The following is a 60,948-nucleotide window of genomic DNA, read 5'->3' on the forward strand; positions in this document are numbered from 1 at the left end:
ATGATGGATATGTTAATTTGCTTCAGTATAGTAGCTTTTTTTACTATCTAAATGTATCCCATAACATCACGTTATATACCTTAAATATACACAATAAAATTTATTTTAAATATAACTAAATAAATGAAAGACTAACTCAGAATAGATCAATGATCTAAATATAAGAGGTAAAACCATAAACCAGAAAATGCAAGGTAAATCTTCATGACCTTGGATTTTATAATGGATTCTTAGATATGCCACCAAAAACACAGCAGCAAAAGGAAAAATAAATTGTACTTCATCAAACTACTTGTGCATCAAAAGAATTATCAAGAAGGTGAAAAGACAACCTACAGAATGGGAGAAAATATTTGCGAATCATTTTTCTAATATCCAGAATATATAAAGAACTTCTGTAACTCAATAACAAAAAAGCCAACAATCCAATTTTAAAATGGGCAAAGGAGTTGAATAGATATTTCTCCAGAGATATACAAATAGCCAATAAGTACGTGAAAAGTTGCTCAACATCATGAGTCATTTGGGAAATATCAATCAAACCACAATGATATACAACTTCACACCTACTAGACCAGCCATAATTAAAAATTAAAAAAAGGAAAACATGAAGTGTTGACAAGGATGTGGAGAAATTGGAACCATTGGGCATTGCTGGTGAAAGTGTAAAATGGTACAGTTGCTGTGGAAACAGTTTGGCAGTTCCTCAAAAAAGCTATAGAATTATTATACAACTATGATGGCAGATACATGATTATATGTATTTGTCAAGACCCATAGAACTGTACAACACAGAGTGAATTTTACAGTAGGAAAATTTTTCTAAAAAATCAGCAAGGGTTCGGGGTTGGTGGATAGGAGACCCAAGGTAGAAAGTAGAATATGACAAATGAATCTAACTGTATTAACAAATGTCTGACATACTACATTGAAGGGAGCAGTGCATGGGGAGGGAAAGGACCTGACCTAAGTAACTTTGTATAACAGAGTTTTTATACTGTAAGTTTCAAGATAAAACATTGTTGGTAAGTATGCATCTCACAGGGGTCTAGGTTAGCAATTCTGAAACTACTTTACATGTATACCAGGGTTAAACAAACAAGTATTTTGTAGATAATGACAGTCAGGTTTGTCTCTACAGGAGAAATAAATTACAAACAAGCAAATGGGAAATGCTAGAATAAACCCTGTGGTAATGGATTGGAGTCAGAGATATCAGCATGAATAAAGTTTATTTTAATATGTATACAGACAGATATAAGGAAATGAAGAGATACACACAAACATCTGTTGGCTCTATGAGCTGAGAGGGCTAGAAGCAATGACTCCCAAGTTGCAAAGAGGACTCCTAGAGCCCAGATTTTGGTTTCTAAATACCATTCTCCAGTAAAAGGAACCATGCTTCTTAAAGAAATGGCTGATTCCTGGCTGGGGCATGGAAAACTTAAGCCTGGAGCATCCTGCAGTGCCAGATACAAGTTAGTGCTGGAAATAAAAGAGAGAGGGAAAAAGATTGTGAGAGTTCCCATGGCCAGAGCTCGAATAATTTCAGCAATACAATAAACATGAGTAGTAATGAATTATAACCCAAAGAAATAAAATAAGTATCATAAGTCAATAAATATCCATGAGTCCATACACAATGAACGAAGAAAGAAAGGGAGAAAAGGAGGGAAAGGTACAATTCTTCCTAACAGAAGAATTCCAATTAATAAATGGGGAGGGAGTGCAGAAAATAGAACATCACCATTAGAGTAGCACAGTTATAAACGCTGCAGGTAAGACCCACTGATGAATGCTAAAATTAGTGAATAAAACTTTGAAGGCAGACGGAGTATTCATACTGCCTCAAAGTATCTCTCATCAAATATTTATTAATAACTGTGGTGGTTTTAACATATGTCTATAAATTCTTAAACACTCCTCCCTCCAGGAGGTAAAGCTTAATTCCCCTGGACTGTATTTAATAAGTCCAGTGATCTGGGTTTAGTAACTCACTTCCAAAGGACAGAGTGTGGAAAGGGGAAAATGTTAACTTCACAGTGGAAAAAGCTGGTATATGCAACCTCAGCCAAGTGATCAAGGCCCACATTACCAATAATAACACATACTGATATCATGTACCCAATATCCATGACCTCAGCCTCATCATGAGAAAAATATCAGACAAAACCAAACTGAAGGACATTCTATAAAACATCTAACTACTAATCTTCTAAAGTGTCAAGGTAATGCAAGACAAGGAAAAACTGATGAACTGTCACAGACTAAAGGAGAATAACCTGTGACACCTAAAGGCACTGCAGTGTCCTGACTTGAATCCTGGAACAGAAAAAAGACATGAGGGGAAATACCAGGGAAATCTAAATAGTCTGTAGTTTAGTCAATAGTATTTGTTGAACCAACCCTAATTTCCTAATTTTGATCATTGTACCATGGCTAAGTGAGATGTTAACATTAGGGAAAGCCATACAAAAGGTATACAGGAACTGTCTGTACTGTCTTTGTAAAGCTTCTGTAAGTCTCATATTATCAAAACAAAAAGTTTTAAAATTGTTTAGCTTCAGCTGAACACAGAGGTAACTCTTAACAACTGAAATGGAAGGGTCTCAAAGGAAGGGTCTCAAAGGAAGCCAAAAATAAAAGTAATTCAGCAGTAATCACTTACTACTACTCTTAACCTGTGCAATTTGAATGTCCAAATTTTCAAAACTAAAATCTATCAGGAAATTGGCTAGGGGAGCTGTCCTACTGTTGCTGTGCAAGGTAGTCCTATTTCAACCCACACAAATGCGTGCCCTGAGTAGACTAGGGAGAATCAGCCTGCAGTTCAATCCCTTTCTCCTCCTAGCCCCTGCATCATGGATGTAGTTTAGCTCTGGAGGGTGATTTGGACGTTTAGGATGGCTGAAGTGAGAAGAAGCAGATGGAAGTTGATAGTAATTGGCACATTGTTAAAAGGTGGAAAATGCATAAAGGTTGTTATGTTCAGCTCTGCACTTGCCCTTTACTGAAAATGCATGTAGCATTGAGGTAAGCGTCTACTTTAAGGATGATGCAGAGGAAATTCTCTGGCTTACAGTAATTTTACTCCCTCAACTGACATTCACTGCTATTTGATTATATGCAAACTATTCATCCCTGCCAGTCTCTTTTTAACAACATCCAGGGATTTCCAACCTGTCACCGCTGGAACTCCTTGAAGAAGTAGAGTTGGGGGATTTTGAATGTTGAATATTTCCAAAAGTCTAAAAAGAATTTAAAACACAAACTCAGACATTTGTACATCAATGATCACTGCAGCATTATTCACCATAGCCAAGAGATGGAAACAAACCGAGTGCCCATCAATAGATGAACAGATAAACATTCATTTACCTGTGATAAAGCTGCCCAGAATAACATGCAAATTTTATTTGCTTCATCTGAAATCACATCAACTCAGCATGGAAATATTGGTTACTTCACTGATCAAAAGTGCTGACTGACATTATGACATGTCTTTAATTTTTAAAAAATAGGGAGATAAGTTAACTATCAATGAATAATTTTTGTTCAGGAGGCAAAAAACTTCCAAAACATGTGTTTCATGGAGCAACAATGATTAGGAACTAGTGTGCTACTGCATAAGATACCCTGCCCTCAGCTTTTGACTCTGAAAGTCCCTACCTCCATCTATTCCTCACACCCACCCCACCATCAGAATCCTCATCTCCAGCACTTCTTCCTACTCTGGAAGATCTCTGCCTGTAAATTACAATGCTTGGTAATTTAACGCCATCTTGATTGATTTATGCATACACAAGAAAGCTGTATACTTCACAGTGTGTACCTGATTCATAAAGAGTTGAGTAAACATGGTATCTATTTTGATATCTTCAGGAACACAATTCTCTATTTAAAATGATTCTTTGAGAAAGATAAATTTAATTTAGATCATGTTTGTTTATACTACATCTTCCAAGTTGTAAATTCACTGTTGAGTTCAGGATCGCCTGTACCCAGCCAAGAATTCTAGCTCGTAGTAACAAGAACGAACTTACATGGCTGTGATATTTACTAGTATTGGATCCCCCACCCTGGGCTAAAATGGTATGAATTGAAGGCAATGTCATAAGCACAGAAAATTCTGACTGTTAGAAGTGTCTGATGCCAAAGGATGATGAATACTTGTGACACAGCACTTCATTCTTTCAGATACTCTGAAATGCTTTATATCTTAAAATGTTTAAAAATCAATATCCTTTTTACTTTATAGCTGCTTTACAAAACATTATATTTTTAAAGGCTACAAAACAACAAATCTGATTTACCTAAGAATATTAAAATTTTAATAGTAACAGAAAAGGTGCACCTAATCTCTTAGTACAGAAATCATGTTTACATAATGGATCACTGAAGTTCATTCAAAGATTAGTAAGTTAAAATTACAGAAAACATTTTAATAGGCTCTAAATAAATAGATTCATATTCAAAATCAATTATTTATCTCAAACACACGTCAAACAAATATAACACATAGTAGGGACTCAAAGATTAATATTTCTTTAATCGATGTATGAAATAAATGAATGAAAATAATTTCATCACTAGACCAAAAGAAAATATAAATATACCAACCACCTTTATTTAATCCCATTTTGTTTTGTTTTTGTTTTTTGAGGGAGGGCCAATTCAAAATTTATTTTCCAATTTTATTTTCTGTAGTTGTATCAGCAGAAATTCACATTGGTGAGAAAGTCACCAGTGTGTTCTCTGTAACAATATCTACTTCACAGTGTAAACAGGTACTATTTTGTGTTTACTTACAATTCCAGAATGAAAGGCACAACTTGGCAAAAAAAATGTCTTGGATCATAAAGTCAGATGCAATATCTAAGAGACAAAACTTTGGGTAACAGTCTTGATCCACATTTCTATAAGGGCCTTCCACATAAAGGGAAAGATTTCTCCACTCAGAAATTAGGGTCTTCCTTTCTCCCTCCTCATTAAATCACTTGAGCAACATTTCATTAGCTGAACATTCTTACACATACAAAAAAGGGGATTAAAAAAAGGAATCACAAAAACACCTTGAACGTCCAGCTGTTGCAACCAATACGTCAACTCTTAAGTTTAAGACAGGGCTTTGGAATACTTCAGTGGTGATAAAATAGGAAAATAGAGACTATGGCTACAAAAATAAATGAAGTAGGTAAATTAAAGTTTTCACACCCAGGACTTGCCTGTTCCAACTCCGTAACCTTCATGCAATACTCAGGGGAAAAAAAAAAGAAGAAGAAAATCTTCATAATTCATAATTACTTAGTATAAGTTGCACCAAAGAAATTTTAAAAAAACATTAGTATGTGAACCTGTGATAGGAAACATGCCCTTGTATGAGTTTCTTCTCAAGAATGAAAACCTAGCTCTTCAGTAGAGTAGGTACTGGCAAACTAAATTAAATCACCTGAGATTCCCCAGCCAGGTGCCCATCTCTTCTGGTGTTCAGGAAGATGAAGGCATCTGGGAAGTGAGGAAGTCCATTAGCACACTTGAGTCTTCAACTGAACTGTACTTAAGCAGCAACACAGACATTGACTACCTAAGGACTAACATAAGTCCGTTTGAGGGCATCCTATTTAAGGTTCCAAGGTTGAAAGAATTTTATAATTCTACAACCTTAGTTTGTTGTTGTTTTTAAAGTACATTGAGAAAACAACAGATGGGTACGGGGTTGGGGGGATATAAAACATGTACCTAAATAGATGACAGACCTTGTCCATTAAACCACAGACAGTTACCACGGAATTATACAGTATATCCGCTCCCACAATTAGGCTAAGTAGTTACCTTTTCCACTACAGTTCAGTAAGTCCCAACTGTTCCACTCTGAAATAGGTGGCAGTCTTTGGAAATAGTCACTCTAGGTTGTAAGTTTCTATGTATACAGTTTGCTGCAAGTAACAAAGCTACTATACGAGACCCGCTTCTTTCCAAAAATTTTTTTTTTAAAAAAATTCTATTCTGTACTTGTTTCGGTATGAATTTTTCTGATTTTTCATTTTTTTGTTTTTGTTTTTTGCAAAGCAGCATAGCAACAATTGTGATTGTAGGACTGCCAGAGTTTGTGGTTACAACCATAAACATTATTTGCATATCAGTAAGAAAAAGGAAAACAGGAAGAGGAGACTGATTCTTTAAGAAAAAAAAAAAACAGATTCTAAAGATTTTACTCTGTCTGCATTTCTCCTTCCATGCAATTCTCCTTTAGCTTAGCTGACTGTAATCTTATTTTCTTCCAGGAAGTGAGGGAACTGGTGTTTAGGAACACTGTCAGTAGCACCTGGTTTTTCCCCATCAGCGCTGATACCTGATTGGGAGCCATCCACCTGGGAGACAGTGGTGTTATTCACAATGAAGCTGGCCCCCAGGGAAACTGGGAGGGTAGAAATACTGGTGCTCGCAATCACAGAGATCTCATTGGTCTTCATGGCCAGACTGCCACCGAGCATGATGGTGTACTGGTTCCACATAACACAACAGGTCCACGTTCACCAAAGGGGCCATTTTGTTTTCCAAAACCCTAAAATCAAAGCAAGGATTATGACAGTAAAAATGTAAATAAAATAATTTGGCATGGTGTTTTTATAGTGTTAAGCTATATTTGCTTAAAATGATAGAAGAAATGCATAACTAGATAACATTGGAATAATCATGTATCAGAAAAAAATCGTTTTTAGTTTTTTACCTCTCTGAAATTTTCTTGGCTTCTTTGTTTAGGTTGAATGAATAACAATGTCTTCACCTTTTCAAATCATTGCTCTATAAAACAGAATATTTACACTGAATGCATCCTACTTGTCCTCATGGATACAACTTCTTCTAAAAAATTGGAAAGAATTTATAGCCTAGGGAGCATGAAGTGTTATGTTTATGTAATGTTGAGTTTTAACTTTGCACACACCTTTGTGAAATAACTTTAAGAAACAAATTTACTTAAAGCAATTGAAGCACCAACTATGGAATTCACTGCTCATGTTATAAATAAATTTGATTATAACTAAGATAACATGATCATTATAGTAAAATTGACAGTTGTTTGCACAATGAAATACTATTTCTTGAGTTATGGGTATGAGTCACCCCATGAATATAGCTTAATCTCAGGTCAACTAAGTTGAAGAGGGGTCACATTTACCAAACAGACTCTGTGTACCTATAAAAGAGCATCAATAGTAGTTATATCCTTTTTTTCTACAGAATTGAGTTTGAATGCATATTACTGATTGAGGGCTATGCTATAAGGCGAAATACAATTCAGTTCAGTTATAGTTATTTATCCCAAGCCAATGTCATTCTTTAACTTTTTATTCCAAGACTTAGGTATCAACATGAAAAAGAATGACCTCCTTACTATATCATGATAACAGTCTACTCTTAGCAGCCTATATGTGATGATAAAAATCTGAATACAGATCTAAAATATTCCTAGATATATTCTGATAACCTGTTTGCTCTTATCAATAGTAATAATAATAATTTATGGAGCATTTAGTATGTGTCAGGCACTACTCCAAGCACTTTATATGTATTAACTCATGAAAGCAGTTTATATTTTTTGGTTTCCTGTTGAAGGAAGAAACTCCCCTGGCTGTTTAATATGCCTATGAATGACACATAGGCAATATTCTAACTTAATTCTTCTGGTTTTTAGTAGCTATTTTTTTTTGTTTAAAATAATGAATGATCTATTAGAGTCTATCCAAGAAATATAGCACTGATGACATAACACATGATTCTTAAGCCAAGGAACTCTGCTCCTCTATACCACTTGCCTACACTGGAAACTATACTGTATGGTGTGAAATTAGCTGGAACTGGTCTAATAAGATCTGTGATGTTATTCACATGAGCTCATAAAAAATGGGCTTTTATTCATTCTAACCCTAATGAGTCTAATATAATCAAATGAATGCCAGCAAACAGAAGAAAATTATTACTGATATGATTAGCAAACAACAATTTAACCAAATAAATTTAATTTAACCAAACAAAGTTAATAGAGAAAACTGAATTGTTTTATTTGACGTCAATATATTCCCCAAATATATATATAGGAATTTGACTCTATTAAACATAATAAACTGTAATTTTTAGAAATAAATTCTAATCTGTGATAGATAGAATCCATGTATGAGTAATAAGCTCAAATTATTTTTAATATTAAATATATTAAAATTTCAAACTGGTCTACAAAACACATATCACTATGAAAACAGCTAATACATTCATACACAGAGAGAGAGTGGAAGGAAATACTCCAGAATGTTAAAATTGATCATCTGTCATCTTGGGGATGGAATTTTTTAGTCATTTTTGTTTCCTTCTTTATAACCTTTCTATAATTTCCAAATTTTCTACACTAAACCTGTATTACTTTTATTTCATTTCAGATTTTAAAAAATAGATACAGCAATGTTTTCTGACTATAAATAATGCATTTGCATCTTAAAAGTAAAACTCTATTCAAATTCTACCAGCCATAATCACTGTTATATTTTGATCTGTCTCTATGTGTGTACCTATATATAGATAGAGATGTTCATATATGTACACATGCCGTGTGTATAATTTTAAAATATATTACAGATTTTGCTATTCTTAAAACTAGATAGCTATTAAATTAGGATAGAAATAAAAATACTAACCAAGTTATATTTATAAAAATTGCTCATTCTGAATGATAGTTCATTAGCCAAATGAGTCTTCATATCCAAGTAAAATAGTGCCCATTCTTCTGCTTGGCTCTTTTCGATGTGCCTGAAGGAAAGACAATATAAATAAAAAATACAAATATACAAAAATATATATGATAAGTACCTACTTGATAGAGACAATGTGTAAGAAAACAAGCAAACATGGAAATAGAACAACTAGAATAGGACACGCACAGATTAATGTACAAGTTAGGCTATGGGGAAAAACTCTACTATACAGATTCAAAAAATAAAGCAAAATCATCAAGTTACCGCCGAGGCAGTTATATGCTACTTTGACAAAGGAAGTTAGCAGATGCTCTGTCTGCTACTCAGGAATTACACTTCCAATGGTCTGTTGTCTCTGTCCACAGGAATGTTTACTAGTACCCCAAACTCAGTATGTCCAAAACAAAACTCATGTTCTTTCTCGCTTCCCCCCAGAACACCTAGTTAATTTTGGATCTAGGCCATGATATTATACCTAGATTTGCACTGTCCAATATGGAAAAGCAGTCAGTACAAATTGTGATGTGCTGTAAATATAAAATACCTGCTGAATTTTGAAGACTTAGTATTTTTAAAAGTCATTAATAATTTTCATATAGATAACTTGTTGAAATGATCACATTTTTGAGCTATGGGTTAAAATTATTAAAAATAATTTCACCTGTTTCTCCCCCTTTTTAATGTGGCTACTAGAAAATTCAAAATGATATGTGTGGCTCACATTTGTGGCTTGCGTTTTATTTGTATTTGATAGTGACATTCCAGACTGTTGAGATCTACCAGGTTGAATGTTGTGCCTGAAGAATGCTGCAGAAAGAAGCAAGAAATTGAGAATCAAAAGGAGCTAGGGACACACTCCGAACTGGATTTGGCCTGGAATTTAGGAGTTGGTGAGAGGAACTTTCAGGCATGGAGACAGGGTAGAAGCTGAGGAGAACCATAAACCAAAGATGAGAAAACTGTGTTTTAAATGCCAGATTATCTAGATCTGTGGCAATCACTGTTTTATCTCCCTGGTGCTTTTGCCAGAGCCTTCAGCAGTGCTTCAGGACAATCTAACCAGGTCTGGAGCTGTACTACAAGGTAGCAACCTTGAGCCAAAGTTAAGGATAAAATGGGAAGGTGTGTCTCCCAAAGCCAGAAGTGACTAATAGAACCAAGGGGACAATAAACTTGAAGGACAGAAATCAGCTGTCCCACTCACCAGGAGAGTCCCCTTCCACTGCCAACCTTGGAGTTCTGGCTTTTGGTGGTGGGCTTTGTTTATATGTTCTTATTAAGGCTGTGCAGTTCAAGGATGCATCATTCCCTTAGGGCCTCCTTTAACTTGTATCAAAACCCCAGACTGCCCCAATCCCAAAATTTGCCTGAACCTAATCTGAATTTGCCACATGCTTTGGAATCTGTGTCTTGGATGCCACAACTGTCATCACAAAGTCCTACTTTGTATCCATCCCCTTTCCCAGTGAGCAGATGGCAGCCTAGCCCCACTTACCTCAACTTCCCTCCTGGTCTTATCCCACAGAAATCCCCGGACTTGCTGAACTCTCAGTAACTGAAGCTCATGATCTCTAAGGTCTCTATCAACCTTATGTTACTACAACAAAAAGCAGATCAGTGGTTGTCTGGGGCCAGGATGGGAGTTATCACAAAGGCGCAGAGGAAACTTTTGGAAATGATGGATACTTTCATTATTCTGATTATGGTGATGGTTTATGGATGTGTGTATATATATATCAAAATCTATCAGAATGTGCACTTTATGTCAATTATACCTTCACAAAGCTGTTGAAAAACAGTATTAACTTTTTTTTTTCTCATAATGGATTTCATCAAGAAAGAAATCAATGATCAAACATTTACCTATCACCCACTCTGGTTATCTGCATCCCTGGTAGAACAGAGTTTTTTCTAACCAAACAGCATCTCAGGGAAACCATTCCATTATTTCCTTTACACACACAAACCAATATTTTGGCGAGAAAGTCTTCTGATGTATGTTTGAAACCAGGAGGTTGGTTAGTTGTCTTTCCATATAAAGACATATCTCTAGTGAATTAAGAATAAACTCTGAAAACTTCACTACCCCGTATAGCACAATAGTGGTCTTAAGTCAGGTTCCACAGAAGCAGAGCCTGAGACAAGGATTCTTGTGCAAGTGATCTGAGGCTCTCAGGTGGGAACACTGAGGAAGCAGAGCAAGCAGGACGAGAAAGGGAATAAGCAAGGCAAAGATGTGGGTCCAGCTGCAGTCCAGCCCCAGCTTGATCCCACAGGGAGCTGTGGAGTATGAATAACACTACAGCGATGTTCTCTGTTAAGGCAGCAAGGCTGACTCCATGTACCCCCACACCAGTCATCCTTAGCTATAGACCATACCTGAGAGTCTTGGGGTGCAATCTCTTGGGCATTTCCTGGCAGGCAGCTTCCATCAGCAAGGACAATTCTTTTTTTCTTTTTTTAATCCATACAAACATGTATTCTGTCCCTGCCCAGGGGTGGGGGAAGAAAGGAGTACAGAGATCCCCCACAGGGAGGATGACGGGGCTCCATTGGGAAGACAACTCTGCAGAGATGGCGCAGCTGTGAGCTGTTGGCAGCCTATACTCATAGCAGCTGGAGAACGGGGCACCTACCAGCAGGTAAAGGGGCTCTGCATGGGGCTCCCAGGCCCTAGTGACAAGCTGAATGCTTGGGTTTGAATTCAGCTCCCCCATTTGCTAGCCACGTAAACTTAGAAAAGTTGCTTACCTCTGTTTCAGTTTCCTCATCGGAAAAATGGAGCTAATGAGAGCAGTTGTGTCACATGCCTGTCAAAACTAAAATAACAAATCACTCAGAATGGCACTTTATATTAAAATCATATACGTAATTCACTTAGAGTCATGCATAGCACATAGTAAATGTCCAATAAGGAATATAAATGTTATTGCTGTTGCTGCTATTGTGTCCTCAGAGATGCTCACGCCAGGTGCAGTCCAGGTGCCCTACACAGCTGGACAGCCAGCTTACACCCAGGAGTAAGATTTTTGCCCCAATATTGAACTTAAGGGTAATCTAAAGATTCCACATCTACATGACTGCCTAGATAGATGCACACACACATCTATTTTACCTGACATTTCTCCAAGTTCAAACTCAAACAAGGGTAACCTTTTGTGTTTCTCTTTAAAGAGTGGGGATGAGTGCTATCTCAACAGTGGCTGCTTTTGACTTCTGTGGAGACCCTCAAGAAGTAGATTCTTCACTTAGTTCGTGACAGAAAAAACAAAAATAAAACTCCTTCCTCACCTATGCTGTCTGACCCCAATCATGAAACCAGAGTTGTCCTCAGGCAACAGTGTTCCCACAAAGGTACACCCCATACTTGCAGCAACACTTAAAATCGAAGTCCCAGGGGGCCGCTTCTCTGATCCTTGCACCCTCCAGAGGCAAATATGGAAAACTTGAGACTTCTCCTAGTTTTGAGAACCAAATTATCACCTCTCACCCACACCTGACTAGAGAAGCTGGGGTGAGTCAGTGGAGATTAAACTCGGTTCTCAGGAGAGGGAAGCCTGCGATTTTCTTCCCCAACGATTGCCAGCAAATTCGAGGAGGGGGCGGGCCTCGCTGCGACGGCTGGTTCACCGTCCGTCCTGGCGACGGGCCCAGCTGTCGGGCTGCCATTCAGAGCCAGCCCCGGCGGGAGAGGGGAAGCGGCGGCTCATGCGCAGCGTCACTCCGCAGACGAGCGCCAGCGTCCCGGCGACCCGCCGCAGCTTCCCCTCGACCCTGGAGGGCGCAGCCCGGGGGAGCCCGCGGAGGACGCCGCGGGTTCTGCTCTCTCCTGGGAGGACACGCCCTGGCCCCGCCTCTCGGCCTGGGAGACCCTGCGGATTTCTCCGCTCCCGGCTGCCCCGCGGAGCGCCTGCGCCTAGCCCGGGAGGCGGGGAGGAGGAGGGGAGCGGGGGCGTGAGCCGTGGCTGTGCAGCTGGACGCGATGGTGCGTGCGCGGACGTGGGGGAGTTTGAACTTCTATATGAAACTGATAAGGATACGCTGTGGAGGTAGAATATACCATTTACATTCGTCCTTAAAATAATACACGACTTTAAAATAATCGTAGCGGGGCGAGAAAGTAGCGTTGTAAAGGGAGGTGACTTGGTGGCGGGCCCCGTGGCTCACTCGGGAGAGTGTGGCGCTGGTAGCTCCGAGGTTCGGATCCTATATAGGGATGGCCGGCGAGCTCACTGGCTGAGCGCGGTGCAGACCACACCGTGCCCGAGGGTTGCGATCCCTTTACCGGTCAGAAAATAAAAGGGGGGGGGAGGTGACTTGGATACAAGTTTGAGAAGCACGGCTGGGTATACGCGTTCCTGACCTCGACCCCGCGGCGCTCTCTGGGGCTGGCGTCTGGGAACACCCCCGGGCTGCGATCGCGCCCGTGGACCGAGGCGGGAGGCAGGACTTGCGGACCCCCGCCCCGAGTCAAACTCGTTTACCAGGAAAGCATGTGACCTGCATCTGGGCCCCCAAAGAGAAAATTGAGAGGACCGGGACCTAAAAAGCCAGAAGCAGAACTTTAGGGGACTGGGCGGTGGAAACCAAGCTCTCTGCTTTGGCGGGAGGATAAACCGCGCTGTGCGCACTGATGGCTCATAGAGCCCTACAAGTTCCTTTCATTAGTAGGTTGGTTCCTAAGTCATTGCCGTTTTCGTGGGCCAACATTAACAAAATAGCTCCATTTGCTTTAAATTTCCTGGCAAACGAAGTTAAATACACTTCTGTCATTTACAAGTACTCATAACATCATCAAGCAACAGCCACGTAATGAACTAGTCAATGAAGAATTTAATGTCCTTTACAATTTTCACCTTTCCGTTCCATTAGAAAAGCCTCAAAATGGATTTATACGAGAAATATATGGAAATATTCATCGTTTCATAAGGAAACTCATCTAAAACAGTAAATCTAAGAAAGCCACAGTTGCTTGATAATTCAATTTTTTCAAAAAATCATGTACGCAATCAATATTTTTTAAAACTGGGGAAGGATACAGGAATGGGTATAAGGATGCCCAATTCTCTTAAGATTTAAGCTGATTCTGAATCTGATATAGACAATAATCATGAACGTAAGATCTATCCAGTTATTTCTAAACATACACTGATTTTTCTTGTGCAAAATCAGCTCTAATCAGAACACTTTCTGAAGCTGTTCCCTGTCTCAGTGAATAGCACCACCTTGTCCACTTGCTCAAGACAATGACCTGAGAATAATTTTTGACTCCTCCCTATTCCAGCACCTGTCAAATCCATTCTCTCTGCAGCTACCAGAATGATCTTTATAAATGCAAAATTGTACATATATCACTCCCTTGCTAAAAACCCTTAAGTGGTTCCCCATTGGCCTGAGTATGGTTCTTACTCTCTCATTAGATTGTAAAGGCTTTTTCCAGTCCTCCTCCCCACTCCCACACCCTCCACTTGCTTTTTCAGCTTTGCCTCTTTTTATCCTCCACCTCCTGCCATCCCTCCTTCCCAATGGCATTCATTGTTAAATTACTCTGATTTCTCCAAGGTACAGGAGTGTCCCTTTCATCACTCAGCCTGAAACACTCTTCAGCCCTTTCTTCCTGGCTAGCTCCAACTGTTCCATCAAGACTCTGATTAGACGATTTCCTGCAGGTAGCTTCTCAGATTCCCCTCCTTCAGGTTCTCATAACTCCACGCTGTAACCCCACCACAGCCCTTACTACACAGTATTGTAATTACTCATTTTACTCTGCTTCACCACTAGACTAAGTTGCTGACCTGTGCCCAAAAGGAAGATGCATGTGGAAAGAGCCTGAGCTTTCAAGTCAGAGAGAGCTGGGTTACAGATCCAGGTTCTGTATTTACAAATTGTGTACACTTGAGCAAGTTTCCTAACCTCTCTGCATCTCAGTTTCCCATCTATAAAGAAAATCAGGATAAAGATTAATGAGACCATATGTATAAAGCATTTTGCACATAACCAGTCACTTAATAGATGCCTGTAAATAGAAGTCACAAATGGTAACAGTTCTGCCCCAAATCTCCTCCCAGAGAGGATTTCTCTCGAGAGTGGACAGTTTTTATTATACCAAGTGGAGCTAGATGAAGAAGAAAATTATAATCTTCCTGACCACGGAAAGACCCTCATTAGTTATACATACTTAGGGAGGTTATTTGTTCTCTTTCATGACTCAGTTTCATTATCTGAACATTCTTCATGTCATTAGTGTAATCAAAGGATAGACATAAAAGTATTTTGAACAAATCTAGCGTTTTGAAATGATATATTCCTTATTATTTGTTGAAAGAAATGTGATTTTAAAACATTAAAATATTTGAAACTAACTGGGGGTTAAGAGACCATAAATAATTTAAAATAGCAAACCCTCACTTTTAGCCAGGACCTTAACATTTTCATTTCTGCATCCTTTTTACCAGAAAAGATAATTTGTAAAACAAGTTGTTAAGAATTTTACCACTCTTTGTGCTGCCATCTACTATGGTAGGATTTTAATTAAGCAAGTGAACAGAAGACAGGCCCCAGTAATCAGGAAAAATCTATACAACAGAGTCTTGATAACTGAGATTAGGGTTGTTTGTTTGTTTGTTTGTTTTGTTTTTTGTGGGTTTTTTTTACAATTTATCATCCACATCTTTACTAGATTATTAGAAGTGGAAAACACATAGCATTCTGGTGAAAAGGAGAAAAATGAACACATAAATATTTACTTTCACCACCTCCAAATTCCACAAAAATAATAGTAAAAAGATGGTTGTAAAACACACAAGGTAAAAAAGAATGAGAGAGGAAACACTGCAACAGAATGTTGTAAGCTGGAAAACACTGAATGAGAGGTAATTGACTCAGAAAGCTGATTTAGACCTCAGCCCTAAAGAGTAGACCTTCAAGGGCAAAGCTAAGAAGCAACCCCGTTCCACCACAGAATCCTAGAAGCCTGTAGAATTGGCAGTACCAGGTGCCTCTGAAAGTAGGGGCAAAACTAGAGCTATTGAAGGATTAGGTTAATGTTTAAGAAGCAGTTAGATCCTCAGATCACTTTCTCCCACTCCGTGCAGCAAATGAAATGCCTCTCCTACAGCCCATCTAAACACCAGAGGTTTACTCTCTGAAGATAGAAAATAGAGTTTCAGGACTAGGGGATATTAGGCACAGTTGAGGGAATATTGTACTGAACCTAGATGTATTAACAGAGCATTTACATACCGAATGTTGAGAAAACATCCCATCCCTCCCCAACTTCTTTTCTTGATAAGCTCCAGAATGAAGAGAGTTAGGGCTATGTCCTTCAAGCAGGAAATTGGAAGATACTGCTTTAGGGAATGTGAGTATTCCAAATTAATATGTCTAAAGATACCACGAAATGTCCCTAGCAAGTCAGCCTCCAGTGAATCCCATATTCAATGTGCCCAGAGCTTCAGATAGCTCAGTGCTCTTAAATATGAGCAAGTGGCCAAAGATCACCAGATACCTGAGGGAAAGCTGTAGAAGATAAACACTAAAACAAAGGAATAGGAGGGAAAAGGCAACTTGGAGAAATAGAGATCATTGTAGGCAGAATAATGCTTTAAATAACTATAACTAATGTACTCAGACAGATAGGAAAAGTTATTTTATCCATAAAAAAAAAAAAAAGCATACTCTCTTTAAAAAGAAACATTCAGGAAAACAAAAGTTACTGGAAATTACATGTATAATAGCAGAAATAAAAACTCAATAGAAGGGTTGGAAGATAAAGCTAAGCAAATCTTCCAGAGAGTAGAAAGCAAAAACACATAGAGTGCTCACTTTGGCAGCATATATATTAAATTGGAACAGTATAGAGAAGACTAGAATGGTCCCTTGCAAGGATGACGCAAATTTATGAAGCATTCCATATTAAAAAACAAAAACAGAAAATAACAAGTGTTGGTGAGAATGTAGGAGATAGGAACCCTTGTGCATTGTTGGTAGGAATGTAAAATGGTGCAGCGACTATGGAAAAAAATATGGCAGCTGCTGAGAAAATTAAACACAGTTACCATATCATGCAGCAATTCTACTTCTGGGTATATACCCAAATGAATTAAAAGCAGGGACTGAAACAGATATTAGTACACCTGTGCTCATGGTAGCTTTATTCACAATAGCCAGAAGGTGACAGTAACCCAAATGTTCACTGAGAGATGAATGGATAAACTAAATGTAGTACATGAGTATACATACAACAGAATGTTACTCAGCCTTAAAAGGAAAGACATTCTAACACATACTACAACATGGATGAACCCTGAAGACATTATGCTAAGTGAAATAAGCCAGTCACAAAAGGACACAATTATGTGATTTCATCTGTATCGGGTACCTAGAGTAGTTAAATACAGAGACAGAAAGTAGAAGTAGTTGCCAGGGGCTGGGAGCAGGGGGTCATGGGGAGTTATTGTTTAATGGGTACAGAGTTTTTATTGGGGATGATGAAAAAGTTGAGATGGGTAGTAGTGATCATGCATGATGATGCAAATGTACTTAATTCCACTGAATTGTAAACTTAAAATGGTAAATCTTATGTATGTTTTACCACCATAAAAAGAAACTAGCAATTAAAGCATGTAACGAGAAATACAAAGGCAAATACTGAAAGAAACAACTCTGAGTTGCAAGTGGTTTTCTCTGAGGATGGGAAAATGGGGGAAAGGCTGCAGTTTTTCAAGGAATTTTTGGAAAACTATTTATCTCTTTAAATTACATGCATGTGTAATGTTTTGTTTTGTTTGCAGAACTGTGGGTTTATGAGTTGTGGGGAAAGGGGTATTATGCCCAGCCAGATAAGTTTAAATTGCTTTTTGGACATTACTCTCCTCAGGTGCCATGGTGACCACGCTGTCACTAGAAGAAGCTGTGCTGGGTTCTGAAGGAATCTGGTGATAAAGTATCAGGATGGACTTTGTGGAGAGAGAGGAAGAACAGCTCACATGCTATTAGTTGGCAGAAGATCCAGCATCCTAAAATACATATTAACCCTCAAAAACTGCAGTCTTTACAAGTCTATCTGAATCGCTGATGCTTGAGGACATAATGAGCAGACCTATCTTTCCTTCCCCACTGCAGCCTCTGATGCCTTCCCACTTTCGTCTCAACAAATGATTTCCAGGGGGTGAGCAAGGCAGAGCAATGGGCTATGTGAAGAAAATATTGGAAATTCTATTTGCACGTTTTTATTCTTTAAATTGTATTGTTTGGGTTTTATTAATTGTATTTATAAAAGTTATAAAAATAAACACATAAAGAAATAAAAAATAATAATAAATAAATTATGTGCATGTAAAATTTTGATAATACGATAAACAACACTAATAAGTTTCAGATAATTTTAAGTCCCTAAATTGATAACCAAATCATGGAGAGGGTAGGACCCCTGGCCAAGGTAATTCAAAACAGTAAGTGACAGGTTAAGAACTTGAAACCAACATATTCTAAATCAAAATTCAGCATCTTTACCACCACAACACACTGTGCCCTATAATAGCATCTTCTTGAATACCCTAAAATAAACTTTTCTGGGCTTCCTTAAGCCCTCTTAAATTACTTTTCCTCATTTTTTATTAAATGCCTTAAATACTGCAGATTTTTCCATTTTGCCTAGCATTACTTGTTAATAATGACTTTTTAAATTCCAAACACACTTTTGAGATAATATACTTCTGATTTTCTTCTCTATCTTCATAACTCAAATTGAACAGGATTTTGGGTCCTGCATTTAGTGTTTGCTCCCTAAATAGTCGGAGAGACTTTGCTATTGATGAAGACACTGTCCTTTATTTCTTGTGGGGAGAATTTTATACTGAGTCCAAACACCCATTCATGATCATCTTTATGGCAAAAGAAAGCATTTCCATTTCAATTCAACTCAAGTCACCAGTATAATATTAATTTTAATGCTAATTTTTTCCATTAGAAATATGGTATCATTATAAAGACCAGTTAGACGAAGCAATGATATATAATTTACCATGTTTCAGACTTTAGAATGAAACCCTTATATACACAGTGCTCCATTAGTTATCAGTTGAACATATACTAATGGGCATCTATAAAATAATTTTTTAAAGAACTGCAAGGACCTGTCATAAGCATACCCTCCAACACTGACAAAGTGCCTTTTCCCAGAATACTGTGCTTGATAAGTTGTCAATCTTAGAACTCTGAATAAGATTTATTATGCTTTTAAGATACCATCCTTTATCACAATAATATAGATTACTGTGTGTGATTTCTCATCTTATGTAACTGTCTCAACCAAGTTGTGTGTTTCTTGAAGGCAAGATACTACAGGACTACACTCATAACAAGTGCTCCTTAAGCATTGATAACAATTAAGTAATGAATCAGAGTATGGAATCATGGGATGTTAAAGCTGAAATGGGTCTTACGGCTCCATAAGGCTAACCACCTCTTTTTACAATAAAGTAAATTAGTAACTACTAATAAACATTTGAGTATATATTTATGTGAGACATTTCATATGCATTTGCTCACATCAGCCCCTCTATATAGGTACTATTATTACTCCATATTAAAGATAAGGAAAAAGAAGATCAGGGAGGTCAAGTAACGTGTTCAAGATCCCACAGCTTGTTAGTGCTCACATTTGGACTGTAATCAAAGTGATTGGAGCCCAGAGCTTGTGCTTTGCCAAAGCCCAGAGGTAGATATTAACATGTTTACACTGATCATATGGCTGGTTACTAACAGAGTCAGGCCTAGAATTGAAATTGGATGACTTCCCAGAGTAGTAGCTCATGTGGGCCCACTAGTGCAAATTTTTTAAAAATAAGTTTCTGGCTTGATTAGTTCCTCATTTTTATTTAGAAAAATTTGAAAAGACTCTACATGTAAATCACTCCTGAAAAATTTTCCCTCTGAAACACGTATCTTAGATCTGAAAAAAGTTAGCTTTGACTCTCTCCCATTTCTTAAATAAGGAAACAGAGGCTCAGAGAGATGAGACTCATCCAAGATCATCCCACAGCTAAGGGAAGACAGGGAACTGGGACCATGTCTCCTGCTTCCTGTGGAAAGGCTGCCTCCCCCACACTCTGATTCTATGTGTTAATAGAGGCCTCTGTCTCCCGTGCTCTATACATCCGTGTTTCAGACATATCCTTCTAGAACTTTCCATTTCCCCATTTACTTTCACATGTATTTCCAAGTATTTCCAATCTCTGATATTCTCCTTATTTATTATTGTCTACATCAGCGCCAGTTTATGCACATCCCCAGATCAGCTCTTTGCCACCTGCCCCCTGCCTCTAGCTCAGTGGAAAGCTCTGGCCACTGCCACTGGTGTCTCTCCTCCTAACACTGCTGAAAATCTCCTTTCAAGGGGAAGGCTGGAGGCTGCATGGGCTCCACCAGGGCCCACATGGTAGCAGCCACAGCAGCTCAAACACCAAATCCATCCATATAGATGCACAGAGGCTCTGCACTGTGCAGATGGAATATGGATTTTTCATCAGTTGTCCAAAGGGGTCAAGTAACACAACAAAAAATGGAGCAAACTTAAGGCACGTAGAAACCAACAAATAAATTAATTTCATTTCTTTCCTATAGTACACTTCTTCAGACACAGTGATTCCATATAGCCTGTCTGGAGACAACCTTGTGACCGAAATATCAGCTTTCTTTTGAAGCTGTGGCCACTGCAGTAAAGTTCCACCCTCCTTCTCTGTATGTCCCCTCACTCTTGCTACCCTGGGGTTGTACTCTCAATAAAATATTAGCATGAACACTCTGCCTCCAGCTCTAACCAACTCATATCACAAAAGCTTCATAGCAGTGGGTATGTTTGGGAGGAATAAAACTCACAAATTAAAAGTATTCTTTGACAGACTCAGTTAGCAATTGCTGTGGATTAGCACTCTTTTCTGAGATATTCTGAGTCCTGGCAAGGGGGAGAAGGGACGTACAGGAGGCCCCACAGAAGAGGTGGAGGGTGGCTGTAATGCTCATTATTTATCTCCATTTGTTTCTCCCATTTAACAAGCAGTTTAACATTTCAGCTCTCAGCAGATATTTCGTGAACCTAGGAGGGAAGGTCCTCAAGTGAGGTAAGGCAATGGATGTGTATATTCTTCTAGGATATCTAGAATAATTAGGCAATTACTTACACTTTGGGTTGCTATTAAGTTCAATGCTGAGGGCCAGTAACTCCCTCCCCTTTGAAAGCTAGATGTTAGCTACCCACTGTGACCCTCAAGGAGGGAAGAGGTTTAACTGATGAGAAGAAAGGCTCAGGAAAGCAGCTGGCAGCCCTGGAAGTTGAGCCATCAGGACATGTCTGTGGGTGTCCAACTATGTAGGGCACCTGGACAGGACAAGGCATCTGATACGGGCACTTCTGGAGAAATTATTTTTGGGGTGTTTTTTTTGTTGCTTTTCATTTATTTAGTTTATTGATTTGTTTCAACAATATTTTTTGAGGTATAATGGCACAGCAACTTGAATACAACCACTGATCTGCACAAAATAATTTTATTTTTTTCTGCCTGGTCTGGTAGCATCTTGCACTGTGACATTCCTATACATACATAAGCATTTTATCAAGTACAAATGTTAAAGCAGAGTGACTTAAGCAATCACCTATACAAAGGTAAATAAACACATAGGTTATTTTTCTTGATCATTTTTGCTGCATAGTGAATTATAATTGCATGTCAGTATAATGTTGCTGATCTATAAAATCCACTTTGAACTGTGAGGGATGGAAGCTACCTATGACAGAGCTGATCTGAGTTTTGTTTTGTTTTGTTTTTAGCTTCCACAGATGGGAAAGATAAAAATAATCCAGCATTCAAAGACCCAGAAACTTATTTTTCTAATCAATATAAAAAAAAAATCTTTCAGTAATTCTCATCTATCTCCTATCATTTCCTTATTGTAGCATTGTTGAATAGACAATGATAGAGTAGGTAGTAGATATTGAAGTGAAGCTATGTTTGTTGTGGGATTATGGATTAAGCCATTTATTTAAAAAATCTACCAGGTAACTTTACAGCAAGTTGAGATCCTGATATATACATCTCAACTTTATAATTTAAGATTACAGTTAAATAGTTCTAATTCACTTGAGTTACCAGGGTAATAAGACAATTAGAAACCATATAGCTTATTAAAAAGGTCATGCTTAACATTTTCTGACATTACTCCTAAACTTGGATGAAGAACAAAATCCCCCCAAAACAAATATTCAGCTCTAAAACTTAAGTGGTTGAGAGTTAGTAGCAAAAGCTTTCATGGTTTAACACTTCCACCATGGAGTAGATACAAATAAACAAAGGTGACTGCTGTTTAAACGTCTAATAAATAAGAAGTTAACATGAACCAATTAGCTAAAATTAGAAGGTAAGAATACTGCATTCCAGTTGGAATACTTTCTATTAAATTTTCATATTTTCAAAATAAACAGTAATGTAGTTTCCTTATGTCTTAATGCAATTTCACTTCTGGTGAAATTATATCTGCTAATATCTGAGCACTTTCTATCTGGTAAGCACCACTTTAAATGTTTTACAAGGGTTAACTTATTTAACACTTACCACAAACTATAAGGTAGATAATATTATTATCCACATTTATAGATGAGAAACTGAGATAAGGAAGCAGAAAGGGGTCAGTAACTTGCCCAAGGTCACTCAGCCTGAAAGGGGCAAAGCCAGGATTCAAATCCAGAATCTATTCTCATAACCACTGTGACACTGTGATACTGTCAGACAAGCTGCAGAAACCTCAGTCCATGGAGGGGACAGAGCAAAATGCTAATCTGTGGCCATTATTAAGCTATTGTCTCTCAGCTTCAAACCCATCTTTCTATACCTGGCTTTGTGATGCTGGGGGCTAGGACTCTGCAAACCACATTTCCGCTTTGCCAACTGGCTCATTATTAGCTTTGCCAACAGGGGGCTTCCTGGGAGACTTGCAAGGCTGGAAGTGGAAGAAGGGGCATGTCTGCTTCCTGTGGGCTTCTAGTTCCTCTCTGGCTCCCTGCTCCAGTAAGCAATACCCTCCCAATGCTCCTCCACCCTGGCCGGGGCAGTGCCTTCTGGTAGCAGCAACCGACCCAGTTGGCAATTTTTCCAGCTCTTGTAGAACCACTTTCATCACGTTCTCATCAGAGGCTCCAGTACCCACTGGCTGAAGGTCCCTCCTCAAAGGTCAGCGTCCCAGTCCCCAGGACCCCTCCTTGGAACTCAGAAACACTAGCCCAGCTGAACAGCCCCCCTTCCTCAAAGACCTAAGTTTTAGCTCCCAGGGGCCCCTGCTGTAAATTTCTAAGTTTTAATAATCTCAATCTCTTTCCTTTGTTTCTCCAGTTCCAGGGGTGGAAGTTCCTTCCTGCAGTTGCTACATTTGTGACACAGAGTTCTTCTTTTGCCTTTGCAAAAGTTTTTTAATACCTAGTCTACAATTCTTCATATTAAATTTTCTCTGTCAAAATAACTGTTGTGTTTTCTGTCTCTTGATTAGACCCTGACAAATACACTGTTTTATGGTTAATCCTGCCACTTAGGTTTGCATCAGGGTTTAATAATTTATCAATAGCTCACAGATGTTGCCAAGGTTGGGGGAAGGTGTGTGTGGAATAAACCCAGCCAGTAAAAATTCTGGGAAAACAAAAAGATTCAGATCAACTTACAATCCATCATTCTCAAGAAAACGATGCGAAATTTTTCACACCTGCCAATTCCTCATTTTATGCAGCAATGATATTCTAAGTCTTTACCTTTTATGAGATCAATACTGGAGACATATCCAAGTATCTCTTGTCAATAAAGGTCATGATACATTTCTAATCTTATCAAAATTAAGAGGTTTCAAAAACATACATAATGGAGAGCAAGATCTTGCTCTGTGAGACTTCTCAATACCATCTTTATCTTCCCAGCATGTAAGAATCACTCAGTTAGGCTATTTTTGTGATGATGGATAGTGGGAAATCTCTGGAGTAGATGGCAAAGTACATGGGTTCTAATCCCAGCTATACCACTTTATACTATCTTGGTGACCTTGGGAAAGCGTACTTCTCAGTTAATTTATCTGAGCCTCAGTTTCTTTATCTGTCAAATGGGGTTATTAATATTGCTTATTCTACCTTATAAGCTTACTCAACTCTCTAAGTATTAATTGGTCATCCGTAGGCAAGATCTTGTGATAGGTATCCCAGGATGTACAAAGAGAAGTAAAACATAGTCTCTGCCCTAAAGGAATTTATAATCCAGTATTTTTCTATGCATTGAACAGACAGTTATGGAATACCACCTACAGGCACTGTGCTAGGAGCTAAGGATACAGCAATGTTTAAAATATGGTTCCTCTCTTCAAGGGGATTACAATCTAGTGGAGAGATAAGATAGGGCACAGACAACTAGAACAAGAGACAGAGTGTGCAATAAGAGATGAAAACAAGTAAGTTAAAGAAGTAGAAGGTCTACACCAAGGTGTGAGAGAGGAGAAGCTTTTTGGATCTGGTGCCATTTGAACTGACAATGAACAAAAACTTAAAGAAGGAAAGATGAAGTAAGTGACCAGAAAAATGAGCCTAGTTAGCTGTCAGAAGAGCCTGAAAGTGGAGTGGAGTTGATAGAAATGAGGAAGAAGAAATGAATGTGAGCGTTATTAGATGAACAATGCTTGGAAATCCATGTGGGGCAATTACAACAGTAAACAACGGTTACTGATGAGGATACAGTGGTAAATAGGGCAGGCATGGCCTGTTTGCAAGAAGCTTTAGATTAGTTAAAATTAGTAAAGTTTCGCTAGTATGGTCTCTGTTTTAAAATATAGTGTGTTGTTAGAAAATTTGAGTTTCAGTAAAGCCAACAGATCAGGAAACAATCGCCATTGAAAAGATGGTTCGTTGTACTCACAGATCCCAAGAGGAGGGGACACATCATGCCACACAGTGGTGGGGGTGGGGGAACACCGGGAAGCACCAGGGCTGGTCAGGAAGCAGAGAGAGGGGGATATTGTGGGCAAGAGCTTTTATTGTGTTTTCCACGGACAGGAACAGATGAGGTAGAGTAAACACATTTAGGATTGGCTAGTGTGAATAATTTCAGCAGGCTCTGGAGCATAAGAACTATCCCTTGTACCCTGGTTCTTGGCCCTAGGGTGATTAGGGTATGTAAGATTGTAAGATAAAGGTGATGTGGGTATGGGCTCTGGATTGTTGCTTTGCATTTGAAAGGTGTGCTCACAGGTAAATTGTTTACCATCTCTTGGAATTAGCTAACACTGGGAAGGGATGTCCCTCCAGGGTCAGCAAGGCCCCACATGTCAAAGCATCAGATTACAAAAAATAAAAGACATGGTTCATACAGTCTCCTTAAAAATGGGAGAGTGTAGTCAGTTTTGTATTCATCGCAATACTTTGTACATAATACGTAGAGAGTACACAGTGTTTTTTGGATGATCAGATTAATACATCCCCCCATTGACTCTTTAACCTTCTTGGAGTTGGACAATTAACACAACTTTCAGGTACCAGCTGGGTGGTCACTTTCTTAGGGAGGCCCTTTCTGATTCTCAGACTAAGTTAGTGTGGACACTGCATCCACTAGGGTGGACACCGCAGTGCACTACCCCAAGCCCCCTTCAGTGAAGGAGGGCTGAGAGCAGATAGTGAAAGAAAGTGAGCTGAGATGCTGGGTACCATTCAAGCTTTATTAAAGAAAGAAATCTGCTGGGCTGTGCTCAGAGTAGCAGGCAGCCCAGGGCTGCCCTGAAAAGGGGACAGCACCAGGTGTGGGGATGGTAGAACTTATGTAGTGTGCCAAGGGCTGGCTGATACCATCCAGGAGGGTCATTATGCTAATGTGGATGGGGTGGAGAACTGCGTCCTTGCAGAAGCAAAAGGGGTTTCTGTTTAAGTCAGGAGGCTTCTCATAAAGGGAAGTGGGGAGGGGAGGGGAGGAGGTGGGCAGCACCATTTCGTACTTGGGCTTGTCTAAAGTGGTGCTGGTTATGTTGCAGATCTATTAGATAGCCTTCAGAGGTTGCCTTCAGTAGACCGCATAAAAGTCGAATAAGTGATATTTTTAAAAATTAAAGGTTCTATTAAAACCAAAATGAAAGGTGAACGAGCAGTTATTTCTTTTGTGGCCAAAACCATTTTATATATTTAGTATTAATATTAATAGTATTAATATTTTTCCCATTTCAATAGACAGAAATTCAACTTGAACTTGCTTAAAGAAAAAAGTGAATGTGTTATGACTGGAGTGCTGTCTTCAGGCATGGCTGGATACAAGGGGTCAAACGATATCATCAGAATTCTCTCCATTTTCATTTGTCTCACATCAATTTATCTCTCTGTGCAGAACCTCGTATTTATTTTTTTGCTTTGGTTTGGTTTTTTAAATGAAAATAGCCTGTCCGTCATTGGGGGCAATGGCCTCAAGCAGCTCCAGCTTATCTTATACTTTAGTAAGAAGAGAAAGATCATCTTTTCCCCCTGGAATCTACGTAAAATTTCAGGAAGGAAACTGATGGCCTTTTATATTAGTCAGGATACACAAAAATCACACTAATTATTTGAACAGTAAAATTTTAACATTAACAATTTTTTAAAACTAGAACAGTAAAAGGTAGTTCACAAAAAGTTCACTACCCTCTCCCCCTGCTTTTTTATTTTTTAAATAAAAGTGACTAAAAGCAAAAAACAAGGACTCTAATAGGTCCAGAAACAGCAAGTACAAAACAGCAGTTACTAACTGTAGGCTTAGGATAAATGAACAATAAAGGAATTAAAAACTAAGAGAGCCCCTCCCCCTCAAGGATGGAATTGAGACTCTTTGAAAGGGCATAGCTAACACAGGAGCCAGAAGCCTATTTGTTGTAAGGAAATTTTCCATAGGGCACAGGCCAGAGACACCTACAGAAGCAGCTTGCCATTGTGGGATGCTGTGGACTGACTGCAACTGGTCTGTAGAAGTATCCCACTGTTGCCAGAGGGTAAGTCTAAGCAAAGCTGCTGGGAAGTGATTGCTAATGGGGAAATCATGCCCTGAGGATACAGCTGGAGCTCCCATGTGCAGCCCCTGGGTTCCTACCCTGATTAATAATGATAATGTAGGACCAGAGCCTGGATGGGGTATCTTCATGCTACTATTACCTTGCAGGGTCACTCCATTGCCCTCTGTTGAAGTTTAACATTCCTCTAGCAGGCAAAGGAGAAATGTTCACAGGGCTCAGCTCCAAGATCACAAAGCAAGGCAAAGAAGGGTAGATGAGAGCTGAGAGACAATAGTTAGGCACAATCCTCCTTGGGTCATATGCACAGCCCTGAATCCATCACTGTGACCAGGGTGGAAGGATGACTCTGATTAGTTAAGTCCAGGCCAAGTTCATGTGGACATTCCTGTGGTCAAGCAAAGGGCAGGGGGAACAGCTCCACCTGTACACATGGAATGGCTTCCTCATAGAAAAGATGGATTCTTCTACCAGAAGAAAGGGAAGAATGCTAGGCAAAGAAAAATAACAGATACCTTATATGTTGTATGTTGACCTTAAAATGTCTGGTTCTATTTGGGATTGTTAGTATAAAAAAAGGAAAATTAAGATCTTTCTCTAAGACTAATAAAACTGCATTTATCCATTCAGTTAAGAGATATTTATTAAGCACCTACTATGAGAGGAGCACATCCTCACCAGTCCTGAACTACTGGCATCTTTGTGGACTCTGGCTAAATCAAAAGGTAAAAAAAATGGTTGAGATGAGAAAATGGTACCTTTATTTACAGACTAAAATGTCCTAAGAAATATGTCAACAATTTTGCAGCAAAGTTCTCAAAGACTTTCATGGTCAAATTGGAACAAGCCAATATGATCTGGTAGTTAACAGCACATACTACAGGGCAAGACTGCTGCATTCAAGTTCAGCTCCACTACAGTGTGATACTGGGCAAGTAACTGCTACCTGGTGCCTAAGTTTCCTCACAGGTAAAGTTGAACAATACTACTTACCTCATAAGATTGTCAGGAGTGTTAAATAAGCTCACATCTGTAAAGCTCTCAGAACAGTGCCTGGGAAATAGCACTATACCACTATAGCTATTATTATGAATTGGGTCTTACTATTTGGATGTCACGTAATGTGACTTTCACTTCATTAGCTCATTTGAAATCATCTTATCTCCAGAATAAGAAAATAACCTATTTAAAAACATCTAACTGCTACATGTTTCTTATCACTCATAAAAGAGGCCATCCCATAGGAATAATTTTATTTTTCACTATTTTATGATATTAAAGTAGTGCCTTTATGAACATAAATCACATATTTCATGAAAACAAAAACAAAACAAAACTGTTCTTGGTGTTATAGCATACAGCAGAAAATACAAACCTTATCTTTATAATTTTCTTTAAACTGACAAATACTAATTGTATATATATGGGGTACAGTTATATTTCAATACATGTATATAATATGTGGTGATCAAATCAGGGTAATTAGCACATCCATCATAGCAAAACTTTATTGTCTCTTTGTGAGGACAGCATTTGAGCTCCTCTCTTCTAACCATTTGGAAACATACAACAAATTGTTAATTAAAGATGCCTAATACTACTGTAGACCACTAAAACTTATTTTTTCTATTTAGCTGTAATTTTGTATTCGTTAACAACCTCTTCCTATCCATCCTCCTTATAATCTTCCTTTAAATATTTGTAAAATTATATGCAAAGAAAAAATCTTCCTGGAAAATTTATTTGTGTATACATTTTGTCAAAAGAGAGTTTTTTCATAGAGTATTTTTTGGATTTCTTTTTCCCTTTTAAAAGGGAACTGCCTGTATAAAACCAATATTTTAAAATCACACCAGAGCATTCTGAGCAAGGGATGTACTCCATCTCTGGCTGAGTCAGAGAAACCCTTTCTTAATGAGGACTCTGGCACTGACTATGAACCTCTGAGGCCTTCGTATTGTGACACATTCTGCAATATTAGTGATGAACTAAGTCTGAGATATCAGGTATCTCAGCAAGTCCTCATCAGTGAATGTTACAATGTCAGAGAAGAACAGTCTCGCAAAAAGAAGGAACTGTTTCTTTTCCTTTCAGAGATAGGGCTGAATTCTATAACTCTTAAAATAGTTAGAGTTATGGGACTATATAGAGTATCTATACCAGATTAAAACAAATGGAAACCAGAGAACAGCTCAAAAAGTACATCCATTTGGAAATTACCTTAAATCACCACGGTATACACACCCACCCATACGCATATACACACACTCACAAAATGCTCCTAAACCAGAATCATCGAGGAAGTAGTGGATTAAGTAAAAGTTATGATATAATACAATAATAGAATTTTGTGTGTATAACAGAAGATTAAATGTTTTCATAACAACATTATCCTGATTCCTACAAATAAGTTTAAGAAATACAACATAAGACTGGCATTTTTCGATCTGGCATATAATCATACATAAAAAGGTATCAAGTTCAGGACTCTATGAATGAAGAAGACTTAGTTACAGTAACATTTTCCTACTAAGGACATTGTTACCAAAGGTGGAAACAATAAATGCGAGACAGAGACCATCATCCTACTTGTCAATCTTTAAGGAGGGTTACCATTTTTCCACAGAATATTCTTTTTCCTCAAAGGTAAAATGGGGACGATGATATCTGTCTTTTAGCTTTGTTGGAATATTAAATGAAACAGTGTAGATTTCAAAGGCCAGCACAGAGCCTGGCATTGATTAGTGCTGATAAATAGTATTTTCTCCCCTCTTCTGGACATCACTCCAGGACTTGGTGCTCTGAGGCCATACACAACAACAATCTTTTGCATAAAGTAAAAGGGCTTTGGGGTATAGGTCTGAAAGAAGACAAAGAAGTTGGGACTCAGCTTTTATCAGCACAGTGTCTACAACTATCTCCTCACGCACCTGCAGAGCAGTCCTGAGAAGAGCAGAAGTCTAGTTCAGCAAATTCCCAACTAGGCTAACTCTGTAATTCCAGAGGACCAATTACCTGCCTTAGCCCTGAACTCTGTGTAGACCTAACATTCCTATAACTTATGAATGTGAAAAAGGAAGAGTTATGTTGTGATTTGCTCACATGATTATCTTGTTACTCATGTACTGGTAGGACACTTTCTTAAGCAAATAAATAATTCTATGGTTGCAAAAGAATGTAAAAATTTTAAAAACTAGGTTTGGAAATGATCAAAAGAAGATTCCAAAACTGAAAATTAGAAGAAAAAATCATTCCTTGGTCTCTGGGGGAAAAAAAACTAATGAATAAAATAGATTTAAACTATTTTTAGATTTAGAAATTGTAGTTGACTCCTCTAGTTGTGGGTCTTATAGAACTTAGGCTTCTGTTCCTTAGTTAACACAAAAGTTAATCTATAGGTCTTATATGCAAGAAACTCTTCTGAGTAATTTGCCTCTCTCTACACCTGCTGGGCTATATCTACATAGATACAAGCTTCATTGCTTACCCAGGATGGTGGACTAAGCTGGGCTGCAACAAAAGATATTAAAAATTCCTCCCTTGTAGGAAATACATCTGGGGGAAAATGAGTCTTTTCAGAAAAATGAAAATGCTTTTTTTTTTTTTTTTTGGTCTCCTATTCGTAGCATTTCAGAGAATAAATTTAGAGATGAGTAATTTTTGGCTATGAGGAAAGAATGTTTTAACACCTTTATTAAATATCTTAATGAATGCTATTTGGGGCATATTTATTATTTTTCTATAACTTCTTCTTTTAATGCTTCCAGTGATCTAGTACTGTATTTCTCTTAAGAAAGAAATTGTCTCTAAAAAATTTCCTTTTTTAGACTTTTAATGAATTGTCATTTGCACTTCTTTTAAGGTTGAATCCTGTGAATTCTTTAACTTAGATAATGCTTTGATAAAGTGTTCTATAGAATGTCTTAGAAACTTAAGACATTTATTAGCATTTGAACATGACTTTTCCCCATGACTGTCAATCAAATCAATACTACAAGAACATTTAAAACAATGGCAAACAGTTTCTGAACACAGTTAGTTGACAGCAAACATTTCATTTTGGAACTAAAAGGTTGCTATGTCAGTTCCAGAACCTCTCATTTAAACTTACTAAAGACCATATTGGAATACACAGCAACTCCTGTCTTAAGGACTCCCAGAGAAAGTTGGAGCATTTCCTTCAGAAGTGCAGTACAGACTCCGCAACTAAAGACCATGTCTTCATGGCAACAAAAGCAGATGGATATTGATACAGTATAAATGATTGGTAAGACTGACTAACAACTGTCCACTCCATCTATGAGAATATATCACTGCCAAATCAGCTAAGAAAACAATTTTTTAAAAGTCACTACAAAACTTTTTGATTCACTTTTTTGTTCTTTAGTAAATATAAACAAATATATTAATGAGGAATAAATAAATGCAAGAATGCCCATCATGTGCCAGGCACTACAGACCACACATTCTGCATATGTGAGTACAGTGAGCAGGAAATACATGGTTCCAGCCTTCATGAAACTTATAGTATTGTGAGGGGAGAAAACCATGAAACAAAAAATTATCCAAATAAATATCTAATGACAATATTGTTGATGAGTTTCTCTGATTGTCATACCAGTGTTCTCTCCTCCACATGAAGACTAGAATATCCAGGAAATCATTTTCTGAGTGTAAAAGTTGGAAATAATCTCTCCTCTGAAAACCTGCCTCCAGTGACGCGAGCCTGTTTACTCATTCCCTAGGTGAAAGTGGGAAATAGTCCTGTCAGGCTGACTTCTCTTTCCACCTTCCACGTTCCACATCCAATTGGCTGTTAGGGCTTACTGATTTTATTATCCAGATATGTCTTGTAATCATCCTCTTATCTCCATTACCATATCCAAAAACATGGTACTGGTCTTCTGGTCCTATTACCCAAATTGTTTTAATATATTCCCAGAATCACAGACAGAACAGGAGGATATTAAAGTAGGAAAAGACCCAAGAGATTTTTCTTTAGATGAGGAAACTGAGGCTCGGAAAGGCAAGTGTCTCACCCAGGACCCCACAATTCAGTCTAGCCAAAGACATGTCATTAATTTTTCTTTAGAGCAACCGTGGAAGGCACTATTGGTTGTCTGCTCAGTCATTTCCATCCCCTTTTTCCTTCTTAGAAAATCCTATCTCCCATGACAGCAGCCAAAAATGATAAATACCTGCTTTCCTAGGGATGACCATGTGACCCAATTATGGTCACCAAGATGTAAACGAAGTCTGCTGGCTGGTTTCGGAAAAGATTTTGCTTCCTGACAAAAGGAGAAGTCAAAAAGAGCCACCTCCCTCCCTTTCTGCCTTGAAGCTGAACCACAGCAGCCTGAAGTCAAAAAAGCCAACATCCGAGGACGGTAGATCAGAAGAAGGGAAAGTACTTGGAACGCTCACCTACGAGCCCGGAGCTAACCAACCCCTGGGACTGCCTACCTGCAGATCTCTTATGTGGGATTTTTTTACACCTTAATGTCTTGTATTCTGTTACTTCCAGCTGAGTGCACCCTGAATTTACCACTGCTTTGCTTATTTCCTTATTTTCTACCTACCCCACTGAGCTCCACAGAGCAAGGAATTGGCCTGTTTTTTTCACTGCCATGTCCCTAGTTCTTAGAACAGAACCTGGCACACAGTTAATCCTTGATAAGAATTTGTTGAGTGAACGAATAAATGAATACCCAATAATCTTCACTGGCTTTCTACTTCTGTAGAATGAAATCCAAAGGATTAACCTGGTATTTAAGGCCCTTCATGATCTGGCACCAATCTACCTCTCCAGCCTTATCTTTTACTTTCACATACCCTACAACTCAGGAAAACAGAACTATTTCCTGTCCTCGCCAACACCCTCTGTTAGTCCATTTGTGCTGTTATAACAAAATACCACAGACCGTGTAATTTATAAGGAATGGAAGTTTATCTTTCACAGTTCTTGAGGGTGAGAACTCCAAGATCAAGGCACTGACAGGTTCAGTTGTCTGGTGAGGGCTGCAACCTCCAGAAGGGAGGGTCCCTGTGTCCTCCCATGGAGGAAGGCAGAAGGGCAAGCCAAGGAACCCTCAGTGAAGCCTCTTTCAAAAGGGCTTTAATCCCATTCACAAGGCAGGAGCCCTCATGGCCGAATCACCTCTTAAAAGCCCCACGTCTTAATACTATCACATTGACACCACCTGAAACTTGGGGGGACACATTCAAGCCATAGCATACCTCCTCCAGGTCTTTGGCTCACAGTGTTCCTTCCTTGGATTACGCTCCTCCTCTACCACCTCTATTCTGTCATTCTTCAACCTCCAGATCTTCTCCCACAGCACTTTCTCTGATACTTTCCAGGTAAAAATACCTTTTCTATTCTGTGTTCTCTTCTCTTTTCTGCCATATATCACTTTTACACATTTATGATTATTTGGTGTGCTCATCTATTAGATTATAAACTCCTTGAGGCTAGGAAATTCACCCTCCCAAGAAAAAAATATACTGCTCTGCCCCAGTAGGTACGTGTAGGGAAAATGAAATATAAATAGTCAGGGTCCCTCAGATGTTCAGAATCTTGCCAAGCATTTGACATAAATATGCACATGCACACAGGTGTTCTGTGGCTATTATCTGATGTAGATGCGTGCAGGCACCTAGGTGTTCCTGGGTTGTCTGGCTCACACCCAGGTGTCCTGGGTTATCAGACTTAAGTATAAAGGACAAACAGCTCTGATCCACAGTGCCCCCACCCCTGGGGAGGCTGCTACTGCTGCTGGAGGCTTTTGCTGTCAGGGCCACTGGGATGCCCCAGGAGGCCACTGCTACTGCTGCTGAGGAAACTGAGGACTGAGCTCCTGTCGTATGCTCCCAGGATCTTTCCCAATTACCTAGCTCAGAACCTGGGGTCTGGTGCCCCAGCCTGGCATGTGAGGGGTCTGCGACCCATCCTGTACAACAAGTTTGAAGAGTGTGTGGGCCCTAGCCTGACATAGACAATATGTCATACATTTTTGTTTGTAAGTGGAGAAATAGTATTGAAGTGAGCCCATTTAAAATTGCTGTTTAAAAAATAATTTAGACCCAGGGATTGGTGTAGACTTTCATGAGCAAAGGTCTAAATGCACTGCAGCAGGGGAAAGAAAAGAGGGAAAGAGATTTGTTGGAAGTGTTAGAAGCAAGCACAGATGTCTTTGCTCTTGCCGATGATGGCAAAGTTCTTAATGGAATATGATTTCAATCAATATAGCCAGACAGCTGATTTATATAATGGCATCAAGCTGAAGTAGTAGTCTTTTTCTGCATAGAGCTGTGAAAGGGGAAAAGGCTACTACGCTGGAATAACTGGAGGACTCCACAAGTAGATCTGTGGATACTGGTCCGTGTTCATAAATACGTCTCCCCATCAGCAAGCCACGGGAGAGCTCCAGAGAGCAGCCTGCTTGAGGCTGGATGCTGAAGACTGTCAGTGGGGCTAGTGCCGCTGCTGTATTTTGGCTGCTGCTGCTGCTGCTGCCACTGGGCAGATACCGCAGTGAGGGGTCTGACGGCGCTGAGTGCTCTCGGGAGCCTGGGTTCTGGCCAGGAATGAGAAGTTAAGAGAGTGAAGCTTGGGAGGTGGGCAGGACTCACCACGGAGCTGCAAACCCAAACAGGAAATCTAGGGAGCAAAAGGAGAGAAATAGTGAGCTTGAACCAAGGTACCAGGCCAGGTGGAACTGGAGGAAATGTCATCACTGGTAAAGGAGGACTTGGAGAAGAAACTGTTTAAGCCACTCTCACAGAATCTGTACGAGTTTATTGAAATAGAGTTCTCGGTCCAGGACAGGTATTACCTCTGTGTATCAGGTAATCTGTTTTTTTTCTGTTATCATTTCAAAAAGCAAACCACCCAAAGATGCTGGGGTGATAGAGGGAAATTTCTTGTATTTATTTTCCTATATAGCACGTGTATCTTGTTGTGATAGAACTTAACTATGCCAGGTTTTAGAATGTGAATTCTACAGAATTTTTAAGTGTTAAAATGAAAGAAAACTATTAGGAATATTTTGGTTAGTTCAGAAATGAAACTGGATATGTACTCCTCCTAATTTGATTATTTTGTCTCCAATCTTTTATTTAATTCACTTGCATGGCATGCAGTTTTATTGTGTAAGAGCTCATTTTTAAAAATGCAGAGAGCTCTCTGTATATTTTTAAATACATTGGAGAACTGAGTTACACAGCTGTATTTCCAACCAGTCTGGACAACCTGGGGTTCTCTCTCTTCATCCTAGGAAAGAAAGGGATGTTCTCTAAACTATTTAACTAAAATAAAGGTATTTCCCTCATGTTTTTAAAATTCATGAAAATTGTCTAATTCTAGGAATAGGCTTTTGCCTAACCTGTAATTTTTGTGCTGAATTTAGGCAGAAAAGTTTATGACATTATTGAATTTAATATACAGCATTCCCTTTTTCCAACCCATGATTTCTAATACTTTTCAGGGACTTAGGAGAAAAGAGCTTAGAAACTTTAACTGTTCATCATGGACTTACCTTTTTAAGGCACATGCCTATTTCCAGAAAACAACTTTTTCTAATTTCCTTCCTAATAATTGGCTTAGAAGGACTTTCTAAAGGTATCAAGAGGGAGTACTATAAGGGAAGTAAAACATCTTTAAAGAAAGTGCTGAGAATTTTTTTTAAATTCTACCATTTCTAATAAATACAGTAATATTTACCCAATAATAATATTTATCTAGCAAAATATGCTATACAAAGTGTGGGAACTTGGCATATCAGCAATGTAAAAAACTTAATCAGCCCAAGAAAAAGAAAGAAATTATGGAAAAATGTCAATTAAAATTTAAGTAAGAAACTATATTGTATCCTAACCACCAAATTACCATATCTTAAAGTATTTTTACTAAATATATGAGACAAGATGCTTATTCCAATATTGAAATTTAATAATTTTGTTATCATTATTCCCACTTTATAAAGCTAATTCCTCATTGTATAACATTAGTATGCAAGTATTTTTAAAGACAAACTTATTAGAAATGAAATAATCACAATAATTTATATATCTAATTAACCAAATATATCTTAGTGTGCCCCTCCAAATTATATAATTAATTAAACTTGTTCTATCTGACATGAAAAAAAAAGTCCCCTAGAATTAAATGTTTGAAAATGATTCAATGATTCTGTCATGTAAGAAGCAAGGAATAAGGTCTTCTAAGAGATGAGGAAGAAAAGACAATATTGTAATATTCCAGATAAAAGTTAACTTTGTAGCCATATCAGTTCACTAACTTTTTACAACTCTCTTCTATATCACATGATAAATATGACTTATCAAATGTAACACCCCTTATAACAACCACAAATACACTTTAACAGAAGAGTAATTTAAAACAAATCAGTGTGGTGCTTGACAGTCCTAAATCTTTTACCATGCTTTAATCAGAAATTTTCACTGATATGAATCAAACAGGTCACATCATAATTGCTGAGGCAGGTAACGCCATACTTTGAATGTTGGCCACCATCAGGGAGTAGAGTCACATACTTAGATTTCCCTCTTTATACACTATAATCCAGCAGTTCTAAATTTGTGAGACTTGTGGCTCCAGGATAGTCAAATTCCATCATCCATTCTTCAAACTAAAGAAAATATATTTAAATATGGTTAAACTTTCTATTTATTTGACCAGAGTCTGTCTTTTGAAGGGGTTTCACAACCAGACAAATGTGATTTACTGTTAAATCTTGGTGTTTACCTGGACTATGTCAAAAATCAGATGTCATAAGCTCAGTTTCTCTCTTTGTAGTTTGCCAGGATGTACACTGGGGATATCCTGGGACCTCAGTCTCCTCCCACCTCAGGGTTTGCATGGTCATTTCTCGCTGGGATGAACTTCCCCAGCCTAGAACATCATTATCACTGGTGGTTAAAAACAGCTTCTTCTTAAAGGAGGGAGGAGATCTATTATGTGCAGGAACTAAAAAGGAATAAGTCATGTGCAATGACGAGAGTGCAAACAAATTAAAGAAATTCAGAGAGATTCGAAATCGCTATTGAAGCATTAGCCAAAATTGAATGGGAAGTAGCAGGGCCTAGTAGAACGACCTTGGAATGCTTGGAACCAGAGAGGTCTGGTGTAAAAACGTCACACTGCTTTGCCCACCTACCAGTTGTGAAATTTGGGGTAAGATAATTAATTTCTCTGGCCTCAGCGTTGACATTTCTGAAATGGAAATAAAAACACCTATAACTGCACACAGTGCTCCCTGTTAAAACCTTACTAGGAAGGGTCGAGCCCGTGGCGCACTCGGGAGAGTGCGGCGCTGGGAGTGTGGCAACGCTCCCATCGCAGGTTCAGATCCTATATAGGACTGGCCGGTGCACTCACTGGCTGAGTGCCGGTCACGAAAAAGACACACACACACACACACAAAAAAAAACCTTACTAGGAAAAAAACTTACTAGGATAGAAATTATATTCCAAATTAATAAAATAAAAGGTAAGGTTATACTTTAAAAATATATAGGAAGAATAGATTTAATGTAAAAATATATTGAAATATATTTTTATATATGTATATAGTATAAATACATATTTATAGTAAAAATAAAATATATTAAAATAAGTATGTATATTTAATGTATAATGAAAAATTGATGTATTATATAGTATATAAATTTAAAATTACAGGTATATTCAGATATAGATTATTTTTAAGTATTCTCATACTTTTAGAAAAACATTTTCCATTCATAATTATTAATCTGAAAATAAATAAAATTTGCTAGAATTATGAAAATCATATGGATAAGTTTTCTGAACGTATTACTTTTTGTTACCAGAACAGAACTTCTTCTCTGTGAACCAAAGAATCTAACAATTTTGTCAAATCATTTACAATAAGAATGTTAACAATAAGAGTGTTAAATAAGAATAAATCAATAAGAAAAGGAGGTTGCTAAAAGCAATTTAAAATTATTCATTTGGAACCACTGCTGCTAAATTTGTGAATTCCCCATATCTTAATGACAGAGAGCATAAACTAAAGAGCTTTCTTTCAAAGTTTTCATTTCAGCAGACAATAGTGTTGTCTAGGGAGAAGTTAGTTTAATGTTTTCAGCTCTAAATTGAGAAAAAAATTATCCTACTAATACATAGTGTTTTGTAAGAATAAAAACAGAGGATAATGCTTTCAAAAGTTTTCATCCAATTAAAGATGTTAGTAGTAGTACAATAACAACTGCAAAGGCCAAAATATAATCCTAACAGCTATGCATGTGTTATAAAACAGAGCCAAGCATAGTTTATATGCATATTCTTTTTTATCTTTCAAGTTGCAGATTTACTCAAGGCTGTTTTGATATATAATAATTTAACATCTTCCCTTTTACAGCCTATAATATTCCCTTTAATAAACAGTAATACACTTGGTTCTGCAACAACATAGGGATCTTGCGTTCAAAAGGAGAATACCCTTGGAGAAATTCTAATTTGATGCACTTATTCTCTATTTTAAAAAATTAGGAAAAGAAGAAATATAGGATTGATTTATAAAAGGTATATTTTATTAAAAACAAAATATGTATATTATAAAATTTATCACAAAATTTATCTACAATCAGGATTGTGAAATGGGAATAATCCTTTAATACCGAAGTAGATTTTATACTTTAAAATTCTTGTTCTTTATCTCCTAAAGATAGAAAAATATACTTTAATTTTGCTTCTCTATGGAAGAATTTAAATAAAATATTCTTATTCTCCAAATTAGGTTAATTGTAGGTGGGAACTACAATATGGAAATGATGAAGCTCCTGTTTGGATCTTTGCATTTCTTGTGACTTAATTTTTAGTTCCAAAAGGGCCAGCAGCTTGGATTTTAGAGTTGGGACATTATTATTTCTAAAATCAACAACCCACAATCATTATTAACTGGTTATACATGAAATAGATTTTCCCAATGGCTAATCTCTTTTGGAGGTAAAAACGTGGAAATCAAGATGATCTGCCAGTTCTAAACTCCAAGCCACACCATTTGTAGAGTGAATGGAAACTTCATAGCAGAGCTTTGAAGAGGAAAGAAAATATTTTAAAATTTCCATGATTAGAATGATATTATTGATAATGGGATGAAAGGGATAGTTCTAAGGCATGCCTACTGAGTGCTTGGCACAAGTCTATATGCATGATTATATGATCCATGACCGTTTATATGCATGATTCCTTTTAATCTTTCTGACAACCTTATGAGATAGATAAAATTCCTGTTTTGCAGATGAGGAAATCTGAGCTCACAAGAAGTTAAGTAACTAGCCCAAGGTCACAGGTAGTAAATCTACTAACAAAACCCAAGTTCTTTCCATTTATTACACTGCTTCTGGTTAAAATAGCTACATTTCTTAACATATGTGCCAGACACTATAGAAAGTACTTCACATATATTATCTTATTTGCCACTTGTTATGGATGATAAAATTGAGGCTTATAGTAGCTGAATAACTTGCCTAAGATCACCAAATAATAAGTGACGAATGGAGGCTTTAAATCCAGGTCCACTTGTGCCTAAGCCCTATGCTATATTGCTTTCAGTAGCTGCACTGATGATATGCTAGATTGGAGCTCATAAAACCAAACCTTCCAAAAGCCTCACTGGATGTCTCTGTTTCTTTGGTGCTTTTGTTGCCACAAAATCACTTTCCTTCTCTTTCATTTTATCTCCTATTTTTGTAAGTACATCAATAACTCATGTCCTGACTCGCTTACAGTCAATCATTTTCATTTTGAAGGTACCCAGTATAGTCCAAAAATTGATTTTATAAAAATATTTCTACAACCCTATCTGTTGATTCATGAGGAACAGAGATAGTATTTTAACTTGTTTTTCCAAACAAGGGAGGTTTTGATCTTCTTTCTATGAAGGTATCTCTAATTGAATCCACTTATTAAATAAACTACTCCTTTTTGAATAAGAAAGGAATGGAGACTCTAGACATTTTACAAGTGTATCTGAGTAAGATATAAATATTTGGCTTAGTTTTCATCATATCACATGTTCTTTACAATATTTTCTCTCCATTCTTCTACTTCTAAATTTACTTTCACGCATCTTTCTCTGTATCAAAATAGCAGGAAAATTTAGAACTTTTATATTGTGCACTAGTTTGGCATAAAGAGATGCGGCTACCAAATAATATTTATGACTTATTATAAGTGGCTTCTGTCACTTCACTAATCACTATAATTATTTTTGGCTTTTTCAGTCACCAAAACATTTTTCCTTTTTTTTTCTGTTTTGGATTCAAACGCAGGAAAACTGTTTAATAAGCAAAAAATGTACTCTTCCACATACATGATATAACTACCTTTTCCTTAACAAATATTTTCTTCACCTGTGGCTTGGTATGTTTGTTAATAACTGACAAATATAATCTAATAGCATTAAAGTAAAAATATCAGAAACAAAAAATTTCTACAAGAAATATTATTTGAAAATTACTTTTTTTTGATGAAATCAATGATAGCCTTCTCAACCACCCCCAAAACATCTTCAATATGTTATAACAATTCACTGAAGCTTCTTTTCTTTGATATTTCATGGTAATTTTTTTTCTATTTAATTTAAATGATGAAAACAATTATATAACACTAGGACTGTAAAATAATAGAGTCGTTTATTAATTTAAAGCATTTTGTGTGCCTTACTTGTGAGCTACTGTTTTTCCTCTATTCTGCCAAATTATATTGGATCAATTAGCTAATCTTCTTTCCATTTAGCCTCATGAATAATAGTAACTATTTTACATGGTAAAAGAGTTATTAATTAATGACTAATTTTATTTTAAAATTAAAAGTGAAAATAAATGATTGGCATGAAGTTAAGAATGAAATTCTGAAAATACTAAAATATTAAAACTGCAGCAGATTAATTCTGAAATTCCCTGGGTCTATAAATATTATTCACTAAATCATAATTATATAATGGCATCTCTGATGTTCCTGAAACCAACTCTCTAACATTTTGACTATATAAACATATTTTTGTTTTAAGACAATGTGATAAGTTTCCACTTTGCCACTGCATTAATGTGGATATGGCCATTTAATTTTAGCTGGCAGCAAAGCTCAAGCACGGAAATTAGGGATTGGGTCCACTCCAGCCTGAGCAGGCTTCTTTGGCTCTTGGCTAAAGACAATTCTTAGAGCCTCCTTGGCTCCAAAGAAGTCTATTTTGTCAAATTAAGGAGGCTGCACTCTCTCTGTGCTACATCCTTTTATTAAAAGGTTAACTTTCATAGCATGTTCTTTTATTTTCTTAGTTTGGTGTTGGTGGGACAGTAACCATTATGTCAGAAAACTTGATGGCTGGTAAATTATTCTGACAATCTCTTTTCTTCATTCCCACCTCCAGCCCATCCTTTATGGAATTGTCCATAAGAAGTTTCTAAAATGTAAAGCACAGCGTGTCCCTTCACTTAAATTCTTCAGTGACACTCCTCTCCCCCTGTCCCCTCTCCCCCCCCCACTCCTAGTTTTTGAAATAACATTTGAACTCCTTATCCAGGTATTCCAGACCCTTCAGGAACTAGCTCTTGCCTACCTTGCTTCTTACCACCTGTCCACCCTCACACCTCATGACAACAGTACCAAACACTTGTAATGACTCAAGAGTGTCAAGTATATCATGACTTTGTACATATGCCTTTCTAGAATTCTCTTTGCCCCTTTCTTCATTCTGCCCTTTTACAACTGAGATTACCTCCCTCAGGAAGTTCTCCCTGACCCCCATGCAAATGAAAATGTCCCTCGTCCATGTTATATAGCACCCTGTCTGTGCTTCACTCACAGCGCCGTGAGCACGTGTCTTCTCTGAGTCCCCCACTCCCTCTAATCTCAGTGACAGCAGGAATGGTACCTTATGAGAATTAATTTTTTCCATTCCTAGCACAGTGCTTCCTATAAAAAAAGATCCTCAAATATTTATCAATTTAATGAAATGAGTGAGTGGGTCTACAGTCAGTTAGCCGGTTACTGTGGCATGTAGTTGAGGCAGTAGAATTTGCTTCCTGAAAATGACATTTTCAAACAGTATCCAGTAGCTTCTCCATATCTCCCTATCCCCCTAAGTAGCTAGTGAGATAGCTAGCTGGAGCAAGAACATAGTCCTTTGGCTCTGAAGTAGAGCTTTTGCCTGGACAGACACAACTGCCTCCTAGTGGAAGGAACTACCCCAAGATCTTGTCCTTAGTAAGTATGACAGAATCAGTTGTGCCTCCACTTCAACACACCGGCCTAACAACTTCTCTTCTAATCCTTTCCTCTTCCCAAAGCTGACAACTATACCATGAAGATGGATTTTTTTAGAGCTAAAGAAGTATAGATGGGCAGAAACCCACCGACTTTTGCTCAATGTCAAGAGGATCACAGACTCTGGGCCGGTTCATTGACCCTGGGTTAAGATCTTCTGCTTGAAGTCCTCTCAGGATATGCCTCCTCAGTCACTCCTTCTGTCTTCAAAATGTGCAATCTCTCCTCTTCCAAACTCCTGGAATATGTGATCTAAAGCATAGTCTTTAGATTGCCTTTCTATCACCATTTTTCATCCTACCTAACCTAGGCACTGGCACTCCATGTGCATGAAGTAATCCTCTCCAAGCTGTCTTCGGCCCTCACCATTCCACAGAAACTGCCTTCATGGAGGAAACTAATGATCTTCTCCAAGTCAGATTCTGTGCCAGGGCTGAACTCTCCTTCACGAGATTGTCTCCAAACCTTTGAAACTCTCCATCCTCTTGATTTCCATATCATTGCACTGTTGTGCCTGCCTCTTTCCTGAGGCCCCTTCTTGAACAACTTGGCTGACATCTCTTTCTTCTCCACTTTCTCTCACCTCTTTTCTCTGCTCTTTTCCCTATAAATCTGATCTTGGAAACCTCTCTACACACAAAAATCCCAAGTCTGTATCTCCTTTCCCAAACAACAAAATTTCCATCTTATTCTCTTCTGAGATAATTTGTGGATATCTCATCTGTATGTCAAAAACAAAACACATTCCACCCAACCAGCTCAGCCTCCATACTTTCCTATTTGGGTTTGTTCCCAGTGTTTGGTTTCCAGCCAGTGTTGTCAGTGCCTCATCTGAAACTTACTTGGACTTGCCATTTCTACTTGCATTACCCACATCCCATGCCATGTTAGTACAACAGCCTCTTAAAACAAAACACTTCAGCAAATTCTAGAAACCAGGCACTATCCTAAGTCCTTGATATACTTTATCTACTTCAATCTTTACACCCTAGGAGTTTGTATCACTCTAATGTCTACAACATTAGAAAGCTGAGGTTTAATCTCGAGAAATTAAGTAATTAATAAATTTACTCAGACCACACTGCAAGAAGTGGTATCATGATCTGACACCAGAATGTCTAATGCCAGAGCCCATTGGGCTGCACTGCCTTTTCCAGGGTCCTCCGGTCCCTCTTTCTTTTCTTCTTCACTGTATCCTGTGCATCACTGCTGCCAGAAAAATACTCCTTTAACAGGGTGCCATTTTATCAGTTTCCTGCTCAAGGAGGAAGACTTATTGAACATGTATTGCTGTATGAGCCTTTCCTGAACACCGAACACAGTGCCCTCTTCTTAGATATGTCAACCTGCTCAGACTCCCTTCTCTAGGGGACTAGAATCAGCTCCATAATAAACTCTGAGCTCAGCTGGTTGCCTTGATTTCAGTATCAACTGTACCTCCAGAGTTCCTCCCTTCATCAGCTCCAATGCTGAAGCCCTTGCTATCCAGGCCACTTCCCATTCCTCCTGCCAGAGGGGAGGATTCAGACACCCCAAGTCCACAGCGGTGTCTGTTGTTTTTCAAATCTAGAGACTTTCAAAACATTTTCATAACCTTCTCAACATATTGCCCACCATATCCTAACACCAACCAATCTGCACAATCCACTTTCTTTTGTTCCACCTGGTAAAGTTAAGTTCTGTTGCCTATTCGTTTCCTCACACAGTCCTTCACCCAGAAATGCCTTCAGGGTGGCCTCTGCCTTTCCAAACTGGACTAATTTTAATTCCCCACCTCAAATTCTGTTTGTTCTATAATTCCTTCCCTAACTATCCCAATCCTCTCCTTTCTCAGAACTCCTGTCAAACATATAATCTGCTCCACATTACTTATCCATCACTACAATTATATTGTAATATACTGCTTTATATCTCCATAATGAGGAGGGCACGCCAAAGTGGTACTTTCTAGAACCAAGAGAGAGTCTTTCCCCAAAACAAATTCCAGTCTCATTCTTAGCAGAACCAGCTTGTAACACTCTAAGTGACACTGTCCATCTTGAAAGAAAATATTAGAGATTTGATCCCCACCTGCCACCTCGTTATAATGTACTATTATATGTGACTCGTGTGTTAGCCCTGTCTCCCTGACAAAACCATAAGTTTCTAGAGGGCAGGGACCATGTCTCTTACTTGTATTCCCTGTGGTATTTATAATGTCATAGCTCTATCCAGCAAGTAGTAAATACTCCTTTATTAATTCATGGATAATTCTCCAAGAGCTCTATGCTAAATGCTGACGGATGTTTCTGATGTATTTATTTGTGACCAAAGACAAATGATTTTCAGACCAGGAAATTATTTCCCTTACTTTGTTCATGTAAAATGAGCAAAGCTTTTTTTCCCACATCTTTTGAAATATAGTAATAAAACCTTTTATGTAAAGGGCAAATTTTGAATACTAGAATTTGAGAGACACCCTTGAGGGGATTACAAATCTCAAACAATACCAAACAGGTCAACAGTACCTGTGATGCAAGCACTTCTACATCACAAGTCTTACAGCAAATTTAAAAGAAACTGTTCACAGTTACTATAGTATTTTCTTGATCACTCTTCAACAGTGTTGCTGTGTGAACAGAACTGTTTACTTCCCTGACCTCACTTTCTTATATTGTCGTAAATTAAAATTCCAACTCGTTCTGATAAACACTTTGGCACTGACCATATGCTAACACCAAATCTATTTCCTGCCTCAAGCTGAATCCCATTCTCCACCACAAAGCTCAGAGCTCAGAACATGTAGCTCCATGTTCTATTGGACAGACATTGCTGTGGCGGTATGTAACCACAACTGCAGCAAAAATAAAGTTAACACACTGAGCAGATTTGGGGACATACTTGTGATGGTTCAGATATATTAGGGTTCAAAATTGGGGTGTAGCTGTAATGTGAGTTCAAGGTCATTATATAAAAAGGGAATACATAAATACTGAAAAATGTGACTTGAATAATTTGTCTTATTAAGAGTTTATGTACACAAAGTATTTTTCTGTCCTTCAGTGACCAAAAATGAAGAAGTGAAAATAATTATGGTGAAACACTACAGAATAGGTTTAGATGAAAAATATGAAGTAACAAAAAAGTGGTCTTTGAATGACCTGCAGATGATTGATGGAAAAGAAGCAGATACCGTAAGTGTTATGTTTTATAAGGGAGTGTGGGGTCAATATGCTGAAGATCTTATGTTCAATGTTCTACTCCCTATATTCTTGGAATGTACTAAATGTTAAGATGACATTATATTGTTCTTAAGTGGTATGGTTTAATCTATTAGGATGATCTGGTTTTTTTATTGTTTTTATAAATTTGAATTTTATATATGAAATTTAAAAGCATCATTCCCAAGGGCCTTTTAATGGGTTAAACACAATCTACCAGTCAATGCTGAAACTTTAAATATCCCTTTTCCAAATACATATGAGATACTTCCATCACCAATTTCTCCCTACCCCAATTTTCTCTATAAGTTCGGGGTTCCTTCCCTTATCTTCAAATTTTACTGTCAGCAAACCCACTTTATCTACCAGAAGGTCCATATAATTCTTGGAATCCTACAATCTTAGAGGTGAAAGGGGAGAAAGAGTGAATACGCCAATCTCCCCACTTGACCACTTGACACGTGGTTTTCCCAGTCTGTCCTTGAACAGTTCTCCTTGAATGGAGAACTCACTCCCCCCTTAAACTTTACATATCCTCCATGCTGAAGTACTGACTCTTGAGGCTTAAGATGCCCAATCACCCGCATCTCTTACCCCATTCCCAGATTTCCCATTGGGTAAATTCCCAACTCCTCAGCTCCATGCACCCATTGCATTATGGACGTAAATGTGTTATAGCCATAATCCGACAAATTGCAATTGTTGGATTACTCTGAATTCCCTCTAGATGGAAAACTTCTTAAAAACTGGGACCAATGATATCTCACCCTTTATCATAGCCTTCTGCCTGATAGATATTAGGCACTCAATAAGTATTTGTGGTGTTGCTCTTGAATGAATTAGAACCTAAGCTCATTTATTCTTAATTGTAATAAATGCCATATTCTTAGTTTGGCCTATTGGTCCAAGCTATCAAATCTTCTGTCTTGATTTTTTAATATCACTATAGTATAATACAGATGTAATGAGCACAATATTTAGGACTTCATCCAAGACAATAATGAAATTGATGAAGCAGACAAGGTCAAATAAATACCTCTAGGTAATTGATGGTTATCACTACTACTAGTAGTAGTACTGTTACCTGCTACCATCTCACATTTAGTAAATTTTTACAAGGTGCCAAGAACCAAACTAAACCCTTTCCATATATAGTTTTATTTTTATTTTTTTATTTTTTTAAATTTTATTTTGTCGATATACATTGTGGCTGATTATTGCTCCCCATCACCAAAACCTCCCTCCCTTCTCCCTCCCCGCCTCCCCCCCAACCATGTCCTTTCTGTTTGCTTGTCGTATCAACTTCAAGTAATTGTGGTTGTTATATCTTCTTCCCCCCCCCATATATAGTTTTAAATAATCATCACAAAACCCCATGAATTAGATTCTATTATTACTACTGTTTTACAGATGAAGAAAATGAGACTTAAAGAAATTAATTGACTTTCCCAAGGTCACATAGTTATTAAGTTATAGAACTAGACTTTAACCAGAAATCTATTAATTTGCCTTCTTTAGGTTGGTTGCTTAATTCCTCTACAAATTCCTATATTCTTCCTTTTGTTCATTCATTTATTGAGGATTTATGGTATACCAGGGCCTGCCGGGCTCTGAAGATAGAGTGGAGAAGTAGACAGCCATAAGCACTTAATTCTGCCCTAATTAATTAATAATCATCTAATCTGAATATCTAAATTTATATATTAAATTTCACATATTTATTTTCTTAAATCAATATATACTATCTGCTATTACCTTGACTTATCACCTAAGAATCCTATTTTCAAAATTTAGTGTGTGGCACAATTTCTTCATGAAAGAATGCTGTATCTCATTGTTTTGTTTCCCAAGTATTCACATAGCATTTTTCTGACAATATATTCTACCTAAATATCTGACATTTAGGAAATAGTTAAATATACTATTGCATATCCATATTACAGAATATTATGTAATCACTACAAAACATGTTTTCAAAGGAATAACTCAGAACACAATTGTTCACTAGTTAATAAGTTTTTTTAAAGTTTAAAATAATTTTTTTAAAACTTTTTTTGAAAAAGTTTTGAATACAAACCTTTTCTAAACTATTGTGTCAATTTTTCATACTTAGTCTATCATATTATCGAGATCCGAATATTAAATTTTAAGCAAAAATTACATGTAGATATGTATGTTTGTATCATATGTATATGTAAAACAAACCAGGACGTAAATAATAGTTATCTCTGTGTGATAGGATTAAAATTTCTTCAGTTATTATTTTCTTCTTTATATTTTTCTGTATTTACTAAATTTCTATACTGCATTGAATTTTATCAGAAATCCATATCAAGTTCACTAATCTGTAGTTTCAGGAATTAACCATTCCCGCCCCAATTTATGGCCCATTGTTTTTCTTTTGTTTTCTTTTTCTCAAGTTCTCAAATGTTACAGATATCATAGTTATTTTCTACAAGTTTGACCAGTGCCTGGGGAGGTATTTATTAAACTTGTCAACTTAGTCTCCCCTGAAACAGCTAGCTGTTCTCTATGTTTTCCTCACCTTTCTTGGCTTTTAATTCCATCCAAACGTTGTTGATTCTTCCCTTTTCAATTTGAAGATGATTATCTTTGATAGTGAACTAGACACAAAAGAGAAGTTGGCTATTTCCATTTTTCTCCTAACTTTAGGACCTAAAATATTAAATTGCCAGAAAAGAAACTATAGTATCCAAAGAATAGTTCTCTTAAAAATTTCTTTTCTATGGATGAAGTAAAAATATCTTGGCTGTTCTGGGAATTTCTTCTCTTTCTTGGAATTGAATCCTCAGGAGTCATTATTTATTACATTTTTTTCAACAGCAATGATAGTTTTATATAGAGCAATTTCAAGCCAAAAAGTTGTCACCTTTAAAATGGAATGGAATTGAAGTGGAAGTCAATTTGTAAAGCAGAAATCAAAATAAATGGAGATTTGGAGGTGCAACAGGAGACAGGATGATGCAGCAAAAAGTGGGGTTGGGCTGACTGAGATCTCGGTTTTTATCCTGGCTTTGCCAATAGCAACACATGTAACCTGGAATTTGCCTCTCTGGAAACTATTATACCAGCTAAACACAGGAGATTACTAAATGATCTGTGACATCCCCTGTTAGCTCTAGGATTCTATCAAAGGGAAGAGAGAAATGTAGTCTATGTGCATGTACGCTCAGCCTTCCATTATTAGGCTAAAGGAAAAGATTAATCCTGTCCAAGTCTTAAAAGCATGAGGGATATTTTCTACCTGATGAAGAGCAAATGTTTGGGACAGAAAACAACATAAGATGCATGATCAGTATCTGGTGAGGCAGTGGATGTGATTTCCTTTTATTGAGATTCTCGGCAGAATTGTCTTTCAAGCTGCAGTTATGATAGCTAGAAAAAAATTGCCGTGTGACTAAGGAAGCACTGCATTTAAAAATCACATCACCTTTGTACATTCCTTTTTAAAAGCATTGTTTTGTTTTTAAATTTTTTAATGATATAAAGTAAGGTGGTATTAACACGAATATCACAATCTTTGGAGGCAGATTTGAGAAAGGTAACTATCATTTATTAAGCTTCATACTAGTTTATATGATTAATCTCTGTAAGTTTCACAGCAACCCTATCTAAAATGAGAAAAATGAGACTCAGATAAGTACTTTGCCTCTGGTTACATCAGAGAGTCAAAACAGTTGTCTCACTTCAAAACCCATGCTCTTTTTCCTGCCTCCTGCAAAAATTTTCCTATTTGAAAAACAAACTGCAAAGACATAGTTGCTTATATATAATACTGACATATGACATGCTAACAAATTATTAATACTGTGATTTGGTTTCAGACTCTTTGTCACCTAGGGCAACGTTTACCTCCAGTTCTCCTTTCATAGGACTACTTGAGATCAGTTCCACACACATTTGTAGTTGTCATGGATAAGCACTAGGAACACAAAGATAAATAATGCAAAATCTCGGCCCTAAAGGAGACTCAGGAGTTAGGCAGATAATGAATGTGAAAGCATTTTGTAAACTTTATAAATGCAAGGCATTGTTGTTGCTGGTATTAATAACAGTAGCAATTATTATTATTTTAACATGTATGACCTAGATCAGGTTTGATGTTCACTTTTTAAAAAAATATTTACACTAGAAATACAGCAAGAGCCTAGAGGCAGTCTTTAGTATTTTGACAGTTTCAATGGCAAATGATTTCATGATTCTTGCTATTCCATTCAAAAGTAATTCTTTGATATTAACTTCAAAGACAGCAGGTTGGTGATCTGTATATGACAATAGCTAATTAGCTATCCCATATTTTTCCCTTCTCCCTTTGAAATAGCACAAAGAACTAACCTCCTACTAAAGAAAAGGAGAAACTGTTTTCACTTCCAGAAGTCTATAAGTGAGTTTACTCTCTTCTTTCATCCCTACCAATCCTCTCTAACTCACTACATTGGAAAGACTTGATAACTGCACATTCTGAGGCATGTTTTATTTGTATAATTGAAAAGACACATATGTTTCAAAAATAATCTTTCTTGTTGATTTTTTAGATGCTATTATATTTGAAGCAGGTAGCTCTGGATAGCTCATTTGTAGGTTTTAGAAATATATTTTCTACTGATACTTTACAATCAATAAACATACCCAAGAGAATAAGAGAGAATCCAGGAAACTTATCTACTTCTTGGCTACAAACTAAATCATGTCTCTCTTTCTCTTCTAGGACAATCCATTTTTTGATCTCCACTTCAAGAAAGTGTACAGTTTGGAAGCATATAGCTGTGCTTCTAAATATGCCTTTGCTCGAACTGTAAATAAGCTGAATCATGCCTACCTTAAGAAGGACTTACAGATTGTGAACTTTGATTCTACTTACATTAATGATGATTCTATTTGGTCCTCCAACAATAAGGATTGCTTGGTCCTTATGAGAATATGCTTTTATGCTTTCAATCTTGTATGCTTGTCCCTATGTCCCTTGCCACTCTGAAGAAGTATACCATGTTCCTTCATCAGTGTCCTATGAAAATGGTTCCTGAGGTAAATAATGAAAGTCATAATGTTGTTTTTTTTCCTTCATCAGTGACTATTATTTATATGAAAATAAAGTAATGCTTTGTGAATTGCAGTGAAATGTGTTTTAATGCAATCATTCAACATTTGGAGCTTTTTGCCACTGTGTTCCTTGGCAACTTTGGAAGGAGTTGGATGGTCTTGACTAAATTAGTATTCTGCTAAAGAGTATGTAAAAGCATCACGAAACACCTTAATATATGGAAGGACATCTTGTATTCATGGATAAGAAGACTTAATAAAATCAAGATGTCAATACTACCCCAAATGATCTGCAGATTCAATGAAATTTTTATAAAAAATCCAACAGCATTTTTTGCAGAAATGGAAAAGTTGATGTCAAAATTCATATGGAAATCAAGGGTCTCCAAACAGCCAAAGAATCTTGAAAAAAAAGTATAAAGTTGGAGGACTCACACTTCCTGATTTTAAGACTTACTATAAAGTTACAGTAATCAAAACAGTGTGGTACCTGCATAAGGATAGGCTTATAAACCAATGGAATACAATTGAGAGCTCAGAAATAAACCCATACATCTTTGGTCAACTGATTTTTGACAAGGGTGCCAAATCCATTCAAAAGGAAAAGAATCTCTTCAACAGATTGCACTGGGATAACTGTATATTCACATGCAAAAGAGTGAAACCGGACCCTGACCTCACACCATATATAAAAATTAACTCAAAATTGACCAATGACCTAAATACAAAAACTATATACATAAAACTCTTAGAACAGAACATAGGGGTAAATATGAAGGAACTTGGGTTTGGCAATGGATTCTTGTGACATCAAAAGCATGAGCAAAACAAGAAAACAGATAAATTGGACTTCATTAAAATTTAAAACTTTTTGCATCAAAGGACATTATCAAGAAAGTGAAAGGATGAGAAAAAATATTTGCAAGTTATATATCTGATAAGGGCTTAATTCCCAGAATATATAAAGAATCCCTACAACTCAGTTATAAAAAGACAACCAAATTTAAAAATGGGGAAAGAACTTGAATAGAGATTTCTACAAAGAAGATATACAAATGGCCAATATGCACAGAGAAGATGTTTAACATCATTAGTCATTAGGGAAATGCAAATCAAACCCACAATGAGGTACCACTTCACATCTACTAAGGATGACTTAAAAAAAAAAGTGTTGGAAAGGATGTGGAGAAATTGCCTCATACATTGCTGGTAGGATTTAAAATTTTGTAGCCACTGTGGAAAATAGTTTGGCAGTTCCTCCAAAAGCTAAACAGAGAATTACCATATGACCCAGCAATTCCACATCTAGGTATATACCCAAAAGAAGTGAAAGCAGGGACTTGAACAGGTATCTGTGTATCAATGTTCATTGCAGCATTATTCACAACAGCCAGAAGGTGGAAACAATGCAAGTGGCCATCAACAAATAGATAGACAAAATGTGGTACAATCATACAATGGAATATTATTCAGCTTTAAAAAGGGATGAAGTTCTGATACATGCTACAACATGGATGAACCTTGAAAATGTTATGGTAGGTAAAATATACCAGACACAAAAGGACATGTATCATTCCCTTTATATGAAATGTCTAGAATGGGAAACTTCAGGGACAGGAAGTAGATTAGAGGTTAACAGGGACTGGGTGGAGGGAAGAATGAGCATTTCTTCTGTTTGTGGGTGATGAAAAAGGTTTTGAAATGATGTTGGTTGCACAGCATTGTGAATGTAATTAATACCACTGGATTGTAAATTTAAAAATGGTTTAAATGGCAAATTTATATATATTTCCACAATTTGAAAAAATATTGTAATAAACCAAAAACCATTGAACTGTACATTTCAAATGTCTGAATTTTATGATATGAATTATATCTCAATAAATCTATTAAAAAGGAAAAAATGCCTTAAAGAAATACCGTCATTCTTGACAACATGGATAAATCTGGAGGACATTATGTTAGGTGAAATAATTCCAGCACACAGAGATAAATAGCACATGATCTCACTCATATGTGGAGTCTAGAAGACTTGAACTCACAGAAGCAGATAGTAGAATGGTGGTTACCAGAGGCTGGGGGGTTGACAGATTAGGGGGATATTGTTCAAAGGATACAAAATGTCAGACAGGAGAAAACTAGTTCAAGAGATCTATTGTACATCATGATGGCTACAGTTAATAACAATATATTGTTTATTTAAAAATGGCTAAGGGGGGGAGGGGACAAGATGACGGAGTAGTCAGTTCCTGGTGTCGCTCTCTCCCATGGAGCGACCAATTTGCAGCTTTTGAGGAGCAGCAACAGAGGACTCGAAATCTGTGCTGGAATGGACAGGAGCCACCCGCCGCAGGATCCCAGTTCAGGTTGCTCCCCATTTCGTAGAGAGACTTTAGAGCTTTTGGACCCACACGCCCCGAGCCTGCCGGCCAGAGAAGGCAGATAGGGCCAGGGCGAGACTTCCGGAGCAGGCTGTCCCGTCTCCATGAGTGATCTGACAGGCACGGGTTCCCAAGCCCTGAGCCAAACAATCCAGTGAAGGCTGACGGGGTGGGAATTTTGGCCCAGGCCGTCCCATCTCCATGAACGGCCTGAGAGGCTCCAGGATCCTAGGCCCCGGCTCAGATGAGCTAGTGAACGCAAGCAGGGCAGAATTCCAGCTCAGGTCATCCATCTCCATGAGCGACCTGAGGGGCACAGGCTCACAAGCCCCAAGCCTGACAAGCTGGTGAAGGCAGGTAGGGTGGGACTTCTGGCCCAGGCCATCTGTCTCTGTGAGTGACTTGAGAGGCTCTGGATCTTCACGCCACCAACCAGCCAATGAAGGCTAGTTTCTGCTGTTCAGAAGCAGCAGACCCTTCAGGATCCAAGCCAGACATCAGGGTGAAACGAATGAACAGAGATGCCCCCAGCCACAATTACAAAACACCAAAGGAAAGAAACCAGAAATATGAAAAATCAAGAAAGTACATTGCCACCAAAGGAAATTAAAAACTTACAAGTGCTAGATCCTATAGAACAGGAAATCTTTGAAATGACAGACAAGGAATTTAGAGTAACTATTCTAAGGAAACTAAATGAGATACAAGAAAACTCAGTGAAACTCAATGAAATGAAAAAAAACATACAGGATCTGAAAGAAGAAATGTACAAAGAAATTGATGCCTTGAAAAAGAATGTAGCTGAGCTTGTGGAGCTGAAGGATTCACTCAACAAAATAAAAAATACAAGAGAGAGTTTAACCAGCAGACTTGAATAAGCAGAAGAGAGAATTTCTGACCTCGAAGACAGGCTGTTTGAATTATCACAGGCAGACCAGAAAAAAGAAAAAAGAATCAAAAAATTGAAGAAAATATAAGAGAGACAACTGACAACCCTAAGCACTCAAATATCCAAATCATGGGTATTCCAGAAGGGGAGGGAAAAAGGAAATGACATTGAAAACATACTCAATGAGATAATAGCAGAAAACTTCCCAGGTATAGGGAAAGTCACATATCCCCATATTCAGGAAGCCCAAAGATCACCAAACACATTCAACCCAAAAAGGTCCTCTCCAAGACATGTGATAATCAAACTGATAAAAATCAAAGACAAAGAGAGAATCTTAAAAGCTGCAAGAGAGAAGTGACAAGTCACTTATGAGGGAGCCCCAATCAGAATAACATCAGACTTTTCATCAGAAACTCTAAAAGCCAGAAAAGAATGGATGATATATTTAAAACACTAAAGGACAAAAACTGCCAGCCAAGAATACTTTACCCAGCAAGGCTATCCTTCTGAAATGAAGGACAAATAGTATATTTCTAAGACAAACAAAAACTGTGGGAGTTCACTACCACATGACCAGCCCTACAAGAAATTCTCAAGGAAGTACTGGGTTTGATACCACAAAAACAACCATCACTACCATCAATAGACAAGAAAGAACAATATCTATCAGCAAAACAAAATGCTAACAAAAGAGAGAAAAAATAGTTTATCTATCACCCCAAGAAACCAACAAATACAGAAGACAAACAGAAAATTTGAAAGAAAGGAACAAAATATACTTAAGACATCTAAACAAAAATCAGTATAATGCTAGTGGTAAATCAACACTTTTCAATAATGACTCTGAATGTAAAGGGACTAAATTCCCCATTCAAAAGACACAAATTGACTGACTGGATTAAAAAGATAGACCCAACAATATGCTATCTCCAAGGGACTCACTTGACCTGTAAAGACACACATAGACTAAGAGTGAAAGGATGAAAAAAGATATATCATGCAAGTAGAAATGAAAAACGAGCTGGAGTAGCTATTCTTACATCAGATAAAATAGTCTTTAAAGCAAAAACCATTAAAAGAGATAAAGATGGCCAATATATAATGATAAAAAGATCTATCCATCAAGAAGACATAACAATCATAAATATATATGCACCCAATGTCAGAGCAGCCAGATTTACAAAGCAAACACTATTAGATCTAAAAAAAGAAATAGACACTAACACCATAATAGTGGGGGACCTGAACAGCCCACTCTCATCATTGGACAGATCATCTAGGCAAAAAAATCAACAGAGAAACACAAGATCTAAACAATACTTTAGACCAATTGGATTTGGCAGATATCTACAGAACATTCCACACAACAACCTCAGAATATTCATTCTTCTCATCAGCACATGGAACATTCTCCAGGATAGACCACATTAGGTCACAAAGCAAGTCTTAACAAATTCAAAAAAATTGGAATTATTCCATGTATTTTTTCTGATCACAATGGATTAAAATTAGAAATCAATAATAAATGAAACTCTGAAAACTATACAAACTCATGGAAATTAAACAACATTCTACTCAATGACGTGGGTCCAAGAAGAAATTTAAACAGGAAATCAAAATAATGACACATCATACCAAAACCTGTGGGATACTGCAAAAGCAGTTTTAAGGGGGGAATTTATTGCATTAAATGCTTACTTCAGAAGAATGGAAAGATGGCAAATAAATAACCTAACACTTCACCTTAAAGATCTAGAAAAACAAGAACAATCCAAACCTAAAGTTAGTAGACGGGAAGAAATATGCCAGAGACCAGCTCTGCAGGATTTGTTGGACCTGAATAGATGGTGTGGATTTGGTGAAAAAAGAAAGACACGGACCACAGATGTCTAGTACAAGCGTGGACAACGACCACATGAATCTTGCTTTATTTATATGTTTTTACTTAATCTTTTACATAATGATTTATCTTTTAATAAAAACATTTATTTCAAAAAAGAAAGGTCAAAATGCTCCAAAGCACTCATGTGTTGACAAAAACACCCACTCATGCATCAGTAATTCACCCCAAAGTCTGTGGCTTATGGCCAGGAAACTACACAATAACAGCATGCTTGGCTTTAAAGAGCGTCAGACTTTTAGTTTGAACCATAATTCTTAACCTTCTTAACTTATATGTAAACTTACATTCTAAATTTTTATTTAATCTTACTTATACTTATATTTAGCAAATTAATAATGTTTATGTTAATATCAACTATGCTAATTTTTAACCAACTAAAACCATATTACTTATATCATGATTTTACATAATAAACAATAAATCTCTATTACTGTTAAATGATTCTAAATTATAAACTAACCTAAAACAAACCTGTTAATATCAAAACTTGTTTATATTCTTGTACTATTTTACTTATTTATCCCTATAATGAAATCTTTTATTTGCCTACCAATAGACTCTGGGAACAGCACAGGGGACAAAGTGAAAAGTTAAATGACCCTTCTTAAGTTTGTTAAAATACACTGAGTCATTTCAATCCCAGAATGATATGTACTTGGTGAATCAAGTGAAGCAGTAGGAACAAAGAAATCATAACTGGTTGCGATCAATTAGTTGTAAACACCACTGCACTCGGACCCACCGCCTCCCCAGGGGACATGGATAGAATTTTTAACACAAACTTCATTCCACACATACAAAACCATGATTACAGCTATAATGGACCAATGCACACATCACTAATGGGAAAGATCAACAACAAAATTAAATCAAGCCAACCCATACTGGGAACATGCATCAAAAACACCTTTAGTACTGACAATGCCCTTTAACTAAACCAATTAATTCTGATACATATTTAACATGTCCTTTGAGAAACTCCAGGGCCCTTAAAATTCCCCAAAGCCATGCCAAGCCAAAAGATTGGGCTTTTTAACTTTGGAAAACTTTGTGAAGTAACAAAAGGTGAACAGACAGGAAATACCAAGGAGCCATGCCACACATGCGGGATTCCCCTGCAAGCTGAACAAGCGGTGTTGCCCCTCAGGCTCCCATGCCATTCCCTATAGCAGGATGGCTCTCGACAGAAATAATTAAGATCAGAGCAGAACTAAATGAAATAGAAACACAAAGAACAATACAAAAGATCAATGAAACAAAAAGTTGGTTCTTTAAAAAAATTAATAAAAACGGCAAACCTTTAGCAAGACTAAGGAGAAGAGCCAAATAACAAAAATTAGAAACGAAAAAGGTGATATTACAACTGACACCTCAGAAATACAAGGAATCATTAGCGACTGCTATAAACATCTGTGTGACAACAAACTTGAAAATCTGGAGGAAATGGGTAAATTTCCAGATGCATACAAGCTACCAAAACTGAGCCAAAAGATATAGAAAATCTGAACAGACCAATAACAATAAAAGAGATTGAAGTTGTTATCAGAAGGCTCCCAACAAAGAAAAGCCCAGGACGAGACAGGTTCACTGCAGAGTTCTACCAAATCTTCAAAGAGGAACTGATACCAATTCTCTACAAATTGTTTCAAAGATTGAAACAGAGGCCATTCTCCCAAACTCATTCTATGAGGCAAATATCACCCTGATACCAAAACCAGACAAAGATGCATCAAATATAGAAAACTACAGGCCAATATCCTTGATGAATATAGATGCAAAAATCCTCAGTAAAATACTAGCTAACAGAATACAGCAACACATATAGAAAATTATACACCATGACCAAGTGGGATTCATCCCAGGGATGCAAGGTTGGTTCAACATATGCAAATCAATAAATGTGATACACCACATTAATAAAAGCAAAGACAAAAACCACATGATCATCTCTATTGGTGCTGAAAAAGCATTTGACAAAATTCAACATCCTTTCATGATAAGACTCTCTAAAAGTTAGGCATAAATGGAAAGTATCTCAACGTAATTAAAGCCGTATATGATAAGCCCACTGCCAATATCATCCTGAATTGGAACTAGACAAGGATGCCCACTCTCACCACTCCTATTCAACATAGTGTTGGAAGTACTAGCCAGAGCAATCAGAGAAGAGAAGGAAATAAAGGGCATCCAGATTGGAAAGGATGAAGTCAAGCTGTCCCTTTTTGCAGATGATATGATCCTATATATTGAACAGCCTAAAGCTTCTATAAAAAAAAACTCCTAGAGTTGATAAATGATTTCAGCACAGTTGCAGGATACAAAATCAACACACAAAAATCAGGAGCATTTCTATACTCCACCAGTGAACATGAAGAAAAAGAAATCAAGAAAGCTAGCTCATTTACAATAGCCGCCAAAAAAATTAAATATTTAGGAATAAAGCTGTCCAAGGATGTGAAAAATCTCTATAATGAGAACTACAGACCACTGTTGAGAGAAATTAAAGAGGACACAAGAAGATTGAAAGATATCCCATGCTCTTGGATTGGAAGAATTAACATTGTGAAAAGGTCTGTATTACCCAAAGTGATCTACAGATTCAATGCAATCCCCATCAAAATTCCAATGACATTTTTCTCTGAGATGGAAAAAGCTATCCAGACATTCATATGGAACAACAAAAGACCACACATAGCCAAAGCAGTCCTAAGCAAAAAATATAAAGCTGGTGGCATAACACTATATGACTTTAAACTATATTACAAAGCTATAATAACCTAAATGGCATGGTACTGGCATAAAAACACACACACTGATCAATGGAACAGAATAGAGAACCCAGAAATTAACCCATATGCCTACAGCCATCTGATGTTTGACAAAAGCAGCAAGTCTACATACCAGGGAAGAGACTGCCTTTTCAACAAATGGTGCTGGGAAAACTGGATAATCATATGTAGGAGAATGAAACTAGACCCGTATCTTTCACCGTATACCAAAATCAACTCAAAATGGATTAAAGAATTAAATATACACCCTGAAACAATAAAACTCCTTAAAGAAAACATAAGGGAAACACTCCAGGAAATAGGAGTGGGTACAGAATTCATGAATAGGACCCAAAAAGCACAGGCAACTAAAGGTAAAATAAAATGGGATTATATCAAACTAAAAGGCTTCCGCACACCAAAAGAAACAATCAACAGAGTAAAAAACAAAAAACCAACAGAGTGTGAGAAAATATTTGCTAAATATACATCTGACAAAAGACTAATATCCAGAATATACAAGGAACTCAAACAACTTTACAACAAATAAACAAATAACCCAATTAAAAAATGGGCCTAGGAGCTGAACAGACATTTCTCAAAGGAAGATATACGAATGGCCAACAGACACATGAAAAAGTGCTCAATATCTCTCAGCATCTGGGAAATGCAAATCAAAATCACACTCCAGTTAGGATAGCTAACATCCAAAAGACTGAGAATGATAAGTGCTGGAGAGCTTGCGGAGAAAAAGGAACTCTTATCCACTGTTGCTGGGGCTGTGAAATGGTGCAGACTTTATGGAAAATGATATGGAGTCTCCTCAAACAATTACAGATAGATCTACCATATGACCCAGAGATCCCACTGCTGGGAATATACCCAGAGGAATGGAAATCATCATGCCAAAGGGATACCTGTACTCCAATGTTTATTGCAGCTCTATATACAATAGCCAAGACCTGGAACCAGCCAAAATGTCCATCATCTGATGAGTGGATAAGGAAACTATGGTACATCTACGCAATGGAATACTACTCTGCTATAAAAAAGAATGAAATACTACCATTCACAACAACATGGATGGACTTAGAGAAAATTATGCAAAGTGAAACAAATCAGGCATAGAAAGAGAAATACCACATGTTCTCACTTATTTGTGGGAGCTAAAAATTAATAAATAAAGAAACGCACAAACAAATAAAGGGTGGGGGGAAGAAGACAGAATAACCACATAAATTCCTTGAACTATTTAAGCCAAGTGCACAAATACCATGTGGGGAGAGGAGGGGGGGTGCAGAGGAACGAGTAAAGGGGCATGAAAATCAAGTAATGTATTTTGAGAAGTAAAATTAAATTAAATTTTTAAAAATTGCTAAGAGAGTAGCTTATTTAGCCATTCCACAATATATACATATTTCAAAACATCATGCTGTACACCATAAATATATACAATTTTTATTTGTCAATTTAAAAAAATGCCACAGTAATAATTGCTAAAGGCAAGATCAACAAATGAATGCTAAAACTAGTGGGTGAAAGTTTAAGAAACAGGATATTATAATAGCCTCAAAATATCTCCCCTAAAATATGCACTGACTAAAAAGGCAAAAAATAGTAATTTTACAGTGGAAGACACCTGATAGACATCACTTTTACTGGGAGATCAAGATTAACGTCACCAGTAATGAGACATAGCAATGTTGTGCACCACCTGATTTGATTCACTGAGAAAGGCACATCACCTATGCAATATGCTTCTCCCAAATCCACAGCCTTAGCCTAATGATGAGAAAACAGACAAAGCCAGATTACGTGACATTCTACAAGGTATCACTCTTCACACTGCCAAAGTCATGAAAGACAAGGAAAGACTGAGTAGATTAGTTTGCTAGGGCTGTCATAACCAACTACCACAAATGGAGTGACTTAAACAACAAAAATGTATTGTCTCACAGTTCTGGAGGCTAGAAGTCCAAAACCAAGGGACTAGCAGGGGTGGTTCCTTCTGAATGTTCTGAGGGAAGGATCTGTTCCAGGACTCTCTCTTCTCAGCTTGTACATGGCCATCATCTCCTTGTGTCTCCATACCATGTTCCCTCTGTACATGTCTGTATCCAAATTTTCCCTTTTCATGAAGATACCAATCCTATTGGATTAGGGCCAACCCTAATGACCTCCTTTTAACCTGATTACATCTATAAAGACCCCATCTCCAGATAAAATCACATTCTGAAGTACTGGAGGTGAGGACTTCAAAATATGAATTTGGGGGGACACAATTCCACCTGTAACATTGAGGAACTGAGTGGAAGAAGTTTAAAGAGACAGGACAACTAAATATAATGTGGGTTCCTAGATGGGATCCTGGAGCAGAAGAAAGAATATTGGTGGAAAAACTGGTGAAATCTGAATAAGGTCTGTAATATAGTTAGTGATATTGTACTGATTTCTTAGTTTTGATCATTGTGCTATGGTTATGTGTGACAGCAGTGGGGAAAATTGAGAGAGAAGTGTCAGGAGTTCTCGGTACTATCTCTGCAATTGCTCTGTAAGGTTTTTTTTTTTTAAAATAAAAGAAAAATTTATTAAAGGTCTATTCAAGTTGATTTCCTATGAAGTAAAATATAAAGAAGGC

General features: G+C 37.4%; 1 protein-coding gene and 1 non-coding gene across 2 annotated transcripts; both read left to right on the forward strand.

The window, feature by feature from the left end:
* The first annotated feature begins 16,563 nt into the window (after positions 1 to 16,563).
* LOC134386688 (U6 spliceosomal RNA) lies at positions 16,564 to 16,666 on the forward strand. Its single transcript, XR_010024518.1, has one exon. It is a non-coding gene; the product is annotated as a U6 spliceosomal RNA (small nuclear RNA).
* Positions 16,667 to 34,516: 17,850 nt separating this feature from the next.
* Positions 34,517 to 50,301, forward strand: EXOC1L (exocyst complex component 1 like). The gene is made up of 3 exons (XM_063107585.1): positions 34,517 to 34,637; positions 45,148 to 45,278; positions 50,035 to 50,301. The coding sequence occupies exons 1-3, from the start codon at positions 34,517 to 34,519 to the stop codon at positions 50,299 to 50,301; spliced, it is 519 nt and encodes a 172-aa protein (XP_062963655.1).
* The last annotated feature ends 10,647 nt before the right edge of the window (positions 50,302 to 60,948 follow it).

The sequence above is a fragment of the Cynocephalus volans genome, chromosome 9 (assembly GCF_027409185.1).
Source record: "Cynocephalus volans isolate mCynVol1 chromosome 9, mCynVol1.pri, whole genome shotgun sequence".
Classification (NCBI taxonomy): domain Eukaryota; kingdom Metazoa; phylum Chordata; class Mammalia; order Dermoptera; family Cynocephalidae; genus Cynocephalus; species Cynocephalus volans.

Excerpts from the sequence above, each read along its gene's own strand:
- EXOC1L (XM_063107585.1), top strand. The coding sequence starts at position 34,517 with ATGTCATCACTGGTAAAGGAGGACTTGGAGAAGAAACTGTTTAAGCCA. Across the intron at positions 34,638-45,147 it reads GTATTACCTCTGTGTATCAG|TGACCAAAAATGAAGAAGTG; the intron begins GTAATCTGTTTT and ends TCTGTCCTTCAG. Across the intron at positions 45,279-50,034 it reads ATGGAAAAGAAGCAGATACC|GACAATCCATTTTTTGATCT; the intron begins GTAAGTGTTATG and ends TTTCTCTTCTAG.